Here is a 72,089-nt window from a genome sequence, read left to right on the forward strand (position 1 = left end):
TTCTTGTATGAGAGCGGGAGCTCCCCAGGCCTTCCCATAAGTCAACCTTGACGCTTCTATTGAAGTAGGCCCCCCCCCCCCCAAAGCAACTTTTCTGCTACTTTCAACATAATTCATGTTCAGGAGAAACCATTTTAGTTCATATAAATATCAGTCGGTAGAGTCACCCTCTATTATAAATGCCTACTCGAACAGTTTACGCTATTACAACATAAAGGGCCCATATAATATGCAAAATGGTGAAACTTTTCCGTTGAGATGAATTCGCCCTTGGTGATTGCATCAAAATTATTTAGGCTTTTCTTTCTCTCCCTCCCTCGCTCTCTCTCTCTCTCCCTCGTTTCCCTGTTTTTTGTTCCTTCTTTTCAAACTTTTGTTTTTTTTTCTTCTCTCTACTCCCGACTTTCCCAGTTCCCCGCACTCTTTGTAGTTGTTAGCTTTTCACCCCCTTGTTCCCCTTTCACAGAGGTACCCACATGATACAAGCCTAGTCTTTGAGTGGGTACCTCCACTTTTTTTTTTTTTCGCAGAGGGTAAATAGAATGTATGTATCTTTTTTATACTGATCATGTAGACATGAACATGTTGTTAATCCTGTCTGGTTATGTATATTTTGTTAGTCCAATGTCAAACTCATAATATTGTTTCTTGTACATTCTGCTGGAAAGAAAAAGTGAAAATAAAGTTTTAATTGAATTGAATTGAATTGAATACAACTGACTGGAAATGGCCCTTCATCGACGTAAATGATTAAGCACTGAGTTTTTCGGTGTTGTTGAATAGCAATGGCAAATGGAAACATGAACACACAGACATACTAGAGCAGGTTTCGAACCTACGACCTCTCGTTCATCGGACAGGCGTCTTATCCACTAGACCGCTCGACAGGCAGTGCTGGTTCTAATCCACATCATAGCTATTAACCTATAGCTTACAGCTTACAGCTTTTAGTTTCATTGTATTGTCAAATAATGTTACGATATATGCCACAATTTACATAATACTCTGTGCAGGGTGATTTTTTCTTCAAAATGTATGACAGTGTGTCGAAAGTTTTCAATAAATTACAACAAATGATCTTTCAACATGATTTACATTATGAGTTTTATGATAATTTTATGAGCAATTTCACATGAAACTATTTATGTGGAAGAGAAGGGCAGTATACATCATAACATACTACACTTACTTGATGGTGACATGAGAAAGGTCTTGCTTTGAGAGGTCAATATCTAATTTCAATCACAATTTTGTATTTTTCATCTAATCCCCCTCCCGCTATACAAACACACACACACACACCAAATCAACACAACAAACAACCAAGAAGATTGTTTATGACTGGGTACACAATAAAGCCCTTTTTTATAAAGAAGGTGAATTATTCAACAATGTGTCCGGTTGATCATCTCCTAATTTATTCTTAGGTCGATTCATTCCGTCAAGACAGTAAATCCTTTGAAGCACAACATACAGACATCATGGATTCGCCACTGTTAACTAGCTTGCTGATAGTGGCCGTACTTGTTCAGGGTAAGTATGGTGTTAAAGATAATTATTATTTACCATAATTGCAGATGAAACAAAAACCCCGCATTAACGCGTCAAAATATAAAGAATGGGTTGGGAGAAGAATTAACCGATGTAAATACTATGTTACTCAGTGTAATCAAAGTTAAGTGCTTTGAATATACAAAACGTAAACAGTAGTTATAACAAACGTGTTTCTATAATTTTATATAGAAAAAGCCGTCTAGAGTAATGGCTTAGGCTTTTTGTTTTTCTTTATGGAAAGCTCTTTTATGAGACAACTGACCTAAAAATTATACATCCACTGTGATAACTCAAACATTCTTTATTTCTTTCTTCAAATCACTGCACACAATGTTAAACAATGCCTTTAACAGAATTGGAGCGCCAAGTGATTCCAAAACACCTTTCATTTTCGACATCTATGATATATGTTGTCACCACCGTTTTCATTTGTCACCATAGTTTATTGCACATAATAGTGGCTATACGTGCTTTTTATCTTTTATGATATTTTCTTTGCTTAATTTGACTTTCAATTAACAAGTATATTCTGCATAATATTGTCATTAAGCTTTTCAATTCTTTACATTTAGCTTAGATATGTCCCTATATTATCATGGGCGCAACGTGTACAATGTAACGCAAACGTAAATAATGCTATTATCATTATTACACTGATTCTCACAGTGTATCAATGAATGCCTGCAATTTATGGTTCTGTTCGGGATTTAAGTTCGTGCAGTAACGTATTCAGCGACGTTAAGTCTGCCCCTCCACAGACCCAACATCCTGATTTATCATTATTTTTTGGTTTGGTCCGGGATTTCTTTTGTTGTTGTTGTTGTTGATAAAAACAGGAGAAAAAAAAAAAAGAATACCAAAGGATTCCACACCGACCGAAACTTTTATTTCTTTTCTGAATTCGGGAAACAATTTTCACTTGCATTGCTGGCTAGGTCTGTATGTTTCCTATTATTGTGTGTGCTTGTGTGTGGGTGTATGTGCAGTGCGTTTTATCTATTAATTTTCATTGTGTACTATCCTACCATTCTCTTCTTATTACAAAACCGTACTTTGTCACTAAAATGAAAATTATTCCATGTTTGAAATTATTAACCTTTCATTTCATTTTGTGATTAAAGAACTTTTATCATTTTTTGATAAACGAACATTCTGATTTAGAACCTCATTTCATTAATTTTGAAAATAAACGAACATTCGGGATAAGGAACCTTAGACCCCGTTTACAGTGCGAGGCCGGGCTCGGCCGCGGCCGAGCCTCGCAATTTTGTCCGTTTACACTGCTGGGCTCGGCCGCGCTTTTGATTCAAACCTTTCAATATTTTGTCGTAGTGGCGCTCTGCTTGTAAACAAAAGCAATTTGGTATTGTTTGGTTTTCAGACCCTTTGCCAAATGAATTCCGTGGCGACGAAGTCGCCGTTCGGGCAAAGGCCTTTGCCGAAGGAAAGAATCCTTTGCAGGACAAAACCACCTTAAACTATACTAGTTTTCGACGTTGAGGGGGTTAATATCCTGAATAGCGAAAGATACAGGCAGAGGGTTTGGAAGCCAGACTAAAATTGGCCGCGCAATTGGCCGCGCATTTGGCCCAGTTTGCGTTTACACCAAGAAAAGGCCGAGACCTAGACCCCGTTTACAGTGCGAGGCCGGGCTCGGCCGCGGCTCGGCCGCGGCCGAGACCGGCCTCAATTGCGCGGCCGAGCCTCGCAATTTTGTCCGTTTACACTGCTGGGCTCGGCCGCGCTTTTGATTCAAACCTTTCAATATTTTGTCGTAGTGGCGCTCTGCTTGTAAACAAAAGCAATTTGGTATTGTCTGGTTTTCAGACCCTTTGCCAAATGAATTCCGTGGCGACGAAGTCGCCGTTTGGGCAAAGGCCTTTGCCGAAGGAAAGAATCCTTTGCAGGACAAAACCACCTTAAACTATACTAGTTTTCGACGTTGAGGGGTTTAATATCCTGAATAGCGAAAGATACAGGCAGAGGGTTTGGAAGCCAGACTAAAATTGGCCGCGCAATTGGCCGCGCATTTGGCCCAGTTTGCGTTTACACCAAGAAAAGGCCGGGCTCGGCCGCGGCTCGGCCGCGGCCGAGACCAACTCCAGAGCGAGGCCAAATGCGAGGCCAATTTTGGCCTCGCATTTGGCCTTTTGTGCGTTTACACTGAAGCGGGGCTGGGCACGGCCGCGGCCGAGCCGCGGCCGAGCCTCGCACTGTAAACGGGGTCCAACTCCAGAGCGAGGCCAAATGCGAGGCCAATTTTGGCCTCGCATTTGGCCTTTTGTGCGTTTACACTGAAGCGGGGCTGGGCACGGCCGCGGCCGAGCCGCGGCCGAGCCTCGCACTGTAAACGGGGTCTTAGTTCATTTTGGGATTAACAAACCTTTAGAATAATGAACTGTAACCGCATGCAGGACTGTTACTGCCCAGAGCATGTTTGACATTTCCCAACATATACGGGGGGGGGGGGGGAGAAGACAAAAATACAAGAAAGTTAACAAATTAAAACTCTTTAAACGGCATTAGACAGACTATCGAATATTTGCAACTTTAGTGACTGCTAGTAGTGCTGGTTATACATTGTGATGAGAGTTGGGACCTACATGCAGTTATTGTCCCGTTGGCTACATGCTATTATTCTACTGTACTGCACAATAGATAAGCTTGATCGCAAAACATCTTAACTGTAATCCTGTTAATTGAATGTGTTTGGAATGAAAGCTGAAAAATAAAGAAAAAAGAAAATAGTAAGAAAACGTAATTTCTTTTTATACCATGACTTTAATAATGTAACACGTGTGATATATTACTGGACAGGTTTAAATTGCTCTATCTAATGAAGAACTTTCTTTGCAATGTCTAAGGAAGGCGTTTGACCCATTTTGTTATCAGACTCTTCATAATATGCCGCTTAGGATATTTTGTGGAACAACATGGCTTTTCTCTGTTTTCGTCAATAGCAACACACTGTCAGACGCTGAACGGTCCGTCATCAGTAGCAGTAGAACGTGGAACTGACGTACAGCTGACATGCACGGTGACTGGAGTGGACTCGGCAAGTTTTTATTGGGATGACAACTCAGTAGACCCTCCTGAGACTGTATTCAGCGGAGAATTACAAAATCCTTCTCTAAAATATGTTAACTTTAGTGTGTCAAACGATGCCACTTCGTCTACGATAACAATCACTGATACAAAGGTTACGGACGAAGGGAGCTATGTTTGCCAGTCCTTTGAAACAAGCGATCCTGCCCCAGCAGCACAAGTAACAGTTGAGGGTGAGTATGGTATGTTGGTGCACTTCACGAGTTCGACACCCACGAATCATGTAGCCCATGAGCCACACAGTCCATGAAGTTCGACACTAAGCAAATAACCCCAACAAGACCGACACATTAAGCCCCATGTTGTAATGTCAAGCCTGTGGGCTAGTTTTATCTAAGTGTCGAACTCATGGGCCTTATTTGCCTAGAGCTCATGGTCTCTATGACTCATGAACCTTTTTTCTTTCAGTGTCGAACTCGTGGGCTCTATGACTGGTGGGGATCGGTCTCGTGGGATGTCTCCGATACGTCTACTAAAATGTCTCGTTGTATAGGGCCTATTTGCACAGGACATGTTTTGTAATGATAGGTCAGATTGATTGCGTGAGCTTTACTAGACTTGTCTGTTTGTATTTTGTGTTAGGATCAGAGGGGGAGAAAATACGAGACTGAGAGATTGAGGGGGGGGGCACTGTTTACCTGATAACAAGTCACAAAGAAAACTTTTTTTTTCTGAACTCCTCTTACAATTTGGCTAAACTCGTCCTTTATTGTACTGCAAAATAACTTCATGCACTTATCATTCATATTTTTGCTAAAAACACATTTATGTAGGACCAAATTATTGGAATTCTTTGAATCATCACATAAAAAACGCTCCATCCATATATTCTTTCAAGAGGAGACTGAAGTCTTTTTTATTGTAATCGTATAATGACTCTGCAAATACCGAATTAACCATTTGGCCTTTTTTTTTTCTTACATACTGACCTGCTCACTTTGTCCTCTCTTTGAAGAATTAATGGTTTTGGGTTTTTTTTTTTTCCTGGATGTTCGCAATGTTGTCATCTATGCCATTTTGCCCATAGCGTCTAGAAGTTCACTTTCCGTATGTTACTCCTGTTCATACGTCCCTCTATTTTCTATTTTCTTGTCTTTTTTTCAGGCGTCAAAATATAACTTTTCCCCCACACTATCTTCTGTTTCTCTTGGCATGCTTCTGCCGAAGATCGCTGTTTCTGTTGTTCTGTTTCTGCTCCGGTGTGTATTTATCTGCTATTTTGTCTTCAGTTTGTCAGTCTTGTCCATCCCGTTTTGTCCTGTACAACCTTTTCTTCAGTAGTTGTCTTGTTGTCTCGTCCTGTTTCATGTTTGTTCGCGTCTATGAACGTGTATATCTGGTAATCTAATTTTCAGTGGGCTTCCAGACTTCTTCCACTTTGTTATTTTTTGTATCTACGATGATTCAATTTATCTTTCAGTCGATGTTCTTTTTCAGAGGGGCCCGCATACTAGAAGCTCTGTCTTTTTAGTGGGTCCCTCCATTTTTCGCACTTTAAGCAACGGTATACATGTACTTCACTTTGATCACTTCTGTATCTTTTTTTACTATACAATGTATGATTACTATAGGTCCTCAATTGTTGTACAGTCTTTTCATTTCACTATGTTCTATTTACCTTATTCTCTGTTATCAAAAGAAGTGAAACACATGTTTTGTCGAAAAATGAAATAAACTTTGAATTGAATTGAATTGAATTCCATTCGAACATTTTGATTGCCATCATTGTTTGAGTACAAGATGCTAAATGATTGAAGTGAGTTCTGAGCTGTAGTTGCCCCAGTCCCAGCTTGGGAGCTGTCCCCCTCCCCACCCCCCCCCCCCTTCCTCAGGTGGGTCATCCGTACCGCATGCGCGTTCCAGATATTTAAGGAACAGCCGTATAGTGGATAGTATGTCTTTCTATTTTTGTAAAGTTTGTGTTTCACATCAAGTTCATGTTGATTTATTTCATTTCCAACCAACAAATAATCAAGAATACAAAGAAATGTTCGTATATATATATATATATATATATACATATGTCGGGAAATCAGTACAACAATGCGATGAACATGATAACATGTAATAAAGACACAGGTGAATTATCAACAAAGATACAAATAAATCAAATCACGTGTGCGTTGTTTTTTTCTTTTGAAGTTCGTGTATGACGACCATATTGCTGTGAAAGGTATAGTTTAGTGAATATAGATCTGATCAGACCGTAGAATGTATCTCTTTATTTTGTGAATGAAACAATTTTTCTTGTCGTTTTTTTAAAGAAAATCCTTATATTAATTTCTCTTAGTGAGACCATTTTTGACGTTAATGGTGAATTCTACTCTGATCGCTGGAGAAACCTACGAGGCAGTGTGCAGGGCCGAGGGAGGCCGACCTGCAGAAGTGTTTGAATGGTATCTGAATGATGTGCAACAGACAGTTGACCCGCCAACAAGTACTCCTAATGCTGGTAATGCAGATCTGACTGATGCAAACAGTACGTTTGCCTTCACTCCAACAAACGACAGTTTCTGTCAATCTCTACGATGTGTGACCACTGGACATCAGGTGGACAGTCTTAACCAAGAACTGAACGTTTCTTGTCTAAACGTCCATTGTAAGTAATCAAAAAGTCAAAAACAATTCACATAGTCAATGGCTTTATTTGTTTATTTGTTTTTGTGTAAGTGTGACCCTGCATCACACAACCAACAAAAAGTCGCCAGACATGGATTTTTAGTTACATGGATTTTTAGTGAAAGGACAAGTCCACCTTCATAGACATGTTTGTTGAGTGAATGCAGCAATATTGGTAGAACACATCAGTGAGAGTTTGAGGAAAATCGGACAATCCGTTCAAAAGTTATTAATTTTTGAAGTTTCTGCTCACTCAAGGCTGAGAGAGAAGACTATTATAGCTTGTGATGTCACATATTGTGTACAACGATATAAAGAAAGAATAAAGAAAATTCAACATATTTTCACTTTTCTCTCATAACAAAAGAACACTTGACTTCTCGCTTTCAGAAGGCAGGGGCATTAATATTACCCTTAACATATGTCAGTAAAAGTCGAAGAAATGCGCACTTTCTTCAAAAAGTGAAGTTTTGTGAAATTCTCTTTTTATTTTCTTTATATCGTTGTACGCATATGACATCATGCACTCTAGTAGTCTTCTCATCCAGCAGTGACTGTGCGGATATTTTAAAAATTCATAACTTTTGAACGGAATGTCCCATTTTCCCGCGACTTTCACTGATGTGTTCTACCAATATTGTTGCATTCACTCAATCCACATGTCTATAAATGTGGACTTGTCCTTTAAGAGCAGACTCTTGAAAGAGCGGCCTAAATTAAGCTTTAAAGTGATGCATAAACCAATTCAAATGGACTCTCCTAACCTATCCTAGAATTGGAAAGAAAGCATGCACACACTCTGGAAAGTGTGAACTGATAAAAGAGACTCTGAAGTACAGGGTCTATTCAAGCGCTCGGACGAAGCCATGATAGCTGTGCGATGAATGGAACAAAAACAAGATGTTAACCACCGGAGCAACAACAATGAAGGGACTATCAGATTAAGTTGAAATCGAGCATGCTTTTTTAACACATTCCGTAGACGAGTAATGCAAACTATCAAAGGAGTAGAATCATTCTTTTCAAAGTTGTTGGAGTTGAAAGTGAACAGTATGGACAGGGTTCTTAAGAAATGAAATGAGGAATCGATGAGAAACACCTTATCACACTATTCTACACAAAAAAAAAGTGTTCGAGAAAAACTGTTAAAAACACAAGTTCCTGTTCGTTTTATGATCCCAATCTTAAGTGTAATGTAAAAAAGACATGCTCTTTCAGTAAATATGAAAAAAAAAAGATTGGCTGGGTTAATACATTTCACCTATTTTCAGTCATAACTTGCCGAATACAAAATCAGTGCGTGCGCCTTTTTGTTGGTTTTGTGATTCACGGTCACAATATAGTGTTCGCTAGTCGCTACATCATGTTCCTTTAAACTACTCACATAATGTTCACTTTGAGAAATTACCTTAAATCAACTTTGTTAATTTCCAGCAGGCTCTGTTCTTTTCCCTTTGGTATGTCGAGATAGTGCAATCATTTTAACACCAGCAGGAAAAATGTCTCAGTTTTGAAAATATTATACAAATTTTAAAATTGACATTCATGTTTAACATGAAAGGTATAGGACTGCTTGAGGTTGACTGGCTTTGCTTAGTTAATGTTTGACAGTTGAAATATATGAGTTGTATGGCACATTGTGTCATTAATATTTCTGAAATATTTTTAATAATATTATTGAATGATCCGAAATGTGGAATAATCTGTGAGCCACATTATTTTTTTTTCTTTCTTCAAAAAGACTGATATTTTGCATGAACCTTTTGTTCACATTGATGTGACTAGAAATGGCAATATATGTGCGTGGATAGTGGAAATGGCATGTGGTTTACAACATTGGCGTGATTTTAAACCATGTTAACAACTTGGATATTTCTTCATCCACCCAAACAAAAAACAAACAAACAACAACAACAACAACAAAGAAACAAAGAAACAAAAACAAACACACACACAAACACACACACACACACATACACGCAAAAAGGGTCGGACAATTCTCACATTCGACCATGTTGAACAATGTCTTTAACAGACATAGTCATTCAATTTCAATGTTCAATTCAATTCGTTCATTTCCATTTCAAATCACAAAAGACAACATTAAGCATACAGTGTTGCAGATGAAACATAAAAACAATCACATATAAAAAAAAACACAACAACGACATCAGAATTACAGTCATAGATTGTTACAGATTACAACAGGAAAAAAAAAGTAAAATGGGAAATTGTGAACACATAAAAAGCCAATTAGACCTATGTAGCCTATAGACAACAAATCTTGATTAAATGGTGTATAGTATACGTCCTCATCTCTCCAGTGTATAAGGTGAGTACATTCTCGTTTGATATTACAAAATGAAAGCCGTCGTGATCCTAAGCTTTATCTTCTCAAACAAATAACGTAAGTCTTTAACTTGAAATCAATCAATCGCAACATTGCATCAAAGCGAAAGTGTACATCCACAGAGATGTATGAAATATGACCTACCCACGCTCTGCGCTCTTTAAACTTCAATGATATAGAAAAACAAACAAACAAACAAGCCAAAAAACAAACGGGACATTTTGAAGCTATAACGTCACACACCAGATAAAAATGGCAGAGGTTATAATGTTGGAAGTAAAAATGTCCCATTTTTCTTAAACATGTGTGCGGTTTGTGATTGAATTACTGGAGTCATTGACTACATGTAACTTAATTACTTTTCCCGTCTTATGTACCAAGCGGAAATCCTTTTTTCGGGGATGGCAAACCGATCGCCGTTTTGCCAGCAGAAAATGTTGTAGACCACAAGAAACATAAACCTCTATCTAAGTCCACGTTTCTCTGGCATTGTATTGTGCGGTTATCATAGATGCATGGGCATGATGTAGCAGGGGTGGCTGATTCGTCGACTTGTTTGTTCAGTCACGTGACAGCGTAATGTTGGAATCGAACATGCGGATTAAAGACGTTTGATGGGCATAATAAGAAATAGAAATAATAAACGGTGGAGGGGAATAGTTGGTCACTCCGGTTTTTGGCTTTATAATCATATTATACTCCACCCATAGAAATATACTACAGGGTTTTTCTATGGGTCGAGTATGATATGATTAAAGGGACATTCCAGACGATTTTCATAATTTCACATCATGTAGTACATAAATCGACAACTCCATGTATAGATTTGTAGAATTTAGTTTGGTTCTTGAGCAGAGAAACAATACTTTGAAAAACCTTAAACAAATTACACTGAACAAGGATGATGACATAGGAGGTTCACATATTTCAGAAATGTAGCAGTGTAATTCCATTACAATACCGCTTGCTTGCGAGTTCACCTGTGTATAATCGATGCATGCCTTCTTCTTTTGTTCTGCTTTCTAAAGCCCCAACTCATGCATTCTTATGGTGACTCTGCCATGTCATCATCCTTGTTCATTGCAATTTGTTCTAAATTTTGAAAATATTCTTATTCTTCATCCCAATTATCACAAATTCTGAAACTCTGTCCTCAGTATAACTATTTTATAATTGTTCAAATGAAAAAATCTGAAAATCATCCGGAGGTCTCCTTTAACATCGAATGGTAACCACACAATCACATGCCAAGGATGCGTACGCTTTGGCAGACGTGTACGTTTGTTGTAGTTTACAACATTTTCCGCTGCAAAAAAGTCGGTCGGTGATCACAACCACCATCCCAGAAAGGGGATTTTCCCGAAATATTTAGGGCAAGAAAATGAATTAAATGACATGGTACTCATTGAATCAAGTTAGGGTATAGCGTTTAAATAATTAATGGCGCACACATTGTATACATTCTTATCTCCGATATTACTATGGCTAAACCTACAACTATAGAAGTCTGGGTATAAAATTACTCCACCAAATATTAGCCCAATCGTGAGAATCGACTTAAAAATAATGTGTTCTTTTTTTTTCAAATGTATTTCACTTTAATAATTACTCGAATGTATTCCCATCAGTAGGACTCAAACACTTACTATAATGCACATATATTTTTTTGGAAATATTCATTCATTGATTTTTTTTTCGCACATGCACTTGGTTAAACCACATGCTGTTCTTCCACAAGTCAGTGGGAGATATAATTTTCTCCTCACCCGAAACTCTCACAATGGAAAGGAATGTTGAAAAAAAAAAAAAAACTCATCTTTATTTCATAATAATACTAGATGCTATAAATGAGAAGACAGATGTATCAAGATAAATCACAGGGAAAGAATAATAATCATTTAATTTAGCCGTCAGTTCTAGATTACATGAATCCCAATGATTTTTAGCGATTTTATTTTAGCATAATCTGTATTAAGCACAATTTTATATCCACGTAAACACTAAATTAAGGGTATTTGGGTTGAATCTTTGTATTACAATTAATTTCTTATTTCGAAATTTAGTTCAAAGTTATTCATTTCATTGGGTATACGTTTTGCCAACTGTTGACTTTACTATGTTTACGTATTGATAATTATGCAAAATATGTTCAATTCAATTCAATTCAATTCATTTATTTCATTCTCATTTTCTTTCCAACAAAACATAACACGAGGTAAATCAGAAAATCCATCATAAGCATGTATACAGTACAAAGTGCGAAGGATTAACGATATCCAACAAACTAATAGAGATGAATCATGTATACATACGGGAAAATACAAAGTTATATTTTGAGGAGAAAAAAAAAAGAGAACTGAGAGGTCCACTAAAAAGCAGTGCTTGTAGATTGTGGACCACTCAAGAATTTCTTCCAAAAATACACATACAATTACAAATACATTACACATATGCACAACATATACCATTATATTATTAAAATAATAGAGACCATTATATTATTAAAATAATAGAGACAGAGTTAAAATGATTAACCATTTCCTTTCGACCCAAAGATTTGTGTGCAAGGATGGTAGTTTGTATTACAAACTGCAGTAAGTGTTATTGAACTGAGAGGTAAACTTCAGAAATCATTGTTTTCACTTCACTAATTTGTATAATACAGTGATCATGTAGAATGGGTTGGAATTATATACATGCTCCAATTATTAACATGTTATTAAAATGTTTGTGCAGAGTTTCTATGACTAGGATAAGATATTTAAGTTTATTCATGATTTGAAATATATTGAATATTGAACAGTGGCGTATCTAGGGGGGGGGGGCAAGGGGGGCACGTGCCCCGGGCGCCACTCCTCGGGGGCGCAAAAAACGGAAAAAAAAAAAACGAAGAAGAAAAAAAAAAGAAAAAAAAAGAAGAGAAAAGAACAAGAGCAAGAACAAGAACAAGAAAAAAACTCGCCCGGAAAGGGGGGGGGGGGGCAGAAAACCAAATCAAACAAGATAAAAACAAAACATGATGATGACGCGGGCAAAATGACAATGTTTATTATCTGTGTTCACACAAGAATTCCATGTTCTGTAAGTAACCTGAACTACAAAAATTTTCGGCTCGCTCGCTGCACTCGCTCGCCAAAACTTATATAAAAAAGAAGGTAAGAACAAAACGTGATGATAACGCGGGGAAAATGACAATGTCTATTGTGTTCACACATGTCATTTTATATTTAGCAGGCAAAATGTTTCACAGAGCAGCGGCTGCAATTTCTTTCGTTCTGAAGCGATCGCCAATTGGATCAAAAGAAGGCGCCAACGGTTTCGAACAAACGGGGGGGGGGGGCGCAAAAACCCCCAAGATAAGAACAAAACGTAATGATAACGCGGAAATCTCGGCTCACTCGCTCGTACTAATTTAGAGTATTTTTTTCAAGTCCTCAGTTTGTTGGTATAAATCGTTATCTATATTATAATGTCGTCACCATATCTTGATTAGAATTGTAAGATTTAATAAGCAAAAAATGACAAGAATTCCATGTTTTGTAAGCTGAAATACAAAATTTTTCGGCTCGCTCGCTGCGCTCGCTCGCCACAATTTATCAAAAAAAAAAAAAAGAAGAAAGAGATAAGAACAAAACGGGATGATTAACGCGGAAATATACAAATTTCAGCTCAGTCCTCAGTTTGTTGGTATAAATCGTTATCGTCGTCACTATATTATCTTTATTAGAATTGTAAGATTTAATAAGCAAAAAAAATGACAAGAATTCCATGTTTTGTTAGCTGAAATACAAAAATTTTCGGCTCGCTCGCTGCGCTCGCTCGCCCAAAAAAAAAAAAGAAAAAAGAAAAAAGAGAGAGATAAGAACAAAACGTGATGATTACGCGGAAATAGACAAATTTCGGCTTACTCGCGCGTACTAATTTAGAGTATTTTTTCTAAGTCCTCAGTTTGTTGGTATAAATCGTTATCTACTCAAAGTATAAGGCCGTCACTATATCTTTATTAGAATTGAAAGATTTGATAAGCAAAAAATGACAAGAATTCCATGTTTTGTAAGATAAAATACAAAAATTTTCGGCTCGCTCGCTGCGCTCGCTCGCCAAAATTTATCAACACTCATTACATTTAAATCAATCTCAAAAGACCCATTTTAAGCGCTTTAAAAAGCATATCATGTGGACTTTGTTTAAAGTCCCTACCGGGATGGGGTTGGGGTTGAACACTTTTTCAGAAATTAGGGGCGCAATTTTCGCGCTTGCCCCGGGCGCCATTTTCCCTAGATACGCCACTGATATTGAATAAATCATGTACATAAGAAGTATTTATGCGTATAGATACAGAGTACCTCTTTAAATGAAAACGAAAATCGAAGTGCCCTAGGAAATGTATTCGCAAAGTATGATATTTGTCAATGGATTTTTTATGTAAGATAAGCGATCATCCTTTTGTTCATCACCTTTAGCAAGTCTGCTATTACTCCAGACCTGTTCTCTCTTCCAACAGGAGCGGAGGGTAGTTCAGCCTCTAAACACTTTTTACTCGTGTTCGTATTCAAATTAGAGAAAACGTCTGTCTTTTCGCATGACCCGTAAGAAAAGAGCAAAGAACTTGGTAAAATAGGTTGAGTGAGTGTTTTTGGTACAAACATGTACACACAAGTACATGTAGTCCTACAATTTCGACAGTGAGTGTAATAAAAGTCAGTAAAATGAAGGTTTTCAATGAAAAAAAAAGTTGTAAAAAGAAGCAACAACTACATTTGTTCCTAGTGAAACCAACTTTGACGTTGATGTTGAATTCTACTCTGATCGCTGGAGAAACCTACGAGGCAGTGTGTAGGGCCGAGGGAGGCCGACCTGCAGAAGTGTTTGAATGGTATCTGAATGATGTTCAACAGACAGTTGACCCGCCAACAAGTACTCCCAATGCTGGTAATTCAGATGTGATTGACACGACGAGTACGTTTGCCTTCACTCCAACAAACGACAGTTTCTGTCAGTCTCTACGATGTGTGACCACTGGACATCCGAGGGCCAGTCTTAACCAAGAACAGAACATTTCTTGTCTAACCGTCCATTGTAAGTAAAAAAAAAAATAAATAAAAATGAAAAGATGATGAAAAAAAATGAATTTGAGTAATGAAAAGATTTGTTTGATGGTTTATGCTCCTTACAACTACTCACATAATGTTCACTTTGAGAAATTACCATACCATTCTTTTCCCTTCATTATGTCGATAAAGTGTAATCATAATAAGAGCCCGCAGGAAGAATGGCAGTTTGCAATCTATATTTTTTAATTAGATATCATGTTAATGAAAGGTAATTCAAAGTTGAAGGTTTTGCTTAATGTTTGATAGGTGAGATATCTGAGCAACATGACCCTTTGGGTCACTACAAATATTTCTTGTATTTTGTTTATATTCGTACAGAGGTTTCTGTACAAAATGTTTACCCAGTGCATTTATATGCCATTAGAATGAGAATGAAACGGAAAATAACCATCCGAGAATACGGCATGAAAATACTTCCAGAAAACAGTATAGTTGAAATTTACTTCATTTACCATGAAGTCGATTATTAATACTTATCAAGAAACATGCATGTTTTCAGCTTGTTTCACTGAATGACCGAAGGAATTCCAAAGGTTATTGACCGATAAACATAGATTATAATGGGAAAAAAAAAATGAAGCTTGTTAGGTCACAACCAAAATGGTTAAATGCTCCAAAATGTAAAATAATCTGTGAGCCACATCCTCCCCAAAAAAGACAGTAATGTCTTTGATAAAACTTTGTGGATATGGTTGCTTGTGGCAATTTATGTTTATTGGTCTTGAAAACGATAGCATGATCTTTACAACTATTGGCATGATTTAACAAATTGGCTGTTTCTTAATTCTGATAGGAGAGTCTGGCATGTTGAATGATCGACCATGTTTAACAACATCTTGAACAGACACATATCTTAGCATGTTGTAGTGGAAATTAGACTGATCATTAAATTTAGATAGATTTAAATGTAATGTTGATTTAATGGTGCTCAGTACATGTACATCTCTCCAGTATACATTGAGGTGAGTACATTCTCGTTAAGTTTTGCACAATGAAAGCCAATATTTCTTTCCCAAACCCTCCAATGAAAGGACAGTGTTATTCAAATTTATGAAGTTCTTCCGTCGAGATGTTTTCATTGCAACTGATTGACAAATTGCCCTACATCGACGTAAATAAGCACTGAATTGATCAGTGTTTTAGTAGTAGCCATGATAAAAAATCATGGGCGTACATACTCGAGCAGGATTCGAACCCACGACCTCCTGATCACCGAACAGGCGTCATCTCCACTAGACCACCGAGCTTTCGCCCGACAGCAAGTGTTGGTTCTAATCCTTATAGCATGCAGCGGGTACTGCTTTGTTATTCAAATTTATGAAGTTCTTCCGTCGAGATGTTTTCATTGCAACTGATTGACAAATTGCCCTACATCGACGTAAATAAGCACTGAATTGATCAGTGTTTTAGTAGTAGCCATGATAAAAAATCATGGGCGTACATACTCGAGCAGGATTCGAACCCACGACCTCCTGATCACCGAACAGGCGTCATCTCCACTAGACCACCGAGCTTTCGCCCGACAGCAAGTGTTGGTTCTAATCCTTATAGCATGCAGCGGGTACTGCTTTGTTATTCAAATTTATGAAGTTCTTCCGTCGAGATGTTTTCATTGCAACTGATTGACAAATTGCCCTACATCGACGTAAATAAGCACTGAATTGATCAGTGTTTTAGTAGTAGCCATGATAAAAAATCATGGGCGTACATACTCGAGCAGGATTCGAACCCACGACCTCCTGATCACCGAACAGGCGTCATCTCCACAAGACCACCGAGCTTTCGCCCGACAGCAAGTGTTGGTTCTAATCCTTATAGCATGCAGCGGGTACTGCTTTGTTATTCAAATTTATGAAGTTCTTCCGTCGAGATGTTTTCATTGCAACTGATTGACAAATTGCCCTACATCGACGTAAATAAGCACTGAATTGATCAGTGTTTTAGTAGTAGCCATGATAAAAAATCATGGGCGTACATACTCGAGCAGGATTCGAACCCACGACCTCCTGATCATCGGTGATCAGGAGGTCGTGGGTTCGAATCCTGCTCGAGTATGTACGCCCATGATTTTTTATCATGGCTACTACTAAAACACTGATCAATTCAGTGCTTATTTACGTCGATGTAGGGCAATTTGTCAATCAGTTGCAAGGACAGTGTTGTCTTTAACTATCAAACTTCAATTGTACGATCGACTAGAAATCTGTCAAACTCTTTAATAGTGGAGCAAATTCTCGTTGATTTGCAGATCCACCCCAACAGAGCCCTGAAATCATCAAAGTTGACTTCAATGAGGACAATTCTACAAGAACGCTCACTGTAACATGCTCCATCCTGCAGGACGACCAGCCAAACCCGTTTGTCGATACATATTACATTTATGAAAACGTCAATGAAAACCCTTCTCCCGTCGCATCAACTTCAAAATTCACCAGGAAAACACCCAATTTCGACACGGAGTATCTCTGTGTTGCTGGAAACTATCTTGGAAACACCACAGCTAGGAGAACATTTGTTGCAGGTACAGTTCATCAAATATTCTATGGTTTGGGGACAAAATTTTGGATACCATTTGATCCCACACTATTTTTTTTTTTAATACAAATGGCAATTGTGATTTCATAATACACTTGATAAAAATCAAAGTTGATCGCAACTATACTATTTGAATAGAAATGGGCGCCAAACTGGCATTATTTTAGCCCATTCACTGTGCACAACTGTGCACAATTTATGGATAGACTGAGCGACTGCTGATCGGTTCCTTGCGAGCTCTCGCTTCATTGACATTCGACCGTTTTTTGTAGCCTTGTAGGGGGTAAACGCTGCATCTTTAGGTACAGTACAAATGTTCCAAATGGCAGAGATATTACTGGGGAATGGAACAGTTTTCATCCAGAGAAACACTGTATCTATGCCAGGCTCGTCTATGCAAATAAGCCGTAGTTTGCATTATTTATTCGATTTGATATGAAAAGTATTTCAAACATTTTATATGCATCCCATTATGTCTTGATTTATAGAAATATTATGTGGATCATGTGGAAAATAATATTCATGAAAAATTTCATTTAGTATTCATGCAAGTAAACCTGAAACTACGTGTATAAACAATCTTATTTTGAAAAAAAAAATGTTTTTCAATATCAGTGTTATACAAAGTTTTTTTCCCTGGGATTTATACTGGTTGGGACGAAAAATGATTCATCGATTCAAACTGTCTCCATAATGCCAACACAATTATAATCAGCATATTATGCAATACCTGTCCTGTGCATAGATAATCAGGATTTGATATAAACTAGCAACAAACGAGTCTCCTCTGTTGCTTTGATTGAACCACAGTATCCACTTCATTGTTGATTTCCAAAGAGATTCCGCAGCACAGTGCGCGAAACACTAAACATGAAAAGGAGCTCCACACATAATACGTCTCGTAAAATGCTTCAACAATCCACACTATTCTACCATGCATGAACATCATATAAACGAAAAATGCACGGTAGGCCCCGACTTAGATGAATATGTATGCGTGCGGGTTGTACTGATTTGCCTGCATACTATGGTTTGGGAATATTGTAATCTTTCATGCTTGATTCGCTGTTCATGATAATCGTATATAACCTATAATGTGTTCTTTGAGTGAACCAAAATTAGTATGAACCATCTTTTTAAACATTTTCCATTAGTTTGTAATCTTAATCTTGTCATTTACTATAAAACATAGGCCTTCATTTAGCATTACAAATCGTAAATTTGTTCCTATTATACGTAGGGCTTGACTACTAACCATTCGCAATGGGCGGGGTCGAACTGTCAGGGCATGTAACCATTATGGGACGGTCGCATAAAGTACTCTAAACTAATTTCACAGATCTTTTTCTCCGCGTCGCGAGACCAGACGATTTATTTTGTGCCCTCCGTCGGGCTGTTGCGAACGAGAAATAATCTGGCGTGTATCGGTAAAAAAAAAAGGAAAAAAAAAAAAACAAAGCCCTGATAAAAGGGAATGTCCCGATACTATAGGGCCCTGAGGTCTGACCGCATAATCTTGTATGCTGTAGCACACAGCAGCAGCCACTGGGGTGCAATGTGGAACTTGGAGGTTGAAAGGTTAGTAACCATGGTGATGTACTCTGAATAGCCAAAGTATTGTTTCCCTTTCTGGTAGTCTGGGGAAGTACACACAAGTTACACGGAAATTGAGTCCAAGAAGCTGAAAGAGTGTAACCTCTCCAACGTACAACAAAACCAACATAACCTTGATTAAAAAATGCTTTGACATTTTTTTTTTTACCATGTGCTTTGGTATACGAGCAAAGGGGGTGGGACAATTGGTACAACTATATAAACTGTAATATATATTATTATGTAACCATTTACAGAGATGGTTAAATCATGACGATGATAATATAACAACAACAGTGACGATACCTACTATTAATACATATAGTAATGATATCGAGTGTAATGATTGTAATAATCTAACATGTGCAGAATAGATTCGTTACAGTTTGGAAACTGACATGCATTTCCCAAAAATAACTTCCTATGGATGTGATGTTCTTTTTGGTGCACAATAGAAGGAGTTTTTTTTTTTTTTTTTTTGACGAATACTGTTATATACTTCTTTCTGAATCCAGCATCAATATGCGTTAACGTGGAACAGCCCAGCATTATACAGATTAACGATGATGAATTTTCGTTTGGGAAGAATGTCGGTTCAATTCAATTTCAATTTTTATTTTCCAGTCATCGTTCACCTCGTTCACCAAAGGTTTATTTCAGAGGAATCAAAAATAATGTAGTTTTAATTATATAGCACAAGACTACAACCGACCCTGTCATACCTTTTCATGTTTTCATTTATAAACCCCTATATATGCATTGACTTTACGTTGCTTTCATGAAAAACAAAATTCCAGCAGAAACCAATACCGCCACCAGAAGAACATAATGGGACAGTTAAAAATTGATACCGTTGTAAAAACAAGAAATGTAATAAAATCTCTACAAAATATGCGTATATATATATATATATATATGCATATATATAATATAATATAATATTATATATATATATATATATATATATATATATATATATTATATATATATAATATATATATATATATATATATATATATATATATATATATATATATATATATATATATATATAAAACGGAAACTGTTAGGGCAATCAGGATACTCTGTAATTGGTACCAATAGGAGCTGAAAAGGTCTATTGAGTTTCTGTTGGTGCTTGTGGGGCCTACCACATGTACACACATTTCATAGAAGAATATTGGTTCCAAAAGGATACCTATATACCAATAGAAACCATTAAGAATGTCTCACTGGTCTTTCTATATAGGACTGTTATTATATTTTCAACCTTGGGACTGCACCTTAGGTTAATTAGCTTTTATTAGTTCCAGTAGGGAACTAATAGAGAAACGAAAACCCTCTGAATCGATGAGATCAATAGAACATCCCGTTGGCTACAACATTGGATGGTTTCTCTGAAACCACAGAAACCAACAAACCCACAGTATCGATAAGACATATTGATGGACATCCCCGCTGATTTGAATGAAGTCTATGTGTTGCTATTGGATTTCTGATGGTGTTTGTAGTTAGGACTCCGAATTAAACTGCTATACTTCTGGCTGGAGCTTCTATTGGTTTCAATAGGAAACCAATAAGAACCTACAAACCAATAGAAATCGGTAGAAACTAATAAGAGCTTCTTATTGGATTATGTGGGAGTCTATGGGTTTTTCGACCTGGGAGGCATATGGGTTGCCTTCATGTTCAGGTAGGCTTGGACGATGGGTGCGTGCAACACGCAATAGAGGTTCAATGTGTGTTCACTCACTACACAACGATCACTACAAGTCAGAATGGATATAAGTCTACTTGAGAGATGTTGATTTTCTTTCATTCCTTTGACAAGCTCATTGCATTTAAAGCTATAGGCTCACGTGACCTTTGAACACACCCCCCCCCCCACAGACACGGTTTTCATGGATGAATCTCTTTCAGCGCGATGAAAAATTAGATGATTTTTTTTTTGTGGATTAAAAAAAAATCACACGACCCCCCCCCCATACCCCTCACCCCCAAAATCTTCCTGACTATATACAATGATTTTAGTTATAGCCAAGAACCATAAGTTACATTTGCACTTTGATATAGGAAAGAGCGTGCTGCCCTCGAGCTCAGGATACTAGTACTCGATATGTCGATTTCCTCCTACATGCTGTTAAACTTCCACATTCATATTCTGCCGTCTGGGATACTAATTCAATTTTTCGCTCTCTAGTCAGCCAGTTTTTAGGTGTGGATCACACATTCATTCACATACTTTTTTTCTTTTTTTTTTTCTTTGGCTGGAGGAGTAAAAGGTTTCGTTACACCTAGTCTGGTTTCCAGACCCCCTGTGGCAACTGTGTTCGTAAATAGGTATGCTCTATATATATGTTATATATATACATATATATATATATATATATATGTTATATATATATATATATATATATATATATATATATATATATATATATATATATATATATATGTAGGTATATAGCAGGGCTGGACACTAACGGTGTCGAGATGGAAGATGCTGAAATAAATGTCGAATGATCCCTTTTGACGTTCGGAAATGAATAATAATAATATTCAACTCCGTACGATGATAAAATAAATGTCTGATGTTTGCTTTTATGTTCGAAAGTAAATAGCAATAACATTCGGCTCCGTAAGATGCTAAAACAAATGTCAGATGACATTTTTTTTTTTTGGGGGGGGGGCAAAATCTCAACGGGGGCACATTATGACGATATGACGATATATGACGATATGAGATGCGCGGGAGCGAAGCGAGCGCGGGGGGGGGGGGGGGGTCGTGGAATGGGGGATACCCCTCCCCCCCCCCCCCCACACTGTAGGGAGCTTTTGTAAAACAGGGTACAAAAGTCGCGTTTATAGAGAATTTAAATGCAAATTTCTAAGGAATTAAACATGGTGAAAAATAGTCAGTGCGAAGGGCTATGATTATTACATACGGGAGTACATGATAATGTGATGGTGTGAGATCCTCGTCGAGGGAGCGAAGCGACCGAGCCGGGGAGGGTGTGGGAGGGGGATACCCCCTCTGACGGTAGGGACTTTTTGTAAAAACAGAGTATAAAAGTTGCTTTTATAGAGCATTTTGAATTAAGTTTCTGAGGAATTAAACATAGTAAAAGAGATCACTGCGAAGGACTATGATAATAGCTTATGAAAACTTACTTCATTTTACTATAAGTACGGGCAGAACGAGCGAGCCACTTTCACTTTGCAATTTATCTGAAATGTACTCATTAAAAGCTTAAACGTGATCGCATCGTTCGAACAATAAAAAATATTTTTATACTGCTAGAAAGCAGAGAAGAAAATGAAAAATGTAAGTAAGGTTTACTAAAAGGTATGTTTCAGCGGGCACACTCGAGGACACGAGGCTACCATCTATACACTAAATTTATTCATAAGTTACTATTAGTGTATAGATACAATAATGTATGTTGTAAGTGTATTATAATTTTCGCCCCTAACGGGGCGAATATTTTTGCATTTTCAGTTATGAAATTACAACATTTAGACAAGAAATATGCCTCTATTGTTCATTTTGGTTTTAAATCAGTGATTAATTATTTGCTACAGGGGGCACTTGGGGGGGGGGAGCAAAAACTCGTTTTGCCCCCCAACATTTTGTTTGGGGGGGGGGGGGGCAAGTGCCACCCCTGCCCCACCCCCCCCCCCCCCCGCTTCCGGCGCCCTTGCAGATGATTGCTCTTTTATACGTTAGGAAGTGAATAGCAGTAATATTCTGCTCCATACGATGCTAATATAAATGTCGGATATTTGCTATTACATTTCGAAATGAATAACAGTAACATTCAGCTGCGTCTGATGGTGAAGTGAATGTCTGATGTCTGCCTTGACGTTCAAAAATGAAAAACAGTAATATTCGGCTCCGTACGATGCTAGAATATTTGTCAGATGATTCATTTGACTTTCGGAAGTGGACAGCAATGACATTCGGCTCCGTACGATAATAAAATAAATGTTGGATGTTTCCTTTTAAATTTGGTAATGAATAACAGTGATACTCTGCTCCGTACGATGCTAAAATAAATAACAGATTGTTGCTTTTACATTTGGAAATGATTAACGGTATCAATCGGCTCAGTTAGATGCTAAAATAAATAGCGGATGTTTGCTTTCACATTCGGAAATGAATAAGGATAACATTCAGCTCCGTAAGATGCTAAAATGAATGTCAGTTGTTAACTTTGACATTTGAAAATGATTAACGGTAACATTCGGCTCCTTAAGGTGTTAAAATACTAGTAAATGTTGGATGATTGCTTTTACAATCAGAAATAAATAACAGTAACTTTCGGCTCTTTACAATGTCAAAACAAAGCAATGTCGGATGTTTACAAAATAAATGTTTGCAAATGCTCCCACTTTATCATTTCAAATGTAGGTTTTGACCACCTAAATAGGCATCAACTTTTATAATAATCTATAAGCCTATATTTGCTGAATCTTAGAACTCAGAATAACGGTAAGATGATTGGATTTTCTATTCCTTTATTTTAGTATAATCACTGTATCACTTCAGTAATACTTAATATTTATTTTTCTATGTTTAGTAGGACAGATTTAGTCTTTCTTATGTTTTTCTTGATTTTTTTTTCGGGCCACCAGATTTTACTTTCGGGCCACCAAAAAATAAAAATCAATGATTCTGGTGGCCCGATCGGGCCACCAAAAATAAAAGTTAGTGTGGAGCCCTGTATATAGGCTGAAATCTAAGTACTAGTATTGGTTCAGTGTAACGCTTCAAGAGGATTTAAATGATTGGGTCCGACGCCCCCGACCCACTCCTAAAACATCCGAGTCAGAACTGACCCGGAACTGGGTCCGTTGAGGTCACACACCGTTCCGGGTCAGAAATGACAAGGAATGGGGTCAGATATGGAACGGAACGGTGTGTGACCCCAATGGATCCAGTTCCAGGTCAGTTCTGACTCGGATGTTTTAAGAGTGCTTATACCCTCACCTTTTGTATAGAGTCTCTCAACACGAGGGGTTCAATGATGCGTTTTTTTTTTCTTTCTTTAATCTCGACCTACTACCCTAGCAAAGAATACTAAATATTGTTATGACTAAAAGATAAAGCACCAAAACACAACAATTTGTGACCATACATCACAATTCCAACAAGTCGAGCGCCTTGATTTTACGTGAGGACTCAAAACAGGTGAAACGGGTCAACCAAGTCAATTTTTAGTTTTCCATATTCTATGAAAAAGATATTCTTGTACATTATTCTTGACTTTGGTATCATAAAATATATGGAAAAGATTGTTTTCTGCAGTTTTTCTACAACCTGTTTAGGTAGAGTATGTCCTGGTCATAGAAGACACTTTTCATTTCTTAAAAATCCTTTGCGCACTCTTCACTTTCAACTCTAATAACTTTTGAAAAGATGTTACTGCTTTGAAAGTTGACATTAATCATGAACAGAATGTGTTAATAGAGCATGCTCAATTTCAGCTTAATCTGATAATTCCTTGATTGTTGTTACCACAGTGCTTTGCATCCTGTTTTAGTCCCATTCATCGCACAGGTAGCACGGCTTAGTAAGCGCTTGAATATATACCCTGTACTTCAGAACCTCTTTTCTCAGTTCATACTTTTCCTCGGGGTGTGCTTTCTTTCCAATATTTAGGTAGGTTAGAAGAGTCCATTTGAATTGAGTTATACATCACTTTAGAGCTTAGAGTCTGCTCTTACAGAATCTGCCCTTAACCTGAAAGTCCAGGGTCCCATTTTTAGAAAAGATGTTAGGAGAACAACTCTTGCTGGAATGGCAACTTCCAATAACAACAGCCAATCAGGAAGCTTGATTCTTGTAGTTACCATGATAACTGACATTTCATCAAGAGTTGCTATCATATCAACTTTTTATGAAATGGGCCCCAGGTATGGCGACTTTTTGTTGGTTTTGTGGTGCAGGGTCACATTTGGACCTTTAGACTTATCTACTTGATCGTAGAATATGATTTCACTGCACTGAGTTCACGCAGATGATACTGTTATCAGGGCTTTTGTAGTAATCCTGATGATTATTTCAATCAGATTTCATCGGTCGGTTGTTTAGCATTGTATCATTTTCATCCAATTTTGGGCATTCATGTTTTTTATGCCTCCGCCAAAAAGGTCAAAGGTCAAAGGTCAAGGATATATTATATTACTTTTTGTCCATATCTCGGAAATGGCTAAAGGTATCTCATTGAATTGAGAACTTATCATATGTATGTACTGCCTGACAATGACTCTCTTGGGCATTTGGAGGTCATTGGGTTAAAGGTCAAGGGAAAAGGTTAATGCTACGATTCTACAATCCAATGATGAATTTCTATATTTATCATACCTTGGAGATTATTAAATGAATACACTTAATCCAACTAGGCATACACAATGCATTACTTCACAATATTTCTATCGCAGTGGTGTCAAAGTTGATGCTACCAAAGATGGTTACGTGAAGAGAGGTGTAAGCCACGCGGTTGAGGACAAAGGTCAAAGGTTAAGTGTAAATGCTCAAAATTCCCAAATTTTGCTCTCTGAACAATTTAGCCACCCAAATGAAACCTGGTTCAACGACTCAACATATTTGCATTTGTGCCAATCTTTCAAATATGTCATTTCATTCTATTCCTATTTTGTATTATTATTATTAGTATTATTGTTATTATTATTATTATTATTGTTGTTATTATTATTATTATTATCATTATTTCAAATCACTGATGTACGCTCAAATTGTCAAGTTGTACTAGAGACAAATGGGAGGAACCCTGTCATATAATGCGGAGGCATACCAGTCGCCATAACAGCGACATTTCTAGCATTTTCAAGATTTCCAAAAGGTTGTGACAGTTGCCGCTCGTTACGATGAGTTGTGTAGATTTCAGACTTAACATTATCGAATATTTCTTGTTCCCCCTCCCCCTTCTATCCTATCTACAGCAGGTCCTGACGATGCTTCGGTCACCACCGGACTCCTCGTTGGCCTCATCATCGTCATCATCATCATCATCGTCATCCTTGTCTTCATCAGCGTGTGGTACAGCAAACGGTATGGCCACAAACACAATTCTACGAAATCCCTTGGACAGTTCAAGACGATGAGTTATATTTGCGTATACGAAAAAAAAAAAAAAAAACCCAAAACCTAGACTGCGTAATAAGTCTGCTCTGGCGTGCTACATGAATCATCGGTAGACACACTGCTCAGATTGTGGATAAAATCATAAACTTCAGATCAAAGGGCTTTGAACTATGGTTAAAAGTGTCATTTTCCGGACGGGTGACTACCCCTAAAAATGAAATAATCATAATTATTATTGGGTAGGAATTTAAAAACCAAACTCAATTAAATTGACTTGGTTGACCTCTTCACCTTTTTTGAGTCCTTGCGTGAAATCAATTAGGGGTGCGACTTTTTGTTGGTTTTGTGATGCACTGTCACATTAAAGGAGACCTCCGGATGATTTTCAAATTTTTACATTTGAACATATATAAATTAGTTATACTGGGTACAGAGTTTCAGGATTTGTAATGATTGGGATGAAAAATAAGAATGTTTTCGAAGTTTATAACAAATTGCAATGAACAAGGATGATGACATGGCAGCCTCACCATAAGAATGCATGAGATGTGGCTCAAGGAAGCAGCACAAAAGAAGAAGGCATGCATAGATTACACACAGGTGAGCTTGCAAGCATGCGGTATTGTAATGGAATGACACTGCTACATTTCTGAGATATGTGAGGCTCCTATGTCATCATCTTTGTTCAGTGTTATTTGTTTAAGGTTTTTGAAAGTACTGTTTCTCTGCTCAAGAACCACAATAAATTCTACAAATCTATACATGAAGCTGTTGATTTACGTACTACATGATGTGAAATTATGAAAATCGTCCGGAATGCCCCTTTAATGATGTCTGGCATACATTATTACCCCTCAAATTCTGAGAATGTTACGTAACAACGTTTGCATCTTGGTTTCTTTTGGTGTTTTTCCATATCGCCTTATCTTCATTTGATTTCCTTTGTGTTTGTGTTGCCTTGTTTTAACTACTCCCAGCTACAGTAGAGGAGACTCTTCAGAAAAAGTCGCCGGTAAAACGAAGCCAGAGGTAAGGAAAATCGTCATCTTTTTTTATTGTTTGATATTTGAAATTATATAATGCATTTCTTTCTTTTTTTTTCTGCGAATTTTTGTTTGCATCGCGAAACTGATAATGCTTCTAAGTAGTGGCAATGAAAATATTTGATCAGGCTCGTTCTTCCCTAAAAAAAAAATCCCAAAAGGAAAAAGTATCATGGCTAAACAAAACATGACCCAAAATTTGACTTATCGTCGCCCAGACTATTCGAAGAATATGGCGCGTGCAGTTGCACTTTCCATGACTCCAACGTAGACACGTAGACTGATATTTCGACGGCATACTTAAACCTTAATATGCCTATCAAGTTAGGCGCTTATCTCAATTTCCAAAGATATTTCGTCGAGATAAGGCAACGAATCGAAAATTGAATTAGTTGTAGATAGTAATCCCTCTGAGGTGTAGCAATACCCCACGGTCAAACAGGACGCCATGATAATACAGTAAGGGATTAGCGCTGTTTAAGGGGTAAATTAATCTCTGTTCATTTACAACAAGTTTCCAGATATCTGTGCCTCATTGCCATAAACAAACAAACAAACAACATTTCAGCATGCATGCCAATCACAAACAAAGTAGAGTACCAGTAAGAGAATAAGACGTGAAATCCCGAGGGGAAAAAAGAAATCTAGCGCCGAACAATCTTTCCTCTTCCAGTAAGTCTCCCTGCCCATTGTGAACTATTATTATGTTTAATGTATATAAGCCAGTTTTACGCACCTGCCAAGTCCGCTTTAACCATGTCGCAGACGTCTGCTGCATACGTGGATGATATAACTCTTCAAAGACTGTACTTGGTTGATTGAAGAGAATTGCAGAAAAACCAAAAAACAAAAACAAAACAAACACAAACAACAAAATGAAAACAACAGAATCACCCATATCATGAAAAAAAAAAAATAATAGAAAGACCGTACATTATGGATGTAATATAGCAGTCTATTTTTACGGTCTATTTCTTCAGTTCGCAAGTGAAATTAATATTTCGATTATTAAATTTCGAGGGTTTTGATCATGACATACGCGACCGTTTTGACGTTTAATTGCATTTTCCATCAACCGAATCAAATTTGCATTATCAAATTCGTAAAAAGTACTCCAGCTTTCATTCAATTTTGCGAGAGACGGGAGATGGGATTGCGCAATGCCTTTTTTCTTAGCATTCAGATTCGTTTCGGAGCCTTCTATACATCACCTCGAGCAACTGATTAGCACGATTTCATTATAGTATTCTGATCCTATCACATAATCATTAACATAATTGTATTTTTATGCATTGCTCATTCCTTAAGCACTCGTGGCACTTTTTTATCTTATATTTTCATGTATTTATGCACAGTTATATACGTACTAATTATTACAGATTTCACGAAATCACATGCCAGCATTTTCATTTTCACTATTTTCCATACAACAAATGCTAATTTCCTTTGATCTTTATACCAGAACATTATGTTGTGGTATGATTTCTCCTACATTCTATAGGAACTGTGTCTTGTTGGGAAAAGTAGTGTGCATAATCCTTCTTTAAAATATGATAACAATATGGCTTTATATAAAAAATGGATATGAAATATAGAAGTAAAAAGTTGTGTGTGATCTGTGTGCTGATAATGTAGGGTATAGGGCATACTTGGCGGTAATTACGATAGTATATTTTAGAATGACTCTCTCTTTGCCATGTCGACAGGATGAAGACTGTATTCTAGGATTTGTAAATTACGCAGATTTTTAAGGAAAGTATGTCATTTTCATCCCTATGGTTTCCGGAAAGTAAATTTCCCGTCAAAGTAATGCTAGTGAGCGGGTTGTGGACAAGGAAGGTTTGTTCGTGCAAATTACATCAGTGCTATATTTGGACGAATAAAGTCACTGGTACTTTATCGTGTACACGCGGGAGAATTTATCTGTTTCGGGACCTCTTTCATTGACCCCAGTGAGCTCTTTCTTCCAAAAGGAACGGCCCAGGCCCGCCCCCCGGTCATCCCCTGGTCCAGTCACGTACACCAGAGATGACCGCACTGATGGCTACGAGTAAGTTCCTCCTCACGCTTCTCCCAGAACCCAGTGTTAATACCTCTCATCATCCGCTAAGACCTTCTTAGAAGCCTCCTGATCAATCTGTAAAACATCTTCAAAACGGCAACTGCAAGCATTGGGCGAGCATCGCACACTAAAAGGTTCTAGATTGATATAAGAAGAGGAAATTAATCCAGACGATAATGATAAAGTGATAATAATTAACAAATTTCCTTGAATTCAGTGTTTGATGTTTATCTCTGAATCAAATTTTTGTAAATAATATTTGTGAATGAAGGATTTTCGATTCTGATAGAGATTATCGATCAGGTGAACCCCTTCAAAGAAAGATGTAATAGTAATGATGAGAATAATGATAATGATGACATTAACTTGACATGCATAGTTGCCAGTTTTCAGAGATTTCCCAGTTTTTTTTTTTGTTTTTTTTTTTTGTTTATTTAAGTGAGTAAGCCTGTCGTGTGTGTGCTTTTTGTTTTGGAGGTATTATGTTTTGGAGTTGTCCGTCCACCCGTCCGCCCGTTCTTCCGTAATCAATTTTGTGGACAGCGTACCTTAAAAACTGTTTGAACTTATCTGAATGAAACTTGGGATATGTGTGTATGAGTGGACGAAGTTATGCCTGTCAACTATCGGGTCCATGTTATGCTCAAGGTCAAAGGTCAAAGTTTAAGGTCTAACTCGCAAAGTAACACTATTTCGCCCATATCCATGCAATGCCTGAAGGTAAATAAATGTTCAAGTTCAAGTTCAAGTTCAAGTTCGAATTTAAGTTGAAGTTCCTGAGACTTAGTGTATACATGTATTACCCATAAGATTTTCTAGGGAAAGATTTGAGCCGTTGGGTCTAAGGTCAAAGGTCAAATTTAGATACTTCAATTCACTTTTTTTCCCATATCTCGGAAATGCATGGCTAAAGGTATCTTCTTATTATTATATAACTTATTATTATTATATAAATTATTATAACTTATTATATTGGCCTAAGCATTTACTGCTTGTCAGTGATTCTTTTGGGTCATTTTTGTCAATAAGGTCAAAGGTCAAGGTCAAATTCTCAAAATTTCACTACTTCACCCATTGGCAGGCAATGCCTGAAGGTCTCTTCTTGAAACTTAGTGTATACATACATTCATCTGACAATAATTCTGTTGAAAATTCCGGGGCCCTGGGGTCAAAATTAATGACAAGAGTCAAAGGTCACTTTGAAATACTAAATTCTACTATTTCATGCTGAAATTACAATTTTTCTCCATTCCTTGGAGATTACTCAATGTATCCCTGCACTGACGTTATGTGTGCTTGTGTGTTTCGTCTTTCCTCCTTATCTGTCTGGCCTGCTGTTTGCCTGTTTTTCTGTCCGTCCATCCGTCTGTTTGAGTTCTCTGTCTTTCTGTCTGTTTGCAAATTTGTTATAAACCAATCTGTTTATACGTCCTTCTGTCTGGTTGTCTGTCAATCTTTCTGACCGTCTGTCCTCTCTGTCTATTTGTCCATTTTTCTGTACGTCTTTCCTTCTGTCTATCTGTCGGTCGGTCTGTCTGTCTGTTTGTCTGCCGTCTACCATAGGTACGCTGTGGTGGAGAAGGGGCCCAGGCAGGGTTCAGGAGAACGCGACCATGATGATGACGGCGGTGGGGGTCAGGTAATTACAGGTTTATGTCGGTGCCTGACCACTGGGTACCTCTCGACTCTGAACGTGACGTGCCCAGACGCTTAGCTTATAACTTTCCATTTTTTCTTTTCTTTTCTGCAGCATTCAGTAATCCATCTAGACTACACTTTGTTGATTAAAATTGGCAAAATAAGCTAGTTCACGGTTCCAATCTGAGCATGTGCAGATAAAGGCCATTGCAGACCTTCTCTTGAAATGGACTTCCAACTGAGATATTCAAAACCTAGACAGGGTTTCATGACAACTGTGTTATGTAAATGAACCAGGTGCAGATTGGTATTAACAGGTGAATGTGCATTCTTTTGAGCAGCATTAACAGAAGCTATTTATGCAGCATTGACATGTAAATTACTACTTCCTGCATGGCTGCTTCCAACTGTTCTTTTTGAAGACTGTTCCATGTATTGCAAAGTCTGTGGCTGGAGAGGTCATTGCAGACTAGTGCTAACTGTGAACTGGCTTATTTAAAAAAGCCCACTTGTGTAGCAATGTACCTCAGTCTCATAGGAAGACCAAGGTGATATAAAAGGGATGAGCTAGGGGTATTAGATAATTTTACATTCAATGACAATAAACATGCAGACTTGTGTACCTATCGGCGACCAAAGCACTGGGAGGTTTAATTTTACATTCTCCTATCCCATCTTGATATCTGCAAGCTTTAAAAAACGAAAATAAATGAAAACAAATAAATGAAAACTCCTTTGAATTCCCCCTTTACTTTTGATGTCATAAATTATTACAATATTTTGGATTTGACTACTGATTCTATTTTTGTAGACACGTCCGTTATACAGAAATGTAAATCAATTTTAAGTCTCGAATTTTACCCCGAGGCCTCGATCCATGTCAAGCTGCTGCTTATAATCGCGGTCTCCTGCTTTTCTCTTATTATAATAACCAAAAAAAATATTGAATTTTGAAAATCAATTTATTCATATCCCCTGTTATATTTTTTTTTCTAAAATTCGTTTAATGAAACGACGTGATATACTCCGAATGAATAATCAATTATCATTTACATACTCTACAAGTGTTGATTCAACGATTCGCCTCCGAACTTTTTTTTTTTTTTTTTTTGTGAATGATTATTATGCTACACGTCTTATACATCGAATACTGTCATGTTCACAGTGTGTGTTTATATGTACCTTGAATTAATTTGCAAGACAGTATATGCTTGCTTAAATGTCGTGTAACGTTAATTTCTAAATATGTGTATTCTTTTGTTATGTGTGATTTGGAAAAAGGCAGAAATAAAATCAATCAATCAATCAATCAATCAAAAATACACAGAAAAACAAGAACAACAAAAACCACGCACAAACAGTGCCCTCCCGCTTTAACGAAGACGGTAATAACAAAATTTCTGATAAATGAGGTGAAATTATGAACCCACACTTATCATCTAGATAACTTTATATACTTTATTTTGAGTATGACGAAATTTGATTATAACGAGAGAAAACTGCTCGTCCTGAGGACTTCATTATAACGGAGTCACCTGTATTCCCATCTCTATTATGGGCTAAGTTGAGAGTGAACCTTCCCTCATGTTGGACTCTGATTAAAGAGAAGACTAAAAGTCATACAAGACAAAAGAGATCAATCATTTAACAGTTGTTGAAGAAAATCACATTGTTTTCTAGATCGAGATAAACTAGAAGAGGAATTAAATGCGGTCCATAAAACGTGTGTATTGCGTATAGAGACGTTGGGACTCCGCTGAATGGTGCTAATATACCACGAGCAATTGTCACAACACGCATACCACCTTGGTCATTAAAGTGTTAGAAGCCTCATGTTCCCATGTATGACCCAGAGAAATGAGCCGATACAGGTATTGGTCTGCCAATGTATTATTATGAATGTGATCCACCGAGAAATTGATGTAGATGCGTTCCTCATTTCCCGTAAAGGGGAAATGGGCTTTGATAAAATCAGGACACAAATTTCCCGCCGCATTTCAGGTTACCTCATTTTTACCACAAGGAACCAGTACTAAGATACATTGTAGTATGAATGTGACTTTGTCGTATAGCTGAACTTTCTATTTGTGTGGGCTGGCCAGTTTTCCAATTGCGTGCTTTTCAACCCTGCCAAATAATCGTATTACAAACACACATACAAGTCTTCATGTGCAGAGCTGTGCCCATTGTCTGCTTTTAGCATGAGACATACGGAGGTCTGGACTCACCCGTTATAACGAAGTCATTGGGACCTGCAGTTTTCTTTCGTTATGTCGTAAGCAATAGAAATACACAGGGCTCGTATAGTGTAGCGGCCTAAATTTTTACTTCGTTGTAACTCGGAATTTCGTTATAACCGTGTTTGTTATAACGGGAGTGCACTATATTCACGTTGCATTGAGAGATGCTATAGCACAATGCACTGAATCCCACCGTGGTTGATTAGAAAGCCATAAATCACACAAGACCGTTTGTATTGTGTCATGCTAATGAAAACAGAGAACTTACTACACTTATTATACTGTAATAATCATTTCATATAATTATACAAACTACATGTATTTATAATGTGTTCGTTGTCTACGAGATATTCTTTATTGTATCTTGACTGATAATTTTTCCTCTCTTGTCCTCTCCTTCGAACTCTCTCATCATCCAGCACTTACATCTCCTATTTTTTTGTTTATTTTGTTTGTTTATTTTGTTTGTCTGTTTCCTCCGGCAGAACGAACCCCTGCTCCAGTACGCCGAGCTGGATATGAGCGACAAGGCGGGGCAAACGGACCAGCGCATACCCCAGAAACAAAGCGATGTCGTGGTCTATTCGCCAATAGTTCTTGATTGAAACTCATCAGTCGTTAAGGAAGTCCTCGCACAAAAGTTGGAGACGGGGAAAGGAAAAAAAAAAAAACAGAGGGGGGGGGGGGGGGGAGGGTATCCGTGTACATCATGACAAGGCCCTATACCCATGATCTACAATTGTAATGCTTAATCTTCTGTGCTAATACAAAACATTAAAAATAAGCTGTCTTGGTGTAATTTCTATGCAGATTTTAGTAAGTAAAAATAAAGCGTGGTAAAAAATAATGACTTCATTTGAATGCATCTATCAAGTTGATCATCAGATGGAGGAGAATTGTTGTTTGCTTTTATTTGTTAATATTCATAAATTTCAAGTGAAATGGTATTTCCAATAGCACAATTTTGTTGCCGATACAAGTTAAAAAAACAACAAACAAACAAACGTACAGTGTATTACAATACATATACAATTGTACATATGAAACTAATTGTTCAAAATAATTGTGTTAGTGTTAAAAAGAAATGTGGGTCACTCAATGGAACTTGATATAAGATATGAACTATATGATATAAACTATATGAATGATATAGAAAAAAATAAAAGGAACGGTAACACACACAGGCACAAGAAGCTCACGCTAAACAAAAACATGACAATGGGAAATGACAATGACAATGGGAAAGAGCAGGTTAGAGAAAGGACGAGTAGGAAGGAATGGACGAAAAAGGAGTGCCGTACTATTCTTCCTAAATATATCAACGGGATGACAGGAATTATGGAATACGATTGTATAGTACATTGTATTAGCGCGTGCTGGTTGGTGTGTAGGCCTAATACAGTGAACTCCCTTTTATAACAAAGTCTCCGGGACCAGCATTTTTTTTTTTATATCGAAATTTCGTTATAACCGAACAAATAAACAGTAAAACTAACACACACAACAAAAAAAGGAGAGAGGATGATGTTGCGGTCTAAATTTTTACTTCGTTGTAATCAGAATTTCGTTATAACCGTGTTCGTTTTAACGTATAAGTACACTGTACTATTGAAATACAGTTGTTTCAAGAGGCAGCAATTACCGTGATAGCCAGATTCAATTGAATTGGATGACGACATAATAGTTTTACATAAGATAATAACTGCACCCATGTTGGTGTCGGAGGCGTAATGCTTTTGGGTTGCCTCTCCACCCATTTATATGTCTATATGAAGAGTTTGTTCGCAAAAACCGATAAGTCCATTTTTGAAGATTTTGAAGTACGGTCTCTGTCATAAAGTACAAAATGACCTTTTAAATGATATATTGGTCACTACATATGCCCCAGATCTCTTGTGCGTTTCACAACTGAAAGAAAACCCCATCGCTGGAGGCCCTACATTATTGTTAGCAACTAATGTAGATGTAGGCCTACACTGAATAAATTTTTTGACCAATCTCCTGGATCTCACGCATAAACACGTTTGCAACGTCGTGCAAATTGAAGGTACACACAATCTGTTATGTCACAAACTGTATACGTCAGGCTAGCCTCTTACTGTACATCATCATGGCCGGGGAAGAGCGAAGCGAGCCTATAGGCTTTAGGGAGAGCATAATGCGTTCTGACTGGCGAAAACCGACGTGACAGCTGCGATCTTGGTTCATGATACCAAATTTCTGCAAGTATAAGTACTTATAATACCTGACGAGAAATAGATGTTAGATGGCGGACTTCAAAATCGTGTGCATGTGAGTCCAGCTTGTTAGAATGTAGTGTGATGGTCTTTTTGTTGTAGTCGGGGGGAGGTGGGGACTTTAGTTTCTTTTCCATATATACAATAATTATCATTATAAACCAGAAAGAGAAAGAAACTGCCAGCTTAGAATAGTAGAGTGTGAACTTACAATGTAGTAACAAGAAGTTCTGTAACAGAAGTATCAGTAGTTCTGTGCTTCATTTTTTTTTTTAATCCATGACGTGTCATTTGCTGGTTCGCACGTCATGAATTTGTAAAATACACAAAAGAAAGAAAAACGCTCACTGAAATATTGATATAATTATGAACTTCTTGACAGTACTGCTCTTTCCTTGTTCTTTTTTGTTTGCATGTCTGTCTACCTGTAAATATTGAATTTCTGTTTACCACGTAACTGCTGCGTGTTGCAAGAGGAAAAATGATATCACATGTAACTAATACTTAGTAGCATCGTTCATAGTCCTGGGGAGCATTTCATGAAGCATTTTGGTCGGATATTTCTCTGACAAACTGTTATAAGCTACTGAAATCGTCGCACCTGATTGGCTGAGAGCAAATTTGTCCGTCAACTTTGTCGGACAAAATGCTTCATGAAATGCCCTCCTGGTATATCATAACGCAATACATGTATGTTACTTTCAATAAGTCTTGATAATAGATGCATATTCCATGGCCTATTCTCAAATGCTATATATACTTTTAGGGTGTGGACATTTCCAACGAAAACAAACAAACAAGCAAGGACCTTATGCATGTTAAGAGTCAATCAGTATAAATACTGTATATCATGAGTCATTATATATGACAGTGCATCACAAAACAAACGGAAAGTCGCATCCCTTGACTTTACGTGAGGAAGGACTCAAAAAAGGTGAAACGGGTCAACCGAGTCATCTTGAGTTTTTTTATATTTTCTGAAAGAGCCTTACTTCTTCTACATTATTGTTGATTTTTGGATCATAAAGTGAATGGGAAAGTGTGTTTTCAACAGTTTTCCTACGACCCTATCATTGTGTAAAGTATTGAGATCAAGTTATGCCTTAGCGGCCCTTTTTCATTTCTTGAAAATCCTTTGCACGCTCTCATCTTTGAACTCTAATTACGTTTGAAAACATAACGCTATTGTTTTGAAAGTTGGCATGATTCCGGGGCAGACTCAGTTAATCAAGCGTACTGAATTTCAGCTTAATCTGATAATCCCTTCATTTTTGTTGCTCCTGTGGTTTACATCCAGTTTCTATCCCATTCATCGCACAGCTAACACGGTTTGGTAAAGAATAAGCGCTGGAATAGACCCTGTTTTATACTTCAGAGCCCCTTTTCTCAGTTCACACTTTTCCAGAGCGTGTGCTTTCTGTCCAGTATATAGATAGGTCGGGAGAGTCCATTTGAATCGATGCTCTTTCAGAATCAGCAATTAACTGAAAACCCATGTTTGACGTCTTTTCTGTTGGTTTTGTGATGCATGGTCATATATATATATATGATATTTAAAATTAATACTTGAATTTTTACTTCAAAGCCTTCCTACCCAACTCTGACGCTATAAACACGTTTATTCTTTAAATATGTGCGCGGTTTTGTTCTTTTGGTCAACAGTTTCCCTTACAGTAATGATCTGCTTTTACCTCAACTCGGTGCTCTCGTCTATCCCCTTAATTTCTGCATGAAAACGACCTTGTATAGGCTTTAGGGGTTCGTTAGAGTTTTGGTTTTTATTGTCGCCGCGCGATATTTTTGTTGTCACTATTATGTTTATACAGTATACGTTTCTTTGTAGCCAACCCCCTTTCTGACACAATATGTATAAATTTTTATATGAGGGGATTCCTATTACAAGCCTCACAACGCCCTATGAGCTTCCCCTCCATTTTCACCATTAACTAGCTACCATGTATATTCAATTGCTTAACAACATTTTATATTGTCATATATATTATTTTTGACATAATTAGAATTTGCTTGATTGTTGTTTTTCATCAGCTTTATAAATGCTTTGAACATGCATTCACGTTTTTCAAAAGGACAATACGTAATGAAATCAAATGAAATTGTAAGATTCATTTTGATATTGACATTTTACTTCTGTTTTGTTCTGTTTTCCTTGAATCCTTTTCTTTTGTTATTGCTTGTATCAGTTGTAATGATTATGTGATGTTGTTGTTGCTTTGTTTCTTTCTCTCAATTTATGTACATGTATTTCAAATATCTCCATTTTTACAAGTTATGTATTTCACAATTTCATATTGTATTTGTATAACTTCTATGTTCTGGACCCCATGGAAGACCAGCGATGCCATATTGGCATTGCTGAATATGGGCCATCCAGCCGTTGTTGTTTTTATACGGAAAATAAAATCAATCTCTGGTAATCAATCTGTTATTGAATTAAAGCGCAGCAAACATAAAGAAACAGGTCACTATTTGCTGTATTTATTATGTATACAAGCAAGTTGTAGTCGTGTTGATTTAGCTATTGAAATTGTACTTTAAAAGACAGGACGAAGTTCTCTCTTGAGAGAAAATGTTTGATCTTTCTCATGGCCCTGCTATGTGTTTTGCTCTGTACAGTGTATCTCATTAATAGAGAACAAAGGCGTCCGTCATGTATCTTCAATACACTTTTAACATTTTCACATTTATTTTTTCAAACTTGAAAGGAAAACAGAAAGTCAATTTAGGAACCTTGCCCCTCCCTTTCCCCCACCAATCTTTAAAATTTTCTTTTCTAGAGCCGGGGGGGGGGGGGGAATAACAAATGACCTAAATTAATTAAGCTTTACAATCTTTACTCTTTACGATCAAAGTCCTATGTGTCTATATCGGATCAATTTACGATCAATTTTATTTTTATGCATGGAATCATATTTTTGCTTTTAACTCCGTTAAAAAGGCTGAACGAAGGATAGCTAAATTTTTGTGTCAGAATTCCTCAATACACATCAAACAATTTCCATGAATAACAATATCACAATCAAAATTAATTTCTTTTGTTTTTCATTGTTCTGTTGATTTCTTATGAATTTTACTTTTTTCGACCTTTTGTTTTCCGGGTTTTTTTTGTTTTTTTTTTTTTGTTTTTTTGGGGGGGCAAAATTTGTTGCAGGCACTTTTCAAGCTTTTCAAGGGCATAAATTCACGTACCACGTAGTATATTTTCTAGCTGGATGAACTGATATTATATGTGAAGAGTTTCTTCGCAAAAACCGATAAGTCCATTTTTGAAGATTTTGAAGTACGGTCTCTGTCATAAAGTACAAAATAATACCTTTTAAATGATTTATTGGTCACTACATATAAAAGTACATTTTTGAAGTTATGGTCAAAAGAAGCAAAAAATTTCTTATTATTCTCTTTGTTTTTCTCGACCTTTAATCGCAAATATCTCCATTTGGCAAATATGGACTATCGGTTTTTGCAAACAAACTCTTTATGTATTGCTATAATCAATGACACATTTAATCCTATACATTATTTTTTTTTTTCAGCCAGATGAATTCAGACAACTGAATGAACAATCGATTGAGTATCTGAATATAAGAACGACCCAAGTCCATAGGCCATTTCGAGTAAACTTTCAAAAAATTCATATCTTTTTTTATTTGTCCAATAATATTCTATTTAACTGTGATGGGAAGGCAAAATTGTATATACAAATTAGAACATATATTATTATGACGATTACCATTTACATCAATTGTAGAGAGGCCATTTTGTGTGATGGACTTGGGTCGTTCTTTGAATCATATACATGTACATGATAGGCTGCTATATGAGATGAGAGAAGCGATGAGAGAGGGCGCTATAATATGAATATAAAAATGACCCAAGTCCTGGACTTGGGTCATTCTTACATTCATTTAAGATTTCACTCATTCATTTCAGGCACTTCCGGGGGTAATTAGGATTCATCATTTATACACAAGATGAGTCCATGCATAAGCTACAATTTCCCATGTCAAACTGAATTTGGCCAAAAATTGGACTTGAGTCATTCTTATATTCAGGTCTTCTATCATTTACAAGGGTTGTTAATTTATAGCAAACAAATAGAAAAGCAATAACATAACATAATTTCATCCAGTAGTCTGTGTATATAATACATAAGGAACCATTTTATTGAGATATCCCTAGCTTGCATACTCCATCTTCACATAAAGAATGCCATCAAATTTAATGCATTCCTATAACTAAAAACAAGACTCTGACATTATTCAGCTTTCATAAAAGTAAACATACTACGCGCGTATTTTTTCTAACTTTATAATGCTAAATGACATTTCGCTGAAATTAGAATGTGGCAAGACCTTTCAATATCCAACATGATTCACATGCACTTTGTTTATTCTTTTATTAAGATTGTCCTTCTTTTCTCCCACAATCTCACTAATTAAGTAATGCTAGGATCACTACGCACCTCACATTACCAACCCTCGTCGGTGAATACACCCGTATTTTAAATTCCGTGAATATGACAAGGATTGCAAAATGACCGAGCAGTGCGAAATCCTGTGTGACAACATCTTTTCCGCAATTTCAAATGTCATGATTATTTTTCTTCTCACAAAAATTTCTGCACCAACATACAGAGCTACACTCATTTGCATATTGCAACTGGTATTTTTTCCCCTTGGTTTTGGGATATCCCTCCGTACTTTCATAGCTAACCCTTCAAAATGAAAACGTGAGTTGCACAGAAATAGAAATAAAACACATCCATCAAGTGTACACAATATGTTAAAATAAACAACAAAGATGAACATTTTTCAACAGTAACGTACAAAGAGCATGTATAATACTGATGAGAGAATACATAAACATCGGCACAGACAGCAAAGTAAGAAATTACTCATTATACATATCAAAGCTAAAGAAGTCTCATACTCTAGTTTGATATTGGAGGAAACTGAGAATTTAAAGGTCCAGTTTACCTTTGGGAGCAGTGATTTCAAAAATGTTCAAGATATCACATTTGATGCATATGTGTAGGTCTGTTGTATCTTAAAACATCCTACCATATGAAATATTTGCAATAAAACCTAAAATATAAGGAGATATCGGGGTTTTTCTCAATAAACCGTAACTGTATACGGTTTAGTCTGGAAACATTTTTATTATAACTATTGTTCACATTTTGTGTATTTAACAACACTTAACATCGATTATACGAATTCAAATTTTGACAGTTGTTGTTTCTATCCCTAACTCACATTTTAGAACTATTTTAAAGCACTAATGCTGGGTTTTTGTTTCATCTGCAAATGGTAAATTATGCCTTTAAAGGCTTGGAACAGTTTCTGTTGAGATGGGCTTTCAGGTTTACGTTTTTTGATGACTTTTTGAGATGATGAGAAACTTCTTATGAAATATGAAAGAGCATATAATTCTAGGAAGAATTCACAGTTTATTATAATTAATAAAAATTGGATTTGAAATGGCTGAGCTTTGCAGAACAAAGCAATCATAATAAAAGGTGGAACCCACCTTTCATTAGGATCACTTTGTTCTACTTTGATTTTGGATATCCCAGTCAAATCTTTTAAAGCAATCAATCATAATGACACCAATTAGTAATGAAAAAATCTGGTGTCTGAGTTGATCTTACTGTCATTGCAAATTTTAACAGACTATGAAAAAAAAAGCACACACACAAAAACCCCCCAGTAAATACCTTTATTTACAAACAATCTTTCCGCCCATTGATGGTGGCAAGAATATCACTCAGTGAGAACAACTTTTCATAATCCTCGGGAGTGGCTGGCAAACATCAAACAACATACTGTAAACAAGATACAGTCTATTTTATTTTAAAGGGATCGTATAGTTTTGGTTGTGACCTAATTCAGGTTTCTAACATTTTTTGGTGAGATAATGTGAAACCTCCTATGAAATATGAAAGAACATGTAATTCTCTGAGGAATTCAACATTTATTTGCTGAAAATTGGTTTTGAACTGGCTGAAATATCCAAAAAAAGAGCAATTCTAATAAAGTGTGGGACCCACACTTTATTACAATCGCTTTGTTTTACTTTGTTTTTTGGATGTCTCAGTCATTCCAAACCCGATTTTCATCAAATAAACTTTGATTTCCTATTAAAATGGTATGCTCTGTACTATATCATAAGTATTTTCTTGGTATCTTGCAAAAAGTTGAAAGCCCAATTCTCATCTCCACCAATACTGTACCATCCCTTTAAAATAAACAAGGTTTTCTTCCCTCTATGCATCTCCTAGCTTTTGATATCAACAAAATATGGAAGAAGCACATTTTGGGTTGAAATTGAGGTGCCTTTTGTCAAACACAGTTTTTTTTATAAAATATATAACCCCCTTTAAAACACAGAAAATAAGGATGTACATATAATTCATGTCATTTCAAACTTTGATAGCTTTGTAGAAATTAAGAAAATAAATTGGTGGATCACCACTGTTTTTTTTTCCTCACTACTAGACACTCTGATATGGAGCCACTGCAAGGATTGTTGATTGAAAACATATTGTAGACTATCCATTTTTCATCATGTGACCGATATCTATTGCACTAGTCACTTTAGGATGATCCATAAAAGGTACGCAATCTCTCATGTGTGTGTGTGTGTACGCGAGGAGGACCGCTTCACTGGTTGTGTGCACAACAACAAATGAAGTATAATCGTTAATGTGCGGGAGTTATTTCTCTACCCCATGTGACCTCTATCTATAATTATTATGCCATTTTCTATGGGACAAATTATTTTACCATTTACTAGAGACAAGAGACAGTATTGTTGTCCTGGGTTCAGTTTTGATTGCATTATAGACATGCACTGCCAATCACCCTACCTCAACGCACCACTAAAACAAAGAAAAAAAAATACAATCTGTATATTTCCAAATTGCAGTACTATCATAAATAGAATGAATAATTGCAAAATTAGATTTATCTCTCTCAGGAATACATCTGCAAGTGGAGGATAGTAACTGTGATGCTGGTTAAACATTCATGGACTCTGAGAGTATTAATTGTCAAAGGGAATAATTGGGTGGGTAAGTGTCTGGGGTAAATGACACATGAATTCCTTGTCTCCATAATGAATGTCTTTTTTTTTTTTTTTTTGAAAATACAAAATTTACTTCTCTACACTCTTTGGAAAGAGTTGATAGCAGAATAGCACCAGAGCATAATATTGCGGTTGAACTCTGTCCAAGTTTGTTACAGGATTTTAACAAGCAGAGCAGAACTAAAAAAACAGGATAAAACAACCAAACAAATACAGTAACAAACATGAAAACAAAGTAAAAATAAAAAGCACAGATATAAGCAATAACAGCAGGGCCATATCAAGGTACATATCAGAAACCATTCTGATAAAATAATATTGCTTCTGTGCCCCCCCCCCCCCCCCCATTTGTAAGTCCCTCATTAACAGTTCCTGTATAAGCTGTTATTTCCGTGAGGGTTTAATTTTCACAAATTTTACGAATCACAGCTGGACTACAAATTAAACAACAAGTGAAAATGTCACCATCCGCTAGGGAAATCGCGCATTTACAATAGCCTTGGTGTCAATTCGCGAAAACAACATCTCGTGAAAATGTCTGTCACCTCGTCATTTGCAAAAATATCTGTAAGAGAAAATAACAGCTTATACAGTATGAAATGTATCCATACTAAGTGATTGTGTTTTTCAACACTGTGTCACTCAGTATCTGCTGAGAATCTCAATCGATGTGACTGACGTCATCCACACTTGATTGCCAAACATTACATCACCCATCTCTAAACTTCATGGGACTTCATTTTGCAAAAGAGCAAATTTTCAGTTGAAAAGTCTTAAGGTTGTGAACTTAGCTACCCATTGAAAACACTTGGATAAGCCAGTGAATCCACTCAAATGCCTCCTTGAAGGTAGATGTTTCATCAATCAGTTGTGAAATAGTACCAAGGTAACACAAATTCACAATATCAGGGTAACAACCTTCATGAATACAGAAAGATTTCATTTATTTTCTTCTTCTTTTTTTTCTTTTGTCTGAAATCTGGACAGGGAAGGTTGATACTAAGTGTGACTGTGCATCACAAAACAAACAAAAAGTCGCATGCACTGATTTTGTGTGAGAGCTGAAAATAGGTGAAATAGGTCAACCTAGCCAATCTTTACGTTTTCATATTTTCTGAAAGAGCAAGTCTTCTTCTACATTATACTAAAGTTTAGGATCATGACACGAAAAGGAAATTGGGTTTTAACAGTTTTTCTGGAACACTTTTTGGTAGAATAGTGTGATGAGGTGTTTTTCAAAGAGTCATCTTTTCATTTCTTAAGAACCCTGTCCATGCTCATCACTTTCAACTCCAATAACTTTAGAAGGGATTATTCTACTGCTTTGAAAGTTGGCGTTGATCATCAAAAGAATGTGTTCATCAAGCATGCACAATTTCAGCTTAATCTGATAATCCCTTCATTGTTGTTACTCTGGTGGTTATCATCCTGTTATTTGTTTCATTTATCACACAGCTAGTGCGGCTTGCTAAAGATTAAGCACTTGGATAGACCCTGTTCTTCAAAGCCTCTTTTCTCAGTTCACACTTATCCAGAGTGTGTGCTTTCTTTCCAGTATTTAGATAGGTTAGGAGAGTCCATATGGATTGAGTTATATATGACTTTAAAGCTTAGAATCTGCTCTTTCAGAATCTGCCCTTAACTAAAAATCCATTACAGGTGACTTTTTGTTGGTTTTGTGGTGCAGGGTCACACATACAACTTTTGGTCTCCTGATAAGCATCAAATTTCTTATTTTTCAGCCAGACAGCTTCACTTTGTACATAGCTTAATGAGGGTTATGTGGGGATGGGGGTATCATTGACACCCATGTCATTAACCTAGCACATAACACTAAACACATGAAAACAGTTCCATTTATTGCCACTTGATATTACTAAAAAAAAAAAAAAAAAAAAAAAAAGGTATTCTGTTTAGATGCAATGCTTTGTAAGCACTATGTAGTTATTAAATGACATTTAACATAAAGTCCATAAGATTAGACTGCCTTGACACAAGGCAGTTGAAATTCAAACACAAGGCAGTTGAAATTCAAACAGAGACAAAAAAAAAAAAAAAAAGGGAAAGGAAATGGCAAGATGTCTGCTTGACTCAGGGGTGGTTTCCAAACTTTAGGACTAAACTTCGAAATGTTGGGTGCTAAAAGTCTGCCATGCCGGCTAAAATATTTGAAAAAATAATAATGACAGGAAAGGAGGAAATTTCCAGGTTGTGTCTCTCCCACTCAGGAAAATGCAGCATTTGTCAAACAAGAATCTCTTACATAAAGCTTTGATATATGTGACCCGCTACAACAAAAGGATCCTAAATTCGCCGACAGGTGAGCCGAGAAAATCGAGTTTGAAGTCAAATCATCAAAATTCTTCAAAACGTTTGGATTTCTGGTTTTGACATAATTTTGTAATCTAATGTATTTTCTATCACCAGCCGAAATTTCAAAGCTAAATGATCAAAGGAAAGGCAAGAAAACAGCATTTTTCTGGGCCATGATTTTCCTACTTTCAACGGAATGGATTTTTGAGAAGATTATGTCATCAACTGGGTAAGCATATATCTGACCACAATTTGGTTGCAAGACACCTGACAATTATAATAAAGAAAAACACAACAATAATGATATGACACAGAAGAGTCTATAGGTAAACGGTATGAAACTTTTGTGGCAGATGGACAACAGATGGACACCATTTGGGTTCCGTAAGATCCGCAGCCACTTCCAGTTGACAAGACTAGAGATAATCTTCAAGAGTTGTGTGAAATGGTCTACACAATTTCAAAGAGAGACTACTCTCACGAAATCTGAGAATATTCCTACTACTTTTGTTTTTTTCAGCACCAGGTAAAATAATGGCCACAATCTTAAATCCAGTTTAACGTTGAATTCATCTCGCTCACCGACTTTACCCACTGAATACATTTCCAGGTGAGTGTTGATAAATTCTTCATTTTTAAAGCTCCTAATAGGATAATTAGCAGAGCTTTTTTCATCAGCATTTAGTAATCCATCCAAACTTCACCTATTTGAAAAGTTAGCAATGTGCCTCTGTCCAACAGGAAGGCCATGGTTACGCAGTTAGGATGAGAAGCATTTAATAGGTAATCTCCATTCATTGACAGTATAGTTTCCAGACATGGGTGTAAAGTGACAAAGAGAGCACTCCAGGCTTGTGTCACTCAGCGAACAAAGTACATTACAGATTACGAAATCACAATACTTATACGGCTAATGCAAGAGAAGTCACTTGGCTGTACACAATACTTGTCTATCAGCATTGCTGTACACTGTCAGAACTTTGTGTTTGGTTCTGTGGCACCGAGTTCACAATGACCGGTATGTCCTCGCCCTGGACTTTGTGCTTGAACATGTGGCTGGTGTAGTTCTGTTGGATGGCAAACTTCTTGCCACAAATCTGGCATGAGAACGGTTTCTCGTCCGTGTGCTTGCTCCTTGTGTGCACTTCAAGCACGTACTTGGCAGTGAAGCCCTTCCCGCAGACGAGGCAGACAAAGGGGCGGATTCCCTTGTGGCGAAGCTCGTGCTTCTGGAGGGGCACCTTGTTGGTGAAGCCGCGGTTGCAGAACGAGCAAAAGAAGCGCGGCGTCCGCGTCTGGTGTATCCTGCGCTTGTGGTCGCGCACCCCTTTGCGGTCACGGAAGCCCCTGCCGCAGAGGTCGCACTTGAAGGGCTTCAGGCCCGTGTGCTCCCCCTGGTGGTTGTTGAGGGCGCTCTCCGACGAGAACGTCCGGGGGCAGAGGGAGCAGCGGTACATGCGGTTCTGTTCGTGGCACTGGTAATGGTTGAGGAAGCTGCACTCCGTCATGAACATGCGCGGACAGAGGTTGCACTTGTAGGTTCCTTTTCCCTCGTGGGCCTCCTTCTCGTGATGGTCAGCTCTCGCTCTGCAAGTGTACGTCTTTGGACAATAGCGACATTTGAACGGTCGCGGCTTTGCATAGTAGCTCTCAACCTTTCCGAGCATATCCTTTGGCTCTTCTGGCTGCGCCTTGCCTTTCTGACTGGGTTTACGAGGTTGCTGATTATGCATGTCGCTCTCTACTGGTTCTTCTGATGAAACATTTTCTGATGATGGAGCATCTTCTCTGGGATATTCCCTTGCCTTTTGCATTCTATACGTCATCTTCTTTTTCCACAACTCATTGGAAACCTTCATCCTCCGAACATCCTTTGATTCCCTGTGGGTCTTTTCGTGGCGACTGCGATCTCTTTTCGTCTGTAGGACGGCGGAACAAATTTGGCACTTGAATCCGGCGCTTGGTTGCACACCGTGAACATCGCGATAATGCCGAAAGAGGCAACTTTTTGCCTTGTACGACTTGTCGCACTTGCTGCACTGGTGCGTGCTCGTGTCGTGCTGAACCATGTGCCTCACGAGCGCGTAGGCCGTGTTCTGTCTCTCCCCACAAACCTGACAGGTGTGCTCCTCGGTTACCTCGTGGAAGCGCATGTGCGCCTCCAGCCGGCCCTCCGTGGGAAAGTTCTTCCCGCACACCTTACAGACGAATTTCTGGACCGTGGACTTAACGTTGGGCAGTTTCTTACTGTTCTCCCCGGTCTCACCCTGGGGAGGTGGGACGACCCCTTCCTGGAGTTTGCCCCTGGTCTTTGGCTCCCACCTGATGACTGGTCGCAATTCATCAGAGCAGGCTGAGCCGTGGTCAAACTTAATGTGGCGAAACATGCACTTTGCTGAAGGCAGTTCAACACTGCATAAATCACACTGGAACTTGCCCTTCTCTGTATTGAAAGAGAAAAAGAAAAGATCAAAATGTTAACTACAGCAAGTGAGGGAAAAGAAGTTAACAAAATTAAAAGTGAAGTCATAATGCTATCACCAAAGTACTACCAGAAGGAATTCTGTGCTTAAGCAGTTGGGCTTAGGTTCCTTTTCAATGCCTGTTGCTTTACTCTTATGGGGAGATGCACGACTGATTGACTAGAGACTTTGTGACACAGCTGTTGTGCGGAGTTCGCAGATTAATAGCTTGGGGTGCATTCAAGCGCTCTCCTAAAGTGAACCGACCAGTTCCAAACTCGCGCTAGAGGAGCCCTCTAACGCTCCTAAAGTGTACCATACTGAACTCAATCGAGCCAAAAGTTGACCATTTTCCGATGTGCTTCAACAAAATGTTTGCATATATGAAGAATGCACATAACATGCACATACGTCATTATACAAAGAGTTCATTCTCTTGTTCGGGACATCGATAAGTAGTTTAAGGGCGTGAATGACCCTCTTTCTACAAAATTTGTGACCCCCTGTAAAAATAACTCATGAGGTACGCTTTCTCAACAGAGCACTCAAATGCTCCAAATACAGTACAGCAAAGCATGGTTTACTTTGGTTTGCTTTTGAGTGCTTGAACACACCCATCGACACTCAGTTTGGGATCTGAATGCTTTGCAGCTCAATGAAATATGTAGAAATACCTCTAACAAACATGGTTAGATACAAGATCTTTTTGTAAATCTGATATGCTTCTTAATCTACCTTCACTATTCTTCCTTTAACCCATTGAAGACGGTTTGATTTTGCTACAACACACATTTCCCATACGTGCTTACCCCAGTATACTCGGGACTCGTCCTCAACAGGTTTAATAAAGAAAGGTGGCTCCATCAGCAAAAAATGGGACCTGAGTGATTGCCACTACAGTTATTTTAAATTACATACACCATAGCATAACTTGTATCTTTGTGAATTCTGAATGAATGTCTTTATCCATACTAATTACATGCTCTGTATTTGAATGGAAATGGAATGTAAAATGGACAGAAATGATATTGCAGAAAAAACTGTCACTAAATAAACAGTCACTGATACGATGCTATGTATTCTCTACAGAATTTACAAGGTTTCCTCTTCCCAGCCACATACAGCACACATAACATATCATAATATCTGCAATTTTCAACAAAAGCCTGGGAGAGAGCCTAGAGCACCTTTGTTGTACTTGAGGTCTTCAAGTGCTGTCTTGAAGCCGATGCTGCCGGCGTACTCATCACAGTAGAAAACCCTGAGCTCACTTCCTGGTTCAATGTACTTTGCAGCCCTGAAGTAGATGTGGCCGTACTGTTGGAATGCTTCCACGTTGATCTCCTCAGTGGACGACGCACATTTCACGAAAGACATCCACGTCCTTTGGTCCCTCTTCTTCCCATCCATGTAAAAGTACACTTTACCACCTGTACAAAGCTACAATCCGTAGGAAAAACAGAAAAGGATGGAAAGAGATGGAAAACGGACAGTGAAAAAAAAAATGCTGCTGCAGATACAGCTTTATCATCTTCAGCCTCTTTGTTTGTTGTTGACTTTTGTTGTTATACAAGTAATTTTATAATGATAATAACATCTTATCTATCCAGGGTGGCCTCTTCAGTGTTGCCGCTGCTCTACCAGAAGGCCCTGCCATTATTATTACCCCGGCGTTGCCCGGTACTAATTTATACACCTGGGTCAAGAGGGACATGGTGGGTAAAAACAGCTTGTCCCAGGATGGAAGCACTGGGCGGGAACCAAACTCTGGTCCACAGATTGGGAGTCAAGAGCCTTATCCACTGTGAAGCAGCACCCCCATTGTTGTTGTTGTTGTTTTTGTTGTTGTTGTTGTTGTTGTTGTTTCTTTTTCTTTTTCCTCCAGAACCCAGGCCAGATATAGATAAGCATGATTGAGTAGTGACAAAACTTCAGTGATGCATTAATAAAAATTTCATTAATTGAGATTTGGAAGACATCAAGGTGCTGCATTGATGTGATCTGAAGTAGACACCATAATTACCTACGCCAAGGGAGGAGGTTATGTTTTCATTGGCCTTGGTTTGTTGGTTTGTCTGTGTGCGAAATACCTCAAAACGTTGTGAACGGATTTGGATGCAACTTACAGGAAAGGTTGAGAATGACACAAGTAACAGATGATTAAATTTGGGTAGTGATCCAGGCATTTTTGAAGTACAACTGTATTTTCAATATTTTGGCAGTTAGGATCAATGAACTTGGGAATCACACTGCGCATTTTTGAGGTTTTCACACGTGCACTAGAGTCCATGTTCTAGTTTCTGGCCCAGGGTGAGGCGCGCCACACAGCTGGCATCGATGACGTAACAAAAAGTTTCTATATAGGGAAATCGGGCGATTTTCAGCATGCATGTACGTATTGGGGAGAGATCACTGATCTCTACGGAAGAACAAGATCAGTGGTGGAAATGAGCTGCTTGGCGGAGGTCTGCGCTCTCAGAGTGCTTCTCTAGTTTGCTATTGTATCCATGGCATCTGTGTGTAAACTTCAATAAGACGACATGCACATACTATGTAGTAGATGACATAAGATGTCATTATCGTATATTCATTGGCAATCATGACAAGTCAACTAAATTTAAGTTAAAGGCTCATTCTATCAAACATGCAAACTTAGTCCAGTGTTAGTTGGAATTGGCCAGTGTACACTATGCAGTGTACAGCAGCTTGGCTGGAAGTGAAACTTAAACCGTTGAGCACGAGTCCCGAGTATACTCGGGCAGGTGTCTATGGGAAATGCATGTTAAAGTAGAAAAATTAGTCCGTCCTCAGCGGGTTAAAGTACATCTTAACAGTGCTTTAGAGACCAAGCAATGATCGGATATTTAAAAACAAGTGTTGTAAGTGTTCTTATATCACTTACAAATTACAATATATTCTTTATTGAGTTTGTACAACTAACATCTATAACTATGACAACGAGAATAAAAAAAAATGCAAGAAAACGACAACAAATGGATCTAGTAGCATGGTAGGTGTGGGTACTTGTACATTGCACTCCCATTATAATGAAAAAGGTTACAACGAAATTCCACTTACAACAAAATGAAAATTCTGGCTGCAGCATTATCGGCTCTATGTATTTTTATTGTTTGTTTGTTCGTTTATAACGAAATTTCGATATAACGAAAGAAAATTACCTGTCCCTAGGACTTTGTTACAACAGGAGTCCACTGTACTATAAAACCAGAAGTATTTGCACACCTGAAACTTTCATGATCGTCGCAAGATGAAGCCAAAATTTGCGAAAGTAAGATGTATGCAAAAGTTCTTGTCCACACAATGTATACTTGAATGAAAGTGGAAACACTGTGCTTTGCCCTGTAATGATAATTTCTGAAATGCTCTGCATACATTGTACACAGTCAAAGAAAACTAACCATAGCCTACCAATAATGGTCACAGATTTACCTCCCATGCAGTCTCTTTAGTGGCTCCATTCTCTTCATCCAAGAGGTTGCCACCGAAAGGTCCAAAGACCACACCCTTCTCCACCTCACTCCTAGCAACCACACCCAAGATGCTTTTTCTCTCAGCCTGCGAGGTCTTGAAGGACAAGATCTCCGGCAGGCGAAGACCAGTGAACTTTCTCGCGGACTTCGCAACGGATAGATCCTCTGGCTGTGAGGTGCTATTGGTGTGCGGTTTGTCCAAATCTGGCCCAATGTCGGTGCACTCCGCTGGTGCCGTTGGCTCCCGGGTTGATGCTGGTGCCTCCAGGGTTTCTGCTGGTGGGTTCCGGGTTCCTGCCGGTGATGCCCGTACTAGCATTGGTCCTGGGTGACTGGCCTTGGCACCGGAGCTTGATGCTGCACTCGGTTGGAGTATCTGACGAGTGGAGTTGCTTGGTGGTGCACTGGAGGTGCTGGGTGGTGTCAGGTTGCGGCGTGGTACCGCTTGTAGCCGCTGCATCTGGTGTGCCTCGGTGGGAGAGTAGCTATGCGAACTCTGGTCGGTGGGTTGCACCAGCACATTAGGGCAGTGCAGCATTGGTGTTGAACCTGGAAGACAGTGGATAATGCCATTATCCCTCAGCACAAAGCTGCCTCTTGCAGTGTAAATTTTTATTCACTGAAATTAGCATCTACAGATTTAGACAAATTATTTGACGGCCTTTGTGAATAAATTGATGATAACAACGAGGCACAGAAATAACACATTTTCACCCTGTACTAATTTGACACTCACACACAATCACTCTTGTTGTGGCAGTTTTGTGTTTAAGAGAGAAGCAGCCTTGGGTAGTTCAGCCATCAAAGCATTACATGTTAAGTATTACCTCTCTATGAAGTCTAAAATGGAACTCAAACATGACAAAATTGAGTTGATGAAAGTGCTTTATAGTTTATCTCTCTACAAATGCAAAATCTTGTTCCATGGCACTAGTGAAGACTTTATTAATTTCTTGTGCAATACAAGACATCAGTGGGAGTGTGATTCAAACTGAGCCCTGACTATAACAACTACACCATAATAATTATCATACACATGTAGGGTACAGCACTCTGTGGGAAAAAGCCAGTTTTGATGAATATAATCCTATAAGAGTGGTTGACATGGGTGGTGATGTCATCTACTGGTATCCAGAATTGTTTGAGGATATCTGCAAGGTCAATAATTGAATGAAAGCATGAATGATACTTTTCAGGGAATATCATGTGATGAGCAGTCAACAAATCGCATGGTAAACGTCAGTCTCGAAAAAGATGTTGGCATTTTATCTATGTACTACTATATGGGTATCCAGCCCGCATCCTCACCAGCATACAGGGGCCTCAGCATCGTAGCTTGCCCACTCTCATAGTCACTCCTTCCCCTGGACTGCTCTGCATGTTCCAGGACGTAGGCCTGCTGCGAAAGAGGGGAGAGCAGGGCCGAGTGGTACGGGAGCTGGTGGGGGTACGGCGGCATGTGTTGCCCATGTTGCTGCTGCTGTTGTTGCTGCTGTTGTGGCTGCGTCGGATTATGCCGGCCATCTTCTCTGTCTCCACCATAGAAGCCGTCCCTGCATGCCTCTGAGTAGGAGGGGTCCATCTCTTCTGCTTCACCTCCTCGATGCTATTTTCTTGTTTAATGCACCACACCTGCAAACTGTACAGCAGAAAGATCTTATTTATAGCAAATGAATCACAAATTACCCTACATCAATGTAATTAAGCAATTTAGTCAGTGTTTTAGCATTAGCCTTGATAGAAATTATGGGCATACATACAGTAATTGGGCAGGATTCAAACCTACCACACGTATGCCCTGCTGATCACATAACAGGCATCGAATAAAGAATTTCATGAATTCAAATAATTATGCAGTACCTGCTGAAGGCTACAAGGATTAGAACCAACACTGGCTGTCGGGTGGGAGCTACAGCTGTACGTGGTTGAGTGGATTAACAGATGCCTGTCCAGTGATCAGGTTTCATGATGTATGAATGAATGAATAAATGAATGAATGAACTTGTCATAACCACTTTCATTTACTGCATATAATTAGCTGATCACTATCAATATGCCAGCCCAAGAATAATGGATTTCAGGGCATTGAACTACAGTAGATTGATTCAACATCTGGCATCATACACTGTAGTGACTAGACAGAAAAATCTGTCTGTCCTGAAGAGTTTTATTTACGTTTTTTTTGTTTGTTTGTTTTTGTTTTTGTTTTACTTTTACTGTTCTTCTGTTCTATATTCATAGGAAAGGGATTCCACGAAGCCAGATATACAGTTGTAGCCTCTGGCATACCTGAATAAATACAGACTGATATCTTTGGTCTACACAGTGCAGTTAGATGTTTGGCGTCACTTTCAACATGATTAAAAGCATCACTGCACATGTACGCAATTGAGCTAGCTACAGTAGGTTACCCGTCAGGCCATGGTCCACCATGGAAGCAGGAGAAGACATTTGTTTCTCCCCTAGCTAGGGTCTAGTCTTCAGGCAGCTCAGAGTAGGGCTAACAATCAGACTCGATGGTTGAGACACTGTGCTTCACAATAAATACACACCATTGCACTGCACACATGCACAGCACTGTTCAAGCGGAGTGTAACACCACGATACTGTCTGCAAGGGCAAGGCCTAAAGTAAACAACCAACCACAGCTGAGCTGAGAGTGTCCAGAGTATAAACTGTCCGCCTGCTGTCTTAGACAGAAAAATCCGTCTGAGGAGTTTTTTCTTTTTAACAGTTAGATATATGATACACTTGGTTTGTGGTTCACCATGTGTAGTCCTTGGAAGGACTGTTGGAATGACAGGAGAAAAGAAAGAAAGGTCAGATAAGAGGTAAGAAATTGGGTGAGAGTATTCTTTCTGGAGTGTGTGTAGCCCTGAAAAGACTCCTGAGGACAGACAGTCAACTGTCTGAAATGCTCAAGTCCTTTCCTAAGCTCTTCTATCTCTTTGGTTCACAGTCCTTTTCAGGACTACACACACTCCAGAAAGAATACTCTCACCCAATTTCTTACCTCTTATCCGACCTTTCTTTCTTTTCTCCTGTCATTCCAACAGTCCTTCTAGGGACTACACATGGTGAACCGCAAACCGAGTGTATCCCATGTAAATTTACATTTGTACAACACCATGCAAATGCCTTCCTTCAAAAATCATCCGAGTTAGATATATAGAGTAAAATACCCTGTTTGTGCCAGGCTTTGTACAGGGTGCCTGTTTACGGCAAGGGCCATTTCATTCATTGATGAAAAGGCCCAATCAGTCGGGGGGTGTCACTTCCCAAAACACTTGCGAGTATTAAACTCCCGCTTGTGATAAGTTGTGTTCTACAGTGGGACTAGTTGTAGTAATTAAAGCACACATGATGTTCATTAGATTCTAGTGCTGATTAGCTGTTTTATTGATGAATGAAAGTGCCCCTGCCAGAAATAGGCACCCTGCCGTATATTGGGTATTTTACTCTAATCATTTTTTTTTTTTTTTTTTTTTTTTTTTTACATTTACGGCTCTCCATTACTGCATTTAATAGGAGGGGATTCCGTGAAGTGAAGACAGACATTCATTTCCAGGTAGACTAATCTCCGCTGAACATATCCCCAACAATACAAACTGATCTTTTTAATGGACTTAAGAAATATGTCTCTTTTGCCTACTGTTTACTGCTGATATTAAGGTCTAGAACTCTAGGTTATTTAAAATTATCTGAGAGTCTACGTTAGCACTGGTCAGGGCCTTATTATAAACGACAACGTACTGTCGTAAATTAAATTTACACGTGTTCTCTGGTTTGGAAACCAAACTGCCACCTCAACGTGTCCTCAATTAAATTACTCGTCTCGGAAAAATCGTACAATACCAAGGTCCAGGTAATGTCTGCTTTCTCAATAAGAAATGTTAACAATTGGAATGCACTACCCAAGGAAGTCATCAACGCTACCACCATAAACCAATTCAAGTCGTCCCTAGAAAGACACTGGAGAAACAACCCAATCAAATTATGAGCCCCACCTGAGACGGGACAGAACTGTAACGAGGGACAAATTAGCCCGACCAGACGCTGTTAATACGCTACGCGAATACAGCGTCTGACCAACGAGCGGGCACCTTCAAAGTGGGGAACCACAACACAACTACAAAACTTATGAAAATTTATACGTTCTTTATAAACAATGTACACGTTACCAAACGTTACTCACCTTAAGTGCATGCTTGTATTACAGAAGGTTCGTAAGTCCATTGAGAGCCCTCGTGATAAGTCCGTGGAACCAAAAAATGATACTTTCTGGCGGATTCCCTAACACCGTCGCGGTTCATCGTTGCAGAATTCAAAATGGCGCCTTGATCTCTGCGGAAATCTTTTGCGTGCGTGCGATGCGCTGCTTGAGTGTTGGTGTAGCAGCACGGTCGACAGCGCGACCTTTTGAAAGGGCATTCAGATCATGTGACCTCCCGAATATTGGAAATGGCCTGGCGTGAAAGACGATATACCGTTCGTGAACCGTTCACACATGCTGCATATAACCATCGATTTAGGTAAGTTATTGAATCTAGATTTCAATACCCATAGCATAGATATGAAGTCTCATTATCATTTTGTTTGTCAGATGAGTTTGAAGTGGCAAAAAAATGATCTAAAGTATCAAAATTCAATCCGATCGCATGCGATCGTTGGACCCTCTTCGTGTTTGGAGCTCCGTTGGTACAGCCCTGTCGCGCTACGTATGTACAGCGGCGACTGGGCTGTGTATAGTTAGGGACAAATAAGCTTTGCTTCCAGTCTCTACACCCAAGTAAACCCAAGTAAGTAAGTAAGCAAGTAAGTAAGTAAGTAATGCTCGTTTAAAGTTAGATCTAGTCGTAGAACTAATACTAAGTGTAAAAATATAAATTAACTCGACGTTTTAATCCAATGATCAATGCACCTGTCAGTCCAACGGCAATTTCAACAGCTGGGACTAAGGAATCTCACATACATAGGTCTACTGTTAACTTCCATTCCATTTCATGATTTCTCATGTTTGCCTGTGTATGTCCTGGTAATTAACGTTCAAGCTTTCTGAGCTATTAGTGATATGCTAACAAGCAAGTGACTTGGATATAATACTCACATATCAAATCTGGAAAAATAGTGCGGGTTCGAATCATGAAATAATCACATTTATCTTCTGAGCTGGTTAGACGTCTGCAGTCTCGCAAAGACGCTGCACAATCAATCACTCAACACAGACTGTGCCTTTGCCCTGCTTCGCCCGGGCGCGGGGTGGTGCAGTGGGGTGGGGGGGGGGGGGGGGGGGGAATTGGGGGAGGGGATCGATACTCCGAGGGATCGAAGGAGACGACAATGACACACCCGACTATCTGATGCACTTGGAAAACTTGATTGTAATTATTAAGTGTTTGTTTCACTGCAAGAAGGGGGGGGGGGGGGGGGGGTCATGATGGGGACATCGCGAAAGGAAAGGACGGATACTATATTCAGTGCTTTCCAACCCGCGGTCAGCAATCCGCGCAGCTTCCATACAGTCAACCCTATCCTACTCAGTAATTTTATGAATGCACTCAGTTGTCCACATATATAGGCCTATAAGATAAGTTTTGAGGTGATTCGATGTCATGACATTCATGAAAACTCCTCAGCATCCCCCCCCCCCCGATAAAAATGGTACACCGATTTTTTTTTTTTTTTTTTTTTTTTTTTTTTTTTGTAAACGCACCCCCTCTTTACGGAATTCCTGGATCCGCCCCTGATACATGTTTATGCAATGAGATAAGCCATAAGCATCACAGGTCGCAAAGTTCATAATAAAAAGAGTAGAAGAAAAATAAGAAGAAGAAAAAGAAGAGAAAATTTTTACATTCTATGACATGGTGATCTAAACAATGCGTTCATTATAGAGATGTGCAGTTAATGACGTCATCTTCTTTTTCCCCAAATTTGTACTTTGAGATGGGTAAACTGGCCTACAAGTTTCAAGTAAACATCAGTCTGACCAATGACTATGACTTTTGTTTGGCTGCCATTCATATTGAAGTAGAACTTGGAACACGGAATTAAAAATGATCCCTTTATTGACACATACGCGCGGGTTTTCTCTTCAACGAGAGTTATCCCAGATCTCTTTTTCTCATTCCATGCATGGGTCTTATGCTGCGGCGGATCGGCGATGGGGGGGGGGGGGGGGGGGTTGGGCTGTGGGGCGGCATCGGGCCAGCACCCCTTCCTTTAGTTGTTAAAACAAAATAAAACAGAAAAAAAAAATGGAGGGGCATGTCACACAACACAACCCAATTCTACGTCGGGATATCGCTCAACAAACTTAAGGTGAAATTGATGGTCAGCTATCTTTAATCTTTAGTTTTTATTTTTTCTGAAAGAGCAGGAATCATAGGTCATAATATTACATATAAAATGTGAGAAATTACGTGTTTGTTATAGGCCTATATCTATATTTGCTTGTCTTTTTTTAGTTAATGATTTTCAGGAACACAACAGCTTTGGAAGTAGGCCTATACAATATTCATGATTGTGGGTATAATACAACGATATAACGAAAATAAAGGAAATACAACATTTCTCGCATAAAAAAAAACCCACTTGACTTGCCTCTTTCAGAAGACAGGGGAAATGATATTACCTTTTAGGAGGAAATCCAGCCCAAATATAAGTTAGTTTGATAAGAAAGAGAAAAATACAACTATATTACGAGTTCAACAGTAAAAAAAAAAATAAAAAATAAAAAAATGATCAAAATCGGGTGAAATAAAGGAAGTTATGACATTTTGAAGATTCGCTAATTTTTCAGGAAACAGTAAACTTGAACGGTCAATATTGCATATTATGCAAATGACAAGGTGAGCATGTCATACCCTCACAACTTGCCATAAAGATTATAGCTTGTACATACAATTTTGAAAATTTCCAGTGTTTCATTCGAACGTAATTATGCCCGAGGGTCAAATCCTAGTATATCCCATTGACCACTATTCTGAGATTATTCTGAGATTATCCTTTTTTCATCCGATTTTAGTCAAAGTTTTACCGTTGAACTCGTACGATTTTACTTTTTTTTTTTTTGATCAGACTAACTATTTATGGACTGGATTTCTCCTTTGAATACTGTACATCAGTGACAGGCTGAGGAAATGCATATGAAATCAAATTTTGTGAATTTCTCTTCATATTTTCATTATTTCGTTCCACGCATGTGACATCATACCCTGAAGTAGTCTTCTCATCCAGCAGTGACTGCGTAGAAACTAAAAAAAAAAAAAAAAATCATAACTTTTGAACGGATTTTCCGATTGTCCCAAAGCTTTCATTGATGTGTAATATTGCTGCATTTACGCAATCCACACGTATACTTTAAGGTGGACTTGTCCTTAAACATTTCAGAAAGTGCACTTTCTTTAGATATAACAGGTTAGGAGAATCCATTTGTGTTGAGTACATGTCATTTTAAAAGTTGAGAGTCCGCTCTTTGAGAATCTAACCTCAACTGGATATCCATGCCTATATAGCGACACACTCGGGCACGTGCATGCACACTATTAGCACTATAGAAATAGTAATAGTCACAATAAATTTAATTCCACATACATCTATCTATGATATCTTCATGATCAGTATGGTACAAACATTTTTTTTTTTTTTTTTTTTTTTTTTTTAATGCAGGAAATCATAACGATCCTGATGTACACACCACTATAGGTATAATGACGACATAATACGAACCGGTGCAATACAATGTAGTTATCATAAAATTGCATTGGACGTGCAATTACAAGAATGACTTGATAAACAAACAGTAAAGTTATCAAAAGTGCTTGCATGTAATAAGACACCTTATTTTCATTCATCTCTACGTCAAATTTTTGAAAAATTCTTGCATTGACTCACGATGTTAATACGGAAATATGTAAACAAATTTAGGAAACAGTATAGTGTGAATAATGATATGAATAATAAATCTTATAGGCCTACCTAATCGAAATAATCGTCAACTGAATGGAGCAATAATTGTGTCAATTTTTTTTTTGTTTTATACAGATGATGTCTTCGAAAGCGGCAATATCGACTATGATTATTACATCGATTTAAAACTCACATAACCAGACGAATATGTATCTGTCAAAAAAAAAAAAAAAAAAAACCCACAAAACACACAAACACACATTCCCCAACAGAGTCACACATCGGTCGTGACTTGGACCTCGTTTACAGTGCGGGCTGGGCCGAGCCGCGGCCGAGCCGCGGCCGAGCCCAGCCTCAATTGCGAGGCCGGGCCCCGCAATTTTGTCCGTTTACACCGCCGGGCTCGGCCGCGCTTTTGATTCAAACCTTCAATATTTTGTCGTAGTGGCGCTCTGCTTGTAAACAAATGCAATTTGGTATTGTCTGGTTTTCAGACCCTTTGCCAAATGAATTTCGTGGCGACGAAGTCGCCGTTCGGGCAAAGGCCTTTGCCGAAGGAAAGAATCCTTTGCAGGACAAAACCACCTTAAACTATACTAGTTTTCAACGTTGAGGGGGTTAATATCCTGAATAGCGAAAGATACGGGCAGAGGGTTTGGTAGCCAGACTAAAATTGGCCGCGCAGTTGGCCGCGCATTTGGCCCAGTTTGCGTTTACACCAAGAAAAGGCCGGGCTCGGCCGCGGCTCGGCCACGGCCGAGACCACCTCCAGAGCGAGGCCAAATGCGAGGCCAATTTTGGTCTCGCATTTTGCCTTTTGCGCGTTTACACTGAAGCGGGGCTGGGCTCGGCCGCGGCCGAGCCGCGGCCGAGCCTCGCACTGTAAACGGGGTCTAGGACCCCGTTTACAGTGCGAGTTTACAGTGCGCGGCCGAGCCCAGCCCCGCTTCAGTGTAAACGCGCAAAAGGCCAAATGCGAGGCCAAAATTGGCCTCGCACTTGGCCTCGCTCTGGAGGTGGTCTCGGCCTCTTCTTGGACCCCGTTTACAGCCCGGCCTCAATTGCGCGGCCGAGCCTCGCAATTTTGTCCGTTTACACTGCTGGGCTCGGCCGCGCTTTTAATTCAAACCTTTCAATATTTTGTCGTAGTGGCGCTCTGCTTGTAAACAAAAAAATGCAATTTGGTATAGCCTGGTTTTCAGACCCGCACTGTAAACGGGGTCTAACATGTATATTAACAGAGCTGTAGCACACGCATTACAGTCAACTAGACATAATAAGAGCCTACTTTATACAAAAAGACAAATAATATTGTAATAATATACCGTACATTATAGTCACATTATTTACTAAATCAATAAACTTGAAATGAAGTCACTTGTATGTAGCGACGTTTTGCCAAAATAATGATAATAAAATTGGCGAAACGTTGCAATCCCAGTAAGTTTATTTCCAGTTTAGAGCGATTCAAAAAAATGTCATTATCTATGTAGGCCCTACTTCGACTGGATGAAATAAGAATAGTACGATTTGTATTTACGTTACAGTCTGTAACATACAATGTTATTTTCTGCATGAGGTGCAGCATACAGATAAATTTCATGCACGAATGCCATAGACTAACAACTTTTTACTACCTTATGACGCATTAATATTTTGCCCCTACAACAAAAATATTAAATACTGCAACTTCAGGGTGCTATACTCCAGTTTATAAACAACTCACATTTTGCCTGTAAGTTGTAAATGCTATAAAAGCAAGTAAAAATCTTGCGAAGAAATAAGGTAAACTCTGTACTGCAAGAAAACCCTTTTGCTCGGAAGCAAGATCTTTGCTTGGTCTCGACGAAGTTGCATAAATTCCGTTTTCTTAAATATTCATGTAATTGCTTAATAGAAAGGCGGCAGAACTTCATTGGCTTTTGGTGAATTCCTAGATGAATTTGGCACGTTCACTGAATATCGAGGGCTGCTTATAGATTGAAAGAAAAGGCGGAGGGCTTTTGCAGCCACTTCCTTCACTCTTGGCATTAAAAGAAAGACAGCAACAACAACAACAACAACAACAACAATAACCAAACAATCCTCGATTTAAGATTACGAATACTCTGACCCAACTACTAATACTATACATTTAGCTCAAACCTAGTTTCGGGAGACTGAAATATGATACCACAATAGTATTAATTGCATTACGCTTGTTGTTGCTGATAATATTATACTCAGTCCCGTTATTATTGTCGTTATTGCGAACAGTTATAGCCCGTTGAATGAGGGCAAGTAACTTTATTTTCCATTATTTCGAAAATATGATACAGTCATAGGGCGAGGTAACAATTCATTGCATACGTTGGTCCTACATACACAATTAAAACGTTTCACACAAATCTGGTTAAAGATGGATTTGCAAGTAGAACCAAAGACAAGAAGACCTTTATAATAATAGTCCTATCACCATTTTTGATAGGCCTAAGACAACTTTCTTGTTTTTGTGTTTGTTTTCTTTGTTTTTGTATACTTGGAGCACTATAAAAATCCATTTGATTGTTTTTATAACCCTGAAACGTCCCCTACATTTTCCCTGCGAAATGCTTTATGCTCTGACCGACTTTTCTTTACGAAACTAAAATCTCAGATATTGCGCTTCTAATATATAAATACAGTTTACACCCAGGCTCGGTTTCACCACAACTGGTGTCGTGAACCTCAACAGGTATAAGCAGTCCCGTGGACAGATGGAACGCCGTTCATGCGGGGTGGAAGCCTCGTCCTCCCAACTTCAAAACCAACAATGATAACAACAATTATAATAATAACGACAACACATCAACGAAACAAACCAAACGAAATGCTGCCACTGGTGTAAGAACAGCTCGTATCCCTTTTACTTCTTTATCTTAAGGTGTTGTGACGCTATAATTATGACTGCTATGAGGGGCACAGTTAAAATTATGGGCCCAAGGTGATGTGAAAACCATAACAGTATTTTTCACATCACCGAGGGCCTACATAATTTTAACTGTGCCCCGAATATCAAGCTGTCATTATTTGTTTTATATACCAAAAATACATATTCCGAAAAATAGATAACGAAAAATATAGATTCCATAAGTCTCTTTTACAGCACTCGTACTGTAATCAACGCTGATCGACAGCGCGGCGGTCGTATTGGTGCGTACCAGTGATCTATGTGTACGGGGTTGCGACTGTCTCCAAACCTATTTACAGGGCACAGCAAATCATGACGTCATTTTGATTAAAAAAGAATGGGGCACAGCTATTTTCATGACTCCACTTTTAACCAATCAGATGAGAGGAATCTATATGAGGTATACAATTCCATAAAGGGCCTATTCATTGCCACCTCGCCGAAACAGAACTCTTTTCATGATTCCTCTTACTTCTCTAGATGAGACTAAGTGACTTAAAGAAAATGCAACGGTACTCATTACAGCCATTCTGATTAATATCGAATCGAATTGAAGACTCGGTATAAGACTCTTCAGGGGATACAGCAGGGGCGGGACGGCATTAACCATGGTCAAAAAGAGAACGGTCAGTAAGCCTCTTGGCGGTCCACGATTCAGGTCTCTGCGTCTAGGTCGAATCTGTGCCGACGCTGGCCGCCGTCGTTGAGGCGAGACGACTCTGATATCGGAGACTGACGGTTCGATGTCGGTGGAGACTCGGATCGTGATACCCCTCTCGTTCTCGTTGTCGATGGCTCGTGACTGTTTTGTGATAATTTTGATAATGATGACGGCGTTCACGATAATGCAGAGTACGAGGGCAACCATCGGAACGATTCCAACGACAGCTTCGTAGGCCGTCACCATCGGGATAGCAGGAATGACCTCTCTGCGTAGGCACTCCTGGATGAAGTGGTCTACGAATGGCAAACCAGGAAAAGGCAGAAAGACGCCACACACAACCATGCAAAACGCGACGTAGAGCACAAAGACCAGTCGCAGTCTAGCTACTGTGATGATCAAGTTGAACCGAAGCGGCAGACTGATTTGCAAACGCACCAGGGTTGAGAAGCAACCGGTGCAGTACGTGGACGCCATAACCAGAACACGCTGAGCAAAGGGGAATAACGAGCTCGCTCCTACGCAGGTAGCGTTGGCGCCATTTGACGCGTGCCAGGTCACGTGCCACAGGCTCCACCACACTCCTAGGATCAGATTCACGAAGACATTCACATTCACCTGCCAACGAATAGCATCCTGGAGGTGATGATATTGAGGAATGACGACAGCACCCAGCGCGTTACTGAAGACAACGAGAAATATGCTGAAAATGTAGAACGCGATCGCAGGTGTGGGAGGTGACGTCACAACAGGGTGCGGCACCGTTGTGTTGCTGCTCATGATGGCACATAACATCACCGAAAATGCCGTCGAATAAATTCTTGCACCACCAGGGGATCCTGTCCCCACGTCATTGCATATCCGGCAAAGATCATGATGATCGCCATCGTATCAAAGGGCTTACAACTGAAAATTAAATTTCACTTCATGATTAAACCGTCCACTCACTCTTTAAATCCGACATCACCATTCATCATGGGAAAGTAGCTTAATGTAGATAAAGTCAATTGATATTCTACAGAAACAGGCCTATAACATACTAGTAGGTTAATGTCTCTTTTGGGAGACAGCGCGATAAAATAATGACGATGGAGTTAACTATTATCATCGATAACCTCAAACCGGAAGCAGCCGATGGCTCATTGAAACCACGCACCAATGTCATTGTTCGTCACATTTCGTCCCAGTCCTACCGACACTCCGCGAGTGCCAGCAGCCCTTCACATAGGCGTGGTTACATCTTGCAAATGACTCCGCAACGCGAAAAACGACTTCACATTCTCATTGAGAATTTCAGGGGGCGAGGTTTAATTTTACAATAAACTCTGCTACCTGAGCGACATGACTACACATTAACAGGGAGGACTCCTGAATGAGGCGAGGTTCAATGTTCCAGTTGACTCAACTCATCGAGCGACGCGGGTACACATCCTGAGCACTTTGGAGGTAAACATTTCCATCAATGGTGGTGTCACCACTTGAGAATTTCGTCTCTTTCTCCTATAAAGCACTCTAGGAGTAAAACCTGTATTATGCTGAACGTGAGCTTCGTCCGAGTGCACTCGTGCTATGACAGGGTGACTGAAGAGGTGGCGCATTAACAAAATGCTGAGCAAATTCCACGACGAGGTGAACTTTCAACGAGTTTTGTTGTAAATCGTCCTAATGGCGGTGAGATTTCCGGAGACACATCAGACAATGCCAGCTTGCGCAGGAACTGAACATGCTCGCGATAATTTCACGAACAAATTTTATATTCACGATGACAGTCAAACATAATCCAAAACTGTAGGCCTGCCTTATAGACAGAAACGGCGTGTGCAATGAAATATTTCCTTTATCACGATTCCGGTTTTTAATTCTCATCATACCAATGTACGAAATTCACTCTATATCTGCGGTAGATATAGAAGAAGAGTGTATACAGCGATTTACATAATTGGACAAGTACAGGCTGATATTACGACGAGGACTTAGTTGCTGATTAACATCTACACGAAATTGATACAAAAGAGACTGCGAGGTATGCACAAACAACTGCAAAGTATTTTGCTGTTTGAATTTAAACGCTCTGTGTCTGATTTTACAGACACCTCCACAGAAGGCGCTGGGAATCGTATATATGCTCAGAGAGTAACGAGAGACATACAATGTTACTCAGAAACGATAATGCGATTTTGGGAGTGCAATAAATCGACTGCAAGCTAGCAGAGAACCTCCGAGTAAACATTATTGTTCGCCAGCATAGAGGCCCTATATCATGCTAGAGTTCAGAAGAGAAAAGTGAGCAGTTGTCTCCTTTTCTGTTTTTTTTTTCTTGTCACGTCAAGAAATTCGGTTGTCACCGTACGTTTGTTAGTGGTGGTAGTGTCATTTTCTTTTCTTAGAGGATCACTCCTCGCCCTACACAAGAATTAGATGTACCACGAATAACATGTACTGTTGCAACAAGTATTAGAATATGTTGCAGGATCTCGAAGGCAACTGGTAATTGAAAGTCCTTGAATAACACGAGCGATAGTCAGTTTGCACGGGAAGTATCAATTGTATGCTGAGCAAACTTAGCTCAATACACATTTTCTTTCTTTTTTTTCACCTCAGCTGCAATAACGAAGTAAACAGCGCTCCGTCTCTTTGTCGCTGTCATTGGACATTCAATGAGAAGTAGACTGAGATTTATGCATGCACCCGGCTCCGTAAATAAAACACTCCCGCCGTTGATTGCGATCGAAGGCAGGGAACGTGATTTCCAGCCGCGATGCCCATTTTCTTCGTCTCTTCACTTTGTTTTGACAACTTGATGGATCGATGTGAGATAAAAATTGGATGTATCCTTTATACGGACCACCAGAACTACAGCCTAAGCCTGCATGGGCATCAATTAAAAAGAAGACGGTAGAGTGAGAGGGGGAGCGAATCTGAGAGAATTCATACTCCATTCGAAAGTTATTTCTGCCTGTGTGACGAATGTCGCATATTTTTATACACCTAAACTCGATGAAAGAGATCTGATTTTAGAATATACCTGATAAGACAAACTAATCTTTTCCGATCCCAATAAATTCAAATTTCCTTTGTATTGTATTGTTTATTGACTACTGATAACAACGAATTATCTGATATAAAGAACAAACTGTCTTGGTCCCCAGGATCTCGTTCTACCGAGTTTCCATAATCAAATACTGGCCTTCTTATCGATTGCATAAATTAAACACCCTCTCTCGTTGAGGACGGGCTGATCTTGCTACAACGCACATTTTCCATAAAGACCCCTACCCGAGTATACTTGGGACTCGTCCTCAACAGAGTTAACCCCCCCCCCCTTCGATTTGTGGTTTAAGTGCCGACTTGCACAGAAAGCCATAGTCAGTGTGTTGTACACACTCTGCAACAAGTCAGTGGCAGGGAAAGGGTTTACTACAATACAATTTGCAAACAGCAGGCCTCAGGGAATACAGTGGATACTCAGTATAACGAGATCCGTGGGACCAAGACATTAATTTTGTTCTTTTTTATCAGATATTTTGTTATATCAGCAGTCAATAAACAATAACATACAAAACAAAGCAAATAAATTCACTGGGACCGGAGAAATGAGTTTGTTATACAGTGGACTCCCGTTATAACGAAGTCCTCGGGACCGGCACTTTTCTTTTGTTACAATGAAATTTCGTTAAAACCGAACAAATAAACAATAAAGAACAGAGAGCGGTTTTGGGTTTTTTTTTTTTTTTTTTTTTTTGGCCTGAATTAAATTTTTACTTCGTTGTAACCGGAATTTCGTTACAACCGTGTTCGTTAAAACGGGAGTGCACTGTATCAGGTATTCTGTTATATCAGAATTGGAGATCTCTTCATCGAGTTTCCACTGTACAGTCAGAATGTCTCGATACATGCTGCTGTTGTCACTGACTAAACATCGACCTCACAGTTGATAACATTTTTGTTTAAAAAAAAAAAATCAGAGACACACACACACACACACACAAATCATATAAGATAATTTCAGCATTTTAATACTACTTTATTCCACATACTCATCTACAGTTGTATATACTCTCAAAGCAGTAAAAAGAAAAAGACAGAAAAAAAGAAAGGAAAAAGAACTCATAAATTATTACGCTGCATATCGTATGAGTAGTATGATGTGGATCATAATTAAAGGGGCATTCCGGACGATTTTCATAATTTCACATCATGTAATACATAAATCAACAGCTTCATGTATAGATTTGTAGAATTTATTGTGGTTCTTGAGCAGAGAAACAGTACTTTCAAAAACCTTACACAAATTACACTGAACAAAGATGATGACATATGCCTCACATATCTCAGAAATGTAGCAGTGTCATTCCATTACAATACCGCATGCTTGCAAGCTCACCTGTGTGTAATCTATGCATGCCTTCTTCTTTTGAGCTGCTTCCTTGAGCCACATCTCATGCATTCTTATGGTGAGGCTGCCATGTCATCATCCTTGTTCATTGCAATTTGTTATAAACTTCGAAAACATTCTTATTTTTCATCCCAATCATTATAAATCCTGAAACTCTGTACCCAGTATAACTAATTTATATATGTTCAAATGTAAAAATTTGAAAATCATCCGGAGGTCTCCTTTAAGCATACAAATTGTAACACAAAATGCACGGGGTCATCAACAGCTGGGAAACTCAATTTAGAAGATAAAACCTATACAATGTACTGTATTTAACCACAGCCAATCTCGCCCGAGTCGAATCTGCAGATCAGCAAAATTCCGCGACCTACGTGGATTTGACTTTACACAATAGAATTAACATGTTTATACTAAGTAACCATCTAGACTCTGTTTGTTTGTTTGTTTGTTTCTTTGTTTGTTTGTTTGTTTGTTTGTTTTCATCAAAGTAGGCAAGATTTCGACTTGTACGAGGTCGGTTTAGGCAGGGTTGACTGTATGTGACCTTATCCCACATTCACACTCCATTACGTTATTTTTTTGGACATGAGACTAAAAACAGTATCAACTCGCAAGTCTTTCATAAAGAGGGTAAAACTCTGAAGCAGCTCTTTACATGTACATCATTATGTAATACCCATGAGGTGACAGTTATTGATACACAACACATGCACTAAAACAAATGATAAATCAGCACGACCTCATAACACATGCCATCAGATAAGTTAAGTAACATTTTATAGATAATGTTCACTCACACGAATACATGTTGGCATTTCTTCTCCTAAAATTCAAAAGAATCAATCCAAAACGTAACTGTAGTGTACACCGTCTGTCCTATACGTAATGTCTGACTAGTCTTAGAATCATGCATAAAAACTATTTAAGTTAAATAAAAATGTTTATACTATTATTTGGTAGACTTGGAATGACTTCAAACAGGCTTCTCATCAAAACTGTCTAACTCACAGGAAGCGCTACATAGAAACAACACATACTAAAGCTACGTTTACACCATGTTCCCTGCGGCCACGGCAGCCCTAAACGTAGTTCACCGAGGGAAAATGAGACATTCTCCAGCCCCCCCCCCCCCCCCCTCCTTTCGCATTCTAGTCTGTTCATTCTAGTCCTCGCCCTGGTGAACATTTAGCTATTAGACGCTGTTCTCATAGCGTCTGGTGAGGCTAGACTATCAATAATTCCCGTCGCGTTCCGCTATTAACTGACCGCAAAGTTTTGTTACGGCCTATTACGTGCCATTGTGTTTCGTTGCGTTCACCCCGTTTCATCACAGCATGTAAGATTCCTCATTAGCACGAGGATTGCTTTGGCATTTTTTTTTTTTTTTTTAACAGTTTAAAATTCTGACAAGGCATTCGCGGCAATCACGCCCTGTATCACGTTTGCATATCCCGTCTCACTGCGTTGTTTCACGTCCATCCCGTTTTGTCCATGGTGGCCTGAAACGGGGCTCCCGTGGTTGCCGGGAACATGGTGAAAATGCAGCATTAACGAAGAGACCTCTTGGCTTAAATTAAAGAAGCCACTAATCATGGGACGATGAGCAGTTTAGCGTTTTCACAGCCCTCACTGTCCAAGCACACAATACAGTGCACTCCCGTTTAATACAACGAACATGCTTACAACAAATTTCCGGTTACAACGAAGCGAAAATTAAGGCCGCAACATTATCCGCCCAATATTGTTGTTTGTTTGTTGTTGTTTTTTATTGCAAATTTGTTAGGTTGTAACATAATTTCGGTATAATGAAAGAAAACTGCCAGTCCAGCGGACTTCATTATACATATAACGGGAGTCCACTGTAATTACAAGTTGTATGCATGCCACCATTATACAGTGTAGTCCCGTTCTACAAACACGGTTACAACAAAATTCCGGATACCACCATGTAAAATTCAGGGCCCAAAATTATCATCTAGACATCTTAGAACACTTGCTCACATGTAATGACATTTTGATAATTATAATGAAAGAAAACTGCCGGAAAACTGATATTCCGAAGGCTCGTTTTTCCGAAGGTTCATTAATCCGAAACACACAAATTCCGAAACACACAAATTCCCTATACTTCGTTAATCCGAACATTTGTGGCGTTATTCCGAAGGTTCGTTATTCCGAAGATTTGTTCATCCGAAAATGAAATTCGGAAAAACGAACCTTCGGAATAACGAATCTTCGGACTGAAGAGTCTTAGGAATAACGAACCTTCGGAATAACGAGCTGTAACTCTATATGCATGTGAGGGCAGTATTTTCACTTTTGCAAAACATTTGGCAGGTACTGTGCCTACAAAGGAACCTTGCAAACAGGACAGATAACAATACACGCTGACAAGGACAAGGTGATTTCCTATTCCAACATCTTAACGAAATCAGTAATATTCCAGCTTTTGCAAGTGTAAAGTTATTATTACTATTTCTCATTATTTTGTTACTATTATTAGTAATAAATTATCATTAATTTTCTCCATTATTATTATTATTATCATTATCATTATCATTATTATTATCATTATTATCATAATTACATCACAACATGAACTCATGTCTTCATATTATTGATGAAGTAATACTAATACTCAATACTGAGGTGAAATAGTGACTTAGAAATTTGCCGTGCTTGACTGAATTGCCAGATCATTAAATCATTTTATAATATCCTGTACAGCAGAAACAAATCTAGAATTATTCTATTGCAACCAATTAAGGCATTATCACATTGGGCTAAAGGATAACATACTGGCAGAGCACTTAATTTTTTTAAAGATATCAACACTACTAACAAGTTTGAAAAGTTTTCATTAAATGATCATACACTGTATATCCAGGCACACTTAACCTACTGGCAGTAAACAGAATTAGTAATCCATGCAACACAAAGACACACAAATCATTCTACAAAATTTGTAAAAATGCTGCTACGACATTGATTTACACATTCAAACTTCAGATTTGCAGACACAAAGAAATGTTTATTCTCATGGGATATGCTAACAGCTAAAATGTAGCCTTATTTGCTGATCCCACACACATAATTTTTTTTTTTTTTTTTCAGATCTACTGGAAAATCAACATATTGTCACCTGCCTGACAGTAGAAGAGCCATTAGGCTTGTGGGATTATTAAAATAATAATAATAATAATAATAATAATAATAATAATAATAATAATAATAATAATAATAATAATAATAAAAATGAAGATCTCTTCATATGTGACCCTGCATCACAAAACGAACAAAAAGTCCCAAGATATGGATTTTTAGTTGAGGGCAGATTCTTAAAGAGCAGACTCTAAGCTTTAAAATGATGTATAACTCAATTCAAATGGACTCCCCTTACCTATCTAAATACTAGACAGAAAGCACACACTCTGTAAAAGTGTGAACTGAGAAAAGAGGCTCTGAAGTGCAGGGTCTATTCAAGTCCTTAAATCTTTACCAAGCCGTGCCAGCTGTTCAATGAAAGGGACAAAAAACAGGAAGTAAACCATCGAAGCAACAACAATGAAGGGATTACCAGATTAAGCTGAAATTAAGCATGGTCTACTAAAACACATTCTGTCCATGATTAAAGCTAACTTTCAAAGCAGCAGTTATCCTTTCAAAAGTTATTAGACTTTAAAATGACGAGTGTGTAAAGGATTTCAAGAAATGAAAAGGGGACTCTAAGAATTACCTGATCATTCTATTCTCCCCCCCCCCCCCAAAATGGGTTGCAGAAAAACTGCTGAAAACACACTTTCCCATTCATGTTATGATCCCAAACTTTAGAATGATGTAGAAGGATAGCTCTTTCAGAAAATATGGAAAACACTAGATTGACTTGGCTAATCCATTTCACCTTTTTTCAGTCCTCACATAAAATCAAGGGGTGCAACTTTTTGTTCGTTCGGTCACATATGAAAGAGCTTTTACATATCTGTGAAGTTCCATGTATGTTACGAACAAAAAAAAAAAAAAATCACTTATGGGGTGAAATTTTGTGCTAGGTCTTTTTGGAGGGAAGGCGACATCTTTTCCGACAGATGGTCTTGAATACTGGCTACACTATAGGCCCTACAAATAGACCACACCGTCCATTTATTACGCCTTGATCGTTCTTTTTTTCTTTTCTTTTTTTTTATGAGTGAAGGTGTCAATACTGTTTACACTAGTACTAATATAACTACTCTTATTACTATTAATACACATACAGTCAAACCTGTCTACAGCGACCACTGTCTATAGCATCCACTTGCCGTATGCGACCACTAAACACAATTTCCCCCAAGAGAAAAGCCATGGTAACAACCCTATCTATAGCGGCCACCTGTCTACAACGATCATCTTTTCTTCTCCCTTCGGTGACTGCTATTGAAAGATTTGACTGTAATAATGTTATATCAGCAATAATCATAATAACAATAATAATGATGATGATAATAATGACTACATGACTGTACTATCATTATGGCAATTAGGCAATTCTAATAATTAAAGGTGCATGGTCCCGGTGTTTTAGTCAAACGTGTATGCGGGCGCACGGTGCAAGTTTCCTATAGAGACCTACGCTATCGACTTCTCTTTGGCGCTTACGCTTTGGCCCACTTTCCCCGAGTCCGAAGAAGTCCGATTCACTGTAGTCAGTGGTCCGATCACAGTTCGGCTCATGATTCGGCTGAGGAGGACGACAGCTTAAGCAAACTTCTTTTGTGATGTCATAATAACAAGCACATATGCACGCACCCTGGCATTACTACAGACTGCGCGATGCGCAAAGAAGACAACAAAGGCAACGTTACTTAGCAACACCTACGCACTTTACTCTTGATGACAGCTCAACTTCGGTAATCTTCGTATCAATGCTAACGGTGATCGGCAGTATCATCAACAGCGCCATCTATACTACCGGGACTGTGCCCCTTTAAGAAAGATTCTAATAACCCAAATTATCTTGATAATGATCATTTAAATGTCCTCCGCAAATTGTGACCGCCCAGCTCAAAACCCACGACAAATTGCAGATTAGGATTCTCTGTAATTGGCCAAAATTTGTCATTTGAGTTGATCAACTAAAATACTTACAGCTTGTCTTACCTTAGAGAGTAATATTTTTTCAACCTACTGAAAATCCTGCAGCTGAAAACAGAATCGAAATTGAAATATTGCCAGTTTTTCTCGACAACAGTTTTTCAGGTAGGTGCTGCTTTCACTATAGGAAATAGATCATGTTGTCATTGATGCTTCTGCATGCCTGCGTGACGCTAAGCTTCAAATTCTCTTTTCTCCTATTTTGTTTTAATGAACTGCACCTCCCAATGATCTCTTATTTCAATCATTTTTTTTTTTTTTGGGGGGGGGGGGTTAGGATGGTTGAACGTATGATCATTTTAAATTTTAGAGCTTACACTTTCAAATTATAAAAAAAAAAAAATGGAAATTCATTTTGACCTACTGCTTGTGGGTTTTGAGGTAGATGGTCACAAACGAAGCAAGACAAAAAAAAAAAAGACATCAGAAAGGGTGAAATGTAGAAAGACAGTAGCAATGATTTCTGAGATTTTCTACTGCCCATAATGAGG

General features: G+C 38.5%; 2 protein-coding genes across 2 annotated transcripts; one reads left to right on the forward strand and one right to left on the reverse strand.

Annotated features, from left to right (window-relative positions):
• Window positions 1-1,433: 1,433 nt before the first annotated feature.
• LOC140230146 (uncharacterized) lies at window positions 1,434-33,601 on the forward strand. Its single transcript, XM_072310337.1, has 10 exons — window positions 1,434-1,533; window positions 4,515-4,832; window positions 6,950-7,258; window positions 14,399-14,707; window positions 16,991-17,263; window positions 25,837-25,945; window positions 26,956-27,007; window positions 28,995-29,071; window positions 30,647-30,722; window positions 33,447-33,601. The coding sequence occupies exons 1-10, from the start codon at window positions 1,482-1,484 to the stop codon at window positions 33,564-33,566; spliced, it is 1,695 nt and encodes a 564-aa protein (XP_072166438.1). The 5' UTR covers window positions 1,434-1,481; the 3' UTR covers window positions 33,567-33,601.
• An 11,948-nt stretch (window positions 33,602-45,549) lies between these two features.
• Window positions 45,550-55,772, reverse strand: LOC140229404 (uncharacterized). Its single transcript, XM_072309657.1, has 5 exons — window positions 55,676-55,772; window positions 51,877-52,207; window positions 50,528-51,117; window positions 48,265-48,517; window positions 45,550-47,058 (listed from the first exon to the last, which is right to left on the reverse strand). Exons 2-5 carry the CDS (start codon window positions 52,148-52,150, stop codon window positions 45,569-45,571), a joined length of 2,607 nt encoding a protein of 868 aa, XP_072165758.1. The 5' UTR covers window positions 52,151-52,207; window positions 55,676-55,772; the 3' UTR covers window positions 45,550-45,568.
• Window positions 55,773-72,089: the final 16,317 nt, after the last annotated feature.

Source organism: Diadema setosum, chromosome 6, assembly GCF_964275005.1.
Source record: "Diadema setosum chromosome 6, eeDiaSeto1, whole genome shotgun sequence".
Taxonomy (NCBI): domain Eukaryota; kingdom Metazoa; phylum Echinodermata; class Echinoidea; order Diadematoida; family Diadematidae; genus Diadema; species Diadema setosum.

What these genes read in the sequence shown, in the direction of transcription:
- LOC140230146 (XM_072310337.1), top strand. Translation starts at nt 1,482, where the DNA reads ATGGATTCGCCACTGTTAACTAGCTTGCTGATAGTGGCCGTACTTGTT. An exon ending in TAGGAGAACATTTGTTGCAG is followed by an intron (nt 17,264 to 25,836) that starts GTACAGTTCATC and finishes TCCTATCTACAG; the next exon opens with CAGGTCCTGACGATGCTTCG. An exon ending in CCGGTAAAACGAAGCCAGAG is followed by an intron (nt 27,008 to 28,994) that starts GTAAGGAAAATC and finishes TTCTTCCAAAAG; the next exon opens with GAACGGCCCAGGCCCGCCCC.
- LOC140229404 (XM_072309657.1), bottom strand. Translation starts at nt 52,150, where the DNA reads ATGGACCCCTCCTACTCAGAGGCATGCAGGGACGGCTTCTATGGTGGA. An exon ending in GCTGAGGCCCCTGTATGCTG is followed by an intron (nt 51,118 to 51,876) that starts GTGAGGATGCGG and finishes ACTGTCTTCCAG; the next exon opens with GTTCAACACCAATGCTGCAC. An exon ending in AGACCTCAAGTACAACAAAG is followed by an intron (nt 47,059 to 48,264) that starts GTGCTCTAGGCT and finishes CTTTCAATACAG; the next exon opens with AGAAGGGCAAGTTCCAGTGT.